The sequence below is a fragment of the Pleurodeles waltl genome, chromosome 3_1 (assembly GCF_031143425.1).
Source record: "Pleurodeles waltl isolate 20211129_DDA chromosome 3_1, aPleWal1.hap1.20221129, whole genome shotgun sequence".
Classification (NCBI taxonomy): Eukaryota; Metazoa; Chordata; class Amphibia; order Caudata; family Salamandridae; genus Pleurodeles; species Pleurodeles waltl.
The window spans coordinates 705,987,538-706,059,626 of record NC_090440.1 but is presented as its reverse complement, the minus strand read 5'-3'; the positions used below and the strand labels follow the sequence as shown (position 1 = coordinate 706,059,626).

General features: G+C 47.3%; 1 long non-coding RNA gene across 1 annotated transcript; it reads left to right on the top strand.

Moving 5' to 3' along the window:
- Nucleotides 1–43,552: 43,552 nt before the first annotated feature.
- Nucleotides 43,553–70,835, top strand: LOC138283255 (uncharacterized). The gene is made up of 3 exons (XR_011201154.1): nt 43,553–43,578; nt 56,048–56,099; nt 70,813–70,835. It is a non-coding gene; the product is annotated as an uncharacterized lncRNA (long non-coding RNA).
- The last annotated feature ends 1,254 nt before the right edge of the window (nt 70,836–72,089 follow it).

The window sequence follows — 72,089 nt, the reverse complement described above, 5'->3', positions numbered from 1 at the left end:
GGATGTCATGGGCTAAAGTGAAAAAGACTTCTCTAAACTTATGGGGAACTACCACCCTCCTGGTTGCACCAGGCCTGAGATCTCTGGCCTCAGTGTACAGGAGCACCTCCTCTTAGTAGACCCTGTGGGTACCACGGACATTTCTTAGCTCCTAGCAGCTTGCTGTCTCAGGCCTTCTAGAGTGAGACCCTCTCTTTGTCCCTGGCACAGATTTTCCCTGGAGTGTCCCCCGGGGCCCAGGAGCTCTGGGTGGTAAGGCCCAAGCTCCTCAGGCTCAGTTCCTTCTAAGGTGGGTGACTCCTTCTCCTCCTGGGGAGAGGGGTCCTGTCTTGTGATCTGTTGTGAAGCTGGTCCCCCAGTCTTCTTGCCTTTTCTCTTGGGAGGCTGGTCCACTATTTCAGGATCCAGCTCTCCTTTTCTCTCTGAAGTTTGCTCTGTTCCCTAGTCTTGACACAACCCCACTCAGGGATTACAAACATTGCTGCATGGGTCTTTGGCTGTACCTCAGCCCAGGGGGAATGCTCCAGATCATTACCAAGTAGGCAATCTACAGGGATGGATGAGGACACAACCACTTCTTTCCACCCTGCATCTCCTCCCCATTCAAAGTTTACCATAGCCATGGGGTGGAGCTTGGTCTCATTGTCAGCAAAACTGAGTTGTGAGGACCAGGTGCTGAGACACCATAGTGATGCTAGCGCCTGTATCCCTCAAAGCTTCTATTTTCTCTCCATTAATCACTGGGTGCTGTCTGTATTTGGTCATATTACTTGGCAAGGCAGCACAGGATAAATCTACCCTACCCTCAGTAACTAAGGTTGCCTCAGTGGGGACACTGACATGGTCAGGCCACACCTCTGACACCATCTGGATATTGGCAACTGTATTTACTGCAGGTTGACTAGAGACATTCTTTTTGGTTTTACAGCCAGAGTCTCCAGTTTGGTGCCCTTTTGTCTCACAGTCTCGGCACCAAGCCTTGGTGGGGTCAAAGTGTTTCCCTTTGTACCCTCCCCTGGACTGTGAGTAGTCTCTGACCCCCCCCCCCGTAAAGATTTTTGGGTGCCTTGAAAAGGCTCTTTGTTGTTTTTACCCTGGCTCCCATCTTTCCCTTGGGAGAACCTTTTGGCCTCTTTCTTTTGGTCTCCCCCACCAGTGGTAGTTTTGGCAACCCTTGTTTTGACCCAATGGTTTGCTTTTCTCCCCATCTCTTGAGGGGAAAGTGGACCCAGGTCTACCAGATGTTGATGTAGTCTATCATTGGAACAATTGCTCAACCGATGCTCTTTCATAAATACATAAATACATTATACAGCCCATCATAATCTTGTGCCTTGTTCCCAGCTAACCAACCACCCAGCATTTTTACTGTTCACAAAGTCAACCCAGGATTGGCTCTGGGATTTTCAAGCCTCCCTGAACATTATCCTGTACTCTTGAGTTGTAAACCCAAAGGCCTCAATTAGGGTACCCTTCATGAGGTTATAGGGTTTAGAATCTGCCTCATTCAGTGTCAGGAGCCTATCCCTGTACTTTCCTGAGAATAACTCCCACATCAGTGTGCCCCAGTGCTTCTTTTACATTTCCCACCCAATACAGGCTCTTTCAAAGGCAGACAAACATTTCACTATATCATCGCCTTCAGTGAAGGGAGGAACAACTCCTTTTGGGAGTTTAATGTTGATAGCCTTCTGTTTCAACACTTGTATGCTGCCACCAGAGATGGGTGCCAAGCCCAACTCTTTTCGTTTCTGTTCTATCTCCAAAAGCTGACTTTCTAAAGCCAGTCTTTTGGCCAACCTGGCAATTTCCAGGTCTGTGTCTGTGGGTGTTATAGAGCTTGTGTGAGAAGAGGAGCTACCCTCATCTCCATTTGCCACAGGATCTTCATCCACTTCAAAGTCATCATCATCAGCTGGGGGATGATCTTTTTCATACTAGGCCACCAGAAACCTAAGCTTCTTTGTTTTGGGGCTTTTTCCAGTTTGAGGTTTGTATATTCTGCAGTGTTTCCTTAATTGGTCATAGCTCATAAGGTTCCAGGTTGAGCTCCTGGTGTCTGGACTCTGAATCAGACATCTTTATCTTACTAAAGTTGGGACCTTTTTGATAATTTAGAACTCCCCTTTTTGGATAACCAACTAAAGCAAAGACGTTTGAACTTTTTCTAAAGTTGTAGGGACCAAACTAGGGCCCTAAAAATTACTTTTAGAAACGTGTAAAAAATGTTAGTCAATTAGAAAAATCAAAAACAATGATCTAAAATACAATTTGGAAAGTTATTCGTGTGTTAACACAATTGTGAAAAAGTGGTATCAGCAAACACAAAGGCCCTCATTACAACCTTGTTGGTAAATCCCGATTACCGCCGTGCTGACGGCCGTCAAGATACCGTGGCAACGGCGGAAATCCGCCACAGGAATTACGACCCACATCTCATAATTCGCCACAATACAGACACCCACACAAGTCCACCACACCAAAGGTCAGTGATAAACTGGCGATAGCAAAACCTCCACCGTCACGCCAACAGGAATACGCCCACACTATCACGACCCACGAATCAACGAGGCGGTCATTCAACCGCAGTAATCCATTCGTGGTACACAATGCTGCGCTCAAAATACACACACATTTACAAAACACAACCACATTAGACAATTCAAAATACACACACCTGATACACATACACACACCACGCCCACACACTCACACCACTATAAAACACACACCCACATTACCCACAACCCCTTACAATTATTTTTTTGCAAGAAGCAGAGAGAGAATAGCAAACACAACACCAGCATCCACAGGCACACAACACCCTCACTTATACAACATCCACGCACCTCAAAGAACACACACCAACACAACACATTACACAGCACAACAAACATCACCTCACACATCACCCACACCACATTATGGCACCTCAAAGACACCCCAGGTTTTCTGAGGAGGAGCTCAGGGTCATGGTGGAGGAAATCATCTGGGTAGAGCCACAGCTATTCGGATCACAGGTGCAGCAGACAACCATTGCTAGGAAGATGGAGCTATGGCGGAGAATTGTCGACCGGGTCAACGCAGTGGGACAGCATCCAAGAACACGGGATGACATCAGGAAGAGGTGGAACGGCCTACCGGGGGAAGGTACATTCCGTGGTATCCAGACACCAAGTAGCAGTACAGAGGACTGGCGGTGGACCCCCACCTCCTCCCCCACAACTAAAAACATGGGAGGAGCAAGTCTTGGCGATCATGCATCCTGAGGGCCTCGCAGGAGTAGCTGGAGAACTGGACTCTGGTAAGGCAAATATTTACTACTATATCCTCCCCACCCTAGCTGCATGCTATCACAAACTCCTAGCCCAACCTTCTCACCCATCACCCCAACACCCCACAGATACCCCACTATCACAATCCACACATCCCAAGACCAAGCCCTGCATGTTACACCAATGCATGGATACCCATCACCAAAGCATGCCCAGCACAGATACTCACCCAGGCCCCAAAATCACATATCACATAAGGTCAAAGACAATAATGCAAGCACAGGAGTAGAGGGTAACTCACCCATTGCACATATCCAGTCACCCCACAGAAGAGGCCCACAGTGACGACAGCAGCTCTGCACGCCAGGATCAAGATGACCAGCCCGGCCCATCAGGGACCTCTGGACAGTCGGTTCCCCTGCCACACTCACAAACCACCACTGAACCTCCCCCCTCAGGAAACCCCACCAAAGCACCCACCCAGCGGGCCCATGCCACTGTCCCCTGAACACGTCAATCAGCAGTGTGTCCACCACTACAGGGACCCCAGGCAAACCCACTCACCCAAGACAATCAGGGACCTGGGGTCAGTGGCAGTGGGCACACGGTTCAGGGGACAGAGGCGCAGGATAACAGGGAAGCTGGGAGGACTGCTGTGTGACAGGGGGAGGACAGGGCCAGGGAACCCACTCTCCACGAGGCACTCTCCAACATCATGGGAGCATACCACCATTCCCAGGAGACCATGGGCACGGTACTGGTCAAGTTTCAGGAGACCCAGCGGCTGCAGGAGGAACAGCACCTGGGGATCAGGAAGGACTTGAAGTCCATTAACACCACCCTGGTCACCATTGCAGGCTTGCTGGCAGACATGGCCAACACCATGAGGAACACAGTGGCACACCAACGGCCCCTGACACTAGCCTGAACAATGAACATCCCTCCACCTCTGCCGGCGCTAGTGGACAGGAGGTCCAGCCACAGGACCAACATGCCACCAGCACCCCACCCCCTGCAGAAGGAGAACCACCCCGCAAACGGTTCCTGCGATCCAGGAACAAGATATTGAATATTGCCAAGACCCCCGCCAGGAAATAAGACTCTTCTGATTTTCCCCCTTCTGTCTCACTATGTCACCCTGACAACCTTGAACTGCCATTACTCCACTTCCTATGCCACCTTGGACAATGCACCTGTGATACCAATAGACTCGACTTGACCATGGACATTCCTCCATCACCCCAGCCCATTGCACAGCCCCCTCCACTTATTAGCACAGAAATAAACATCATTGAATCACAAATCAATCTGGAGTCAGTCTGTACTTTCACAAATGTGTTATTGCAACCTCTCTGAAAAATAGCAATGTCAATGTTCATTTTCACATACCAAAGTGACCTGTCATGGTCCATACACAGAGGTTAGGAGGCATAATCATGCAATGTCCTACTGTAGTCTGATATAAGAGGAGCAGTGCCAGTCTCTTACCTGTGTCTCACTGGAAGTATTGCATGATGATGTTGTTTTGGTTGTCTATACCTTCCTCTTCTGCCTCCTCTTCCTCACTGTCCACAGGCTCCACAGCTGCCACAAGACCAACATCAGGCCCATCCTCCTGCAGAAAAGTCACCTGGCGTCGCAAAGCCAGGTTGTGCAACACACAGCATGCCACGATGATCTGGCACACCTTCTTCGGTGAGTAGTATAGAGAGCCACCTGTCAGATGGAGGCACTGGAACCTGGCCTTCAGGAGGCCAAAGGTGCGCTCTATTATCCTCCTAGTTCGCCACGTGCCTCATTGTAGCGTTCCTCTGCCCTGGGTGAAAACGACAGACAGGAGAGAGGTAGTAGTGTCAAAGTACATGTAGTAGGCAGGTTTGGATTCCTACCTGTGTCTCACTGGAAATATTGCAGGATCACTGAGTCCCTGCTGTGCATGTCTTCTTCCTCTGCTTCCTCCTCATTACTGTCCACAGGCTCCACAGCTGCCACAACACCACCATCTGGACCATCCTCCTGCAGAAAAGGCACCTGGCGTCGCAAAGCCAAGTTGTGAAGCATATAGCAGGGCCACGATGATCTGGCCCACCTTCTTTGGTGAGTAGAATAGGGATCCACCTGTCATATGGAGGCACCGGAACCTGGCCTTCAGGAGGCCGAAGGCCGCTCGATCACCCTCCTAGTTCGCCCATGGGCCTCGTTGTAGCGTTCCTCTGCCCTGGTCCTGGGATTCCTTACTGGGGTCAGTAGCCATGACAGGTTGGGGTAACCAGAGTCACCTGCAAATATCGAGGGGTATCTGTTAGACACACACCAACCTTTAGTGATTCTCCCATACCCAGACACCTATTCAAACTGTGTGGGGACCTTGGGCTCATCTATTAGCCACACACTGTGCCTCTGGAGTTGGCCCATCGCATAAGGGCTGCTACTATTCCTCAAAATGTAAGCATCATGCACTGAGCCAGGATACTTGGCATTCACATGGGAGATGTACTGGTCTGCCAAACACACCATCTGCACATTCATGGAATGGAGCTTTTGCAGTTTCTGTACACCTGTTCATTCCTGCGGGGTGGGTGGGACAAATGTCACATGTGTACCATCAATGGCATCAATGATGTTGGGGATATGTCCCAAGGCATAGAAGTCACCTTTCACTGTGGGCAAATCCTCCACCTGGGGGAAAACGATGTAGCTGCGCATGTGTTTCAGCAGGGCAGACAACACTCTGAACAACACGTTAGAGAACATTGGCTGTGACATCCCTGATGCCATGGCCACTGTTGTTTGAAAGGACCCACTGGCCAGGAAATGGAATACTGACAGGACCTGCACTAGAGGGGGAATTCCTGTGGGATGGCGGATAGCTGACATCAGGTCTGGCTCCAACTGGGCACATAGTTCATGGATTGTGGCACGATCAAGTCTGTAGGTGATAATGATGTGTCTGTCTTCCATTGTCGACATCCACCAGGGGTCTGTACACCAGAGGATGACGCCATCTCATCAGCTGCCCCAGCAGACGTGCCCTATGGAGAAGGGTGAGCAGAGGGTCATACACCACATAGGTTTCCCAAGGGTGTTTAGAACAATTGTGATGTAATCAGTGTGTGGCGCTGTCTGTCCGTATTCCTGCACAAAAGTGATGTGGCACAGTTAGTTGGCCTGCCATTCGGCCCCCTGAAATGGCGGCTGCCTGACCTGTAAGGAGGGACAAGGGGAAATGCCCTAACTGCGTTGGCGTTGTGCAGCGTCGCGGTAGGAAGACGAAGACCGCAGCGCAATACAGCATTGGTTATCATTGGGCCCTATGGGTTCCAGGAGCCAATGACAATGTACGCCGGTGCTGATGGTACACACGGCCGCAGACGTGACCGCCATATTCTATCTATTAACTCACTTGATATCTGACCTTCAACAGGAGAGGACCTATACTGCAAGTGTTGCTGTGACCTGAGTCTGGAAGCAACAATGGCTACATTGTCTGGGTAAAGGGCCCCTACCTTCACCGCGGAGGAGTTGGACAACCTGGTGGCTGGGGTCCTCCCCCAGTACACGTTACTCTACGGTCCTCCAGACAAACAGGTGAGTACACTGTGAGCGTGATGGATGGGACATCAATGTATGGAGTGGCGTGGATGGACGATACAGGGGGCAGAGGCCAGCATCTGAGGATGGTCAGTGTATGTATTTCTGGGCCAGGGTGGGAAGTTGTGGCCAATGAGTAAGAAGAACCGGACGGGGAAGTAAAATCCATTCTTACTTCACTTTTCCTCTAGGTCAGCGCCCACCAGAAGAAGGGTATTTGGCGTGCCATCGCCAAGGACATGCAGACCCTGGGGGTCTACCATAGACGGAGCACCCACTGCCGCAAAAGATGGGAAGACCTGCGCCGCTGGTGCAAGAAGACGACGGAGGCCCAGCTGGGGATGGCCTCCCAACGTGGAAGGGGTGCCAGTCGCACCATGACCCCCCTGATGTACCGGATCCTGGCGGTGGCATATCCTGAGTTGGATGGGCGCTTGAGGGCATCACAGCAGCCACAAGGGGGTGAGTACAGTCTCATTCAGCTGACTCTGCTCGCTTTATGAGGTGTCTGGGTTGGGGAAGTGTGCTGTGGGTTCCCCTGGGCCAGGGCAAACATGACAGGGTAGGTTCATTGTTAGGCAGGCTCTGTGGCACTCCAACCCCAAACGTGGTAGTGGCCATCTACACCTAGTTAGGATCCTGTGGGTTCCAGGTGTGCATCCAATGGGTCTAGGCACAGTCCCCCATGGACATGTGATTTTCCCCTGAACTGTTAGTGCATGGCCTAGTGCATAGGCCTGTTCCCTGTGTGTTGTGTCCGCCAACGGTGGTGTTGTTGCAGGCATTGACCATGTGTCTCTTTTGTCTTTCCTCCCCTTTTTGTTTTGTCACCCTTTTCTTATGTGCATTAGCATCATCTGGCGGAGGAGCATTGGCACCGGAGCAAGAGGGAGCTGCAACCCACATGGCCCAGGAGGGTGAATTTACAGAGTCTGAAGGCACCAGTGGGACAGAGGGCGAGGGGAGCTCCACGACGGGGACAGGAGGAGACACCAGCGACTCCTCCTCTGATGGGAGCTCCCTTGTGGTGGCGGGCACCTCTGTGGCCACTGCATCAACAGGTACAGCCGCCACCCCCCCTACCAGCACCGCCCTCCCAGCAGCCCCTAAGCGTGTTTCCCGTGCCCGCTGACCCAGGAGGGTGGGCATCTCCTTCGCCCCAGGCACCTCAGGCCCTGCCCCAGTCAGCCCTGCTGCCCTCAGTGAGGAGGCTATTGACCTGAGATCCCTCACTGTTGGGCCATTTTGAATGCCATCCAGGGTGTCGAGAGGCATTTGCAGCAAACAAATGCATACCTGGAGGGCATTCATTCTGGCGTGGCAGCCCAAAAGAGAGCATTTCAGGCTCCCGCCTCAGCACTGACGGCAGCCATTGTCCCTGTGTCCAGCCTCCCCCCTCCAACTTCCACCACCCAGACTCAATCCCCTCTACCTCAGCCTATCTCAAGCACACCTCAGACCAGCATGCACACTCATCAACACACAAGAGTGGACATGGCACACATAAGCACCACACATCCCACAGGCACTCACACAAGCACCATACCCATGCAGACACACCGACATCCACTGCCTCCACTGCGTCCCCCTCCTCCACGTCCTCCTCCTCCCTCCCAGTCTCGTCTCCACTCACACCTGCATGTACTACATCCTCAGCCACTACCTCCATCACCAGCACACCCATCACTACGCACTGCTCACGTGCAATCACCACCCCCACTACCATTCACACATACCCTGTGTCCTCTCCCAGTGTGTCTGTGAGCCCTCCTCCCAAAGTACACAAACGCAGGCACACACCCACTCAACAGCCATCCACCTCACAACAGCCTCCAGCTCATGCACCCTCACCCAAAATCAGCAGACGTACACCTCCTACAACCACTACCTCTTCCTCCACTCCCAAACCCCCTCCATCTTTCCGTCCTAGTGTGTCTAAAAAAAAATTCCTGGCTAACATTGACCTCTTCCCTACACCTCCCCCCTGTCCTTCCCCTAGGGCCAGGATGTCCAGATCCCAGCCCAGCACCTCAGCCACAAAATCATCGAGTGCTGTGGTCCCTGCAAGTATAGTAAAATCACATGCCGTAGGGAAAAGCTGCACCAACCACCCAGCAAGGCCTCCTCCAAGACAAAAGAGGACAGTGCCAAGGTCCCAGCAGCGACTTCCAAGGTGGGAAAGGGACACAAGGCTAAAGGGAAGTCAGCTCACGGCACGGAGCCTCCGGGTGGGTGACTGGTGTCACCCCTTCTGCAAGACAGATCAGCAACCTGTACGGCGGTGGCCACCGCTAGAACCACCGCTACCTGCACGTCTGCTGCCTCTGCTACAGTCCCCAGTATAATCCCCAGTGGGCAGCTGTCCGAGGCTGCAAGAGACGTCCTGCTGTCTCCCTCCACAGGTGCTGACACTTGCACCACTGGCAGCATCTCTACCGCAGACACCGCAGCACCCACCGACACCTGCCCCGCAACGTGCTCAGACAGTGCCACCACAGCCGAGATCAACATCATCTCCAGTGTGCAGTCGTCCGAGGCTGCAGGAGACGTCCTGGACCCTGCACACACTACATTAGGCACCACAACCAGCACTGGCAGTACCAGCAGTTGGCAAGCAAAGTCGCCGCAGGGTGGAGTGTGTCTCTGCCCCCATGGAGTATCATGCTACCTGTTCCCAGATAATCTTGTGGCTCTGACACCCAGGTGAGGGAATGGGAACTGCCACACACCATGTGCAGCACTCTGGCCACCATGGCCCCTCCAGAACCAGTGGAGAAAAACATCCACTACCCCAGTCCTTGGCAGGATGAAGAACTCTGGGCACTAAGCCCACTCCAGCACCAGTGGAACATGTCACCCACTTGAGAGACTGTGGCTTTGTACTCCCCAGGACTAAGCAGTGGGCAAACCATCCACTTGAGAGACTGTGGCTTTGTACTCCCCAGGACCAAGCAGTGGGCAAACCACCCACCTGAGACACTTGAGAGACTGTGGCTTTGCACTTCCCAGGACCAAGCAGTGGGCAAATCACCCACTTGAGAGACTGTGGCTTTGCACTCCCCAGGACCAAGCAATGGGCATGGAGGCCCCTCGTGGAGCAGTGGCGTCGTCCCATCATCCAGCTGAGGTGCCCCCCTCCCCTTCCCCCTGAGGTGTCTGTTTTTTTTCAACCTGATGCCCCAGCAGTGTTCTCTCCGTTTTGAGGCAGGTGTCATGTGTGGGCTTTGCCCATGCATTTTGGGACCACTGGTCCACAGACATTGAATGGAACACTTTCCGGACTTGTGTAGTTGCTGTACATATTTGTACATATTGATCTCTTACAGACATGTTGCCCTATCTGGATTTTTGATGATTACACTCGTTACAATCATTTCATTTGGTCCTTGCGTTCTTCTAGAGGGTTACGGGGTGTATATGTAATGTAATGTTGTTGCATGTATTTGTGTGTATGGTGTTGTGGGTGAGGGTGGGGTGGGGGTGTTGCGTGTGTGTGTTACTCTCTTTTGCCTCCCCACCTCCCATGTGTGCTAGGTGCAGTACTCACCGTAGTCGTCGCCACCGTCTTTGATGTTCCTGGTAGAAGAGGAGGTAAACCAACATTGGTAACACCTGAAGTTCGGGCTCCATGACGTCCTGGTTCCTGGGTGTCGAGGGGTGAGTGGTTTCCGTTCCAAAGACTGTTTCCGTCGTACTTTTGATGGCGTTGGTACCGCCACGGAAAAGCTGGCGGATTGGTGCCTTGTAATACATTGGGCGGTACATTGTTTGGTTCTACCGCCGCGGCAGTCGGTGTGTTAAAATGGCTGTCTGTGATGGCAGTTTCCGCCATGGTTGTGATTCCATTTTTTTTCTCGACGGCCTGTTGGCGGTATTACCGCCGCTTTAACACTGACCGCCAGGGTTGTAATGAGGGCCAAAGTCTTTATCCCACCGTTGATACACCAAATTTTGGAGGCTGGCCCTCTTTGCAGTGTACAAAACCAAGTACACTATGCAGAGGGTCAGGACAACTACATGTTAGTTTTCAGGGGTAAAAATGAGACCACCTAATGCTCTAATTTTTAAGGTAGCAGGTCGAGCAGTTAGGCTAATCCAGGAATATATACTAAGTATTTGCTGTACTCACAAATCCAATCATGCACCACACATGCTCAATGAATAACTCGAGACCAGAATTTATAAAAATACTTCAGACCTTTATATAATTTTGAGACCAAATTCTTTAGAATACGTTAAGTACTTTTTGAGTTATGACTTTTTGAAGTTTTAATAAATTTAGTCTTTCCTCGTGTAATTACGCACCATATGGATCAATAGGAGGTCCCTTTTAAAAATGCATTAAAAATCGTACAGTTAAGTTACTAGTCTCTTCTTTTGCAGGGTGGTCTCAGTGGTAGGTGGGCACCTCGTGCCAGCTGGAGAGCCTCAGGCAGCTCCCGGTTCCGGCGGGAACATCGTTGGAAAAGTTCTTGGCACAGGCACACGGCCAATTTGATGGGCCACTTGGAAAAGTGAGCTGGATTTCAAATTCAAAGTGGTGCCTGGGGGTCCCCCTGGGCTGTCAAGGTCACAAGGGTATGGGGACCCGGGGCACACAGCAGGCCCCGCAATGCAAGGACCAGGGCGGTAATGTGCAGGGCATTTTGGAGGTTTTGTATGCTGTGCGCAATTAAATCCACTGGAGCTGGAGGTAAGTCTCCTTCAAGGTGGCTTGCAGGATAATGGGGGCACTCTGGTCGGAGGTCTGGGGTGTTCCTGAAGTACCTCGACTGGGGCTTCCTCCTGATCCTTTTTCAGCTCGGGGGAGCTGGTTTTCTCCTGGTCTGACATCAGCTGACCAGGACCCAGGGTATTGATCTATCTTGGCCACTGGGGGTCTCAGCACCACCAAATTTAGTACAGTTGGGGGGCACCTCCGGGCTGTCGTCGGTGTGTCGTCAGGTCTGGCTGTGACTTCCGGTCGCGGGGATATCAGTGATTCAGTGAAGTGACCCTCACTGGTTTCTCTGTCCTTTGCAGTTTCCTTGCTTTTCTTGAGTGGTGCCTCCACTCAGGAGGGAGATCTGAGGTGATCCTTGAAGCTTGGAGGTCCCCTGGGTTTCTTGGGGTCAGTCCAGTGTTCAGCTCCTCCGCTGTTGCGATTGTTTGGACTCTGGTGCAGCAAGCAGGGGTCTTGGCACTTCTTCTGGTGCAGCAGGTCCTAGTTCTCGTTCTGGTGGTTCCTTTGGTGCTGGTCTTCTGTTCTTCTTGGGATCCTTTTCAAAATCTAAAATCTTGGTCTAGGGGAGCCCACTAAATACTGAATTTAGTGGGTGTTTTAGGGGGAATCTGGCAGTGTCCAATGGGGCACTTACCCTTGGGTGGCTACACCCACTATAGTGACCACTTCCTGTGGGAAGGGTCACTTCCTTAAACCTCATTGGCTGTTTTCCTCCATTCCAAGATGGAGAAAGCTGAATCAGAGTGTTCACTTTGCATGCACGCCCTTAGGGGTGGTGCAGGTTCAGTGAGGCCACTCCTTCTACCCTTTGTCTGCTTTCCAACCTTTGCACCCGCCAATAGTGGTGGTTTGCGAAGGGGGACGCCCTCTGATGCTAGCAGCAGACCTGGAGACTCGAGTTTCAGGGGCAGTAGCCCTTTGAAGCTCACTGCCAGGGTGTTGCACATTCCTGAGGGAGGGGGTGTTAGCTCCTCCACAAAGGAAGGGCATTGTCTTGCAAATCAGACAGCCAGAGCTCTCCCCCAGGTTTATATATTGGCTGTCTGGAACTAGCCAGCAGCTCTGCCAGTTAGGGTTAGCTTTTGCAGGGGGCACCTCTAAGGTGGCTCCTGGGTACATTTAGGGTTAAATCCAATACTGGTATCAGTTTGGATTTAATATTCTGAGTTGTTTGATACCAAACAACCCAGGGTGCAGAGTGGCCATTATGTAGCTGGGGAACTCATGTTTGACCAGTGCCCAGTACATACATTAAAATGACTGCTCTGTTCACTCACTATGTCCTAGGTTTAGCAAGGACACAGTGAGGACATATTGCTCATGCAGCTATGCCCTCACATATAGTATCGTGCACGCTGCCTTAGGGCTGGAAGGCCAGGAAGAGGGGTGACCTATCCATAACATATGCAGTGTATGGGGGACAGGGCACACAGAGGATGTGCCTTGTCAAGTTTGTCCTTTTAGGGTTGCCCTAGTACACTCAGCCTGCAATGGCAGTGCTGGGTACATCTGAGGGCAGGGCCCTTGGGAGTGGCACAATCAGTGCTGCTGCCCCCATGGGCCTACTCTTAAAATCTCTTGCCCCGGGTACTGGGGTACCCATTTACTAGGGACTTACAGGGGAATTTAAGAGTGTAACCAATTCTGCCAAACATCACAACAGTTTTAGGAAAAGAGCTCTTGCCCACGGAACCTGTTTAGCAGGGGCCCTGGGCACTACCAACTTCTACAATACATCAACATCAGGCAAAAAGTGGGCGCTAACCATGCAAAAAAGGGGCGACCTCTCACCGTTTTTCTCTCTCTTGGGTGTGGTTCATAGTTGACGAGGATAAATGAGTGCCGGTCCACAAAAATGAGTGCCGGTGGGCCCCACCGACAACCACGGCTCAAATTAAGCACCGAGGGAGCTTAAATCTTTCTAGCGCCTTAATCAATTTCCCTCTGTGTTCTTCTGTTTGGATAAATCAGTGAGTTAAAGGTTTCATACACTATTGGCAAAACAACAAATGAATTTGGTCACTTTACCATTCAGATGGTTTTCTACAAACAGGAGAACAGGACGATGTAAAAGGTAACTATTTGTTGCTTTTGCTATCACTTTACCTCTATGCCTCCCTCACTGTGACTTCTTTGTTGTATCTATTAAATCAGCAGCAAATGAATACATTTCACCAGACCCATCCTTTAGTACAGTTTCGGGCATCTTTCAGGGAAGAAGTGAGGAGCCTCCTCTGCTGAAATTTACGGGGCATTTGCCTGGGAGGTAACTTAGACCTTCATCCTCTGCTACAGGTTGCAGTTTGAGGATCTCAGTTCCTGTCTCTTCATCTCTGCTCGGTGCTACACCTGTCGCTTCGTCTATCTCTCCTTCCTCTTCAGACGGGGCCGAGACTCCCGCTTTCCTGAAATGTGACACGTTCCTCGTAACCCTCTGTCTGCCTCGGGCTGCCGTTATCATTGCACCTCTAATGCCAGTGACCTCCCACACTTCAGGTATGAACAGTGGTTGGAACTTTCCTCCTGCCCGACGACTCTTCACCACCACCATGTCACCTTCCTGAAAATCTTGATGTCTTGTTTGCCGTCTCTCGTTGGCTTTCTGATTGGTAACTTCTCAGCGCCGCTGGGTGGCTTTCGCATCAAATTCTGGTGCTTCCCAGTGAGGACCAGCCGAGATACAATCTTGGGGTGAGACTTTGAACATCAAAGCTGCGGGGGCACACCCTGTGGTACTATGTGGTGTCTGACGATAGGCACTCAGGAACTGCTGCAGGCATTGTTCCCCTTCTTCTCTTTGTTCCACACCTATACTGAGGGCTCGATTCAGAGTTCGCATGAACCTCTCAACTTCGCCATTTGCCTGAGGCCAATACGCAATGATTTTGCCACGACGTATGGCCAACCCATCAAGGTAGGACCGAAACTCTTGTCCATGAAAGAGGGGCCCATTGTCTGTCCTGACCTCGTCAGGAAGCCCAAACATGGCAAATGTCTTTTGAAGTGCTGGCCGCACGTTTTGAAATGAAGTAGATGATATGACCTCAACAACGGGAAACTTTGTGTACGAGTCTATAAGGACGACCATCAGTCGCCCATCCGGGAAGCTCCCAAAATCCATGCTCACTTTTGCCCATGGCTTCAGACTGGCAGGTTCGGTGATGATTGGGCACTTCCCCACCATTTGGTCAACCTGGCTATCCATGCCAGGGAACCACACTTTGGCGCGCAACCGAGCCTTAGTTTTTGCCGCACCTTGGTGCCCTTGGTGTGCTAACTCTATCACTCGAGTCCACAAGCACTGAGGAAGTACAATTCTCCTTTCCCGAAGGACCAGTCCTTCACTGTCCGTGGACAGCTCATCGCGCACCCTCCACATCCCTTGCATCGCCATCTTGTTTTCCTGGTTTGATATCTTTGTCTTTTCTAGGAAGTGTTTCCATTTCCTGTGGTTTAACGCCTCCTTGATCTGATTCAGCACCGTATCATCCTTGGTGGCGTTTACAATGTCTGCTATGACAAGGGCATTGGGACATGCGGATTGTACTACCATGCTAACAAAGACTTCTGTCTTCTCTTCGTCCTGTTCTTGGTATTCATCCAGTGTTTCCGGGGACGGGTGACGAGATAAGTAATCTGCCGGGTTGTTCACCCCCGGCCGAAAGACAACTGTGAACCGATAGGGTTGGAGCAGGACAGTTCATCGTTCGATCCGGGGAGGCACCAAACGTGGGCTTCCGGCAAACAGCGACACTAAAGGCTTATGGTCAGTCACCACCTGGAACTCGTGTCCATAGATGTACAAATGAAAATGCTTGCATGCCCATCGGATCGCTAATGCTTCCCGCTCAATCTGAGCGTACCGTGTTTCGACTGCAGAAAGCACCCCTGCTGGCATACGCCACTGGAACCCACTCCTGATGGCTTTGCTCCTGAAGAAGAACGGCCCCAAGCCCGATGGGGCTGGCATCTACCACCACCTCCGTCCGTTTACGAGGGTTAAAGTAAGCCATGGTTGACTTGTCCAGGAGTGGTGCTTTGATATCAGCAAACACCTTATCAGCAGCCGGGCTCCACTCCCAGCGGTGTGTTCCTTTTGGTGAGCTGTCGAAGAGGCTCTGCGATTGTGGCAAGCTGCGGTATGAACCTTCCACAGTACGTCGCCATTCCCAAGAAGCTCCTTACTTCTGTGGGACTTTGGGGAAGTGAGGCTTGACGAATGGCCTCAGCTTTGCGCGGATCCACTTGCGGACGATCCTTTGAGAAGATATAACCAAAGAATTCCACAGTTGTTTGATAAAACGTGCATTTCTTTTTGTGTAGTGTCAGCCCCGCATCCGCTAGTCTTTGCAACGTAGCCCTTAGATGGCGATGGTGTTCATCCCTTGTCCTGGAGTGTATTAGGATGTCATCACTTAAATTGATCACCCCCGGCAGCCCTGACAAAGTCTCTCTGATGGCATTCTGTAACACTTCTGCTGCCGAGGATACCCGAAGCTCAGCCTCCTGTAGCGTCGGAGCCCCACATGCGTTGAAAAGGTGGTGATGTTCCTGCTATCGGGGTCTAGTTCCAGCTGATGTTAACCAGCGTTAAGATCCAGTTTTGAGAACCACTGCGCCCCGTTCAGACCTGCTATGATGTCGTCCATCGTTGGCGTTATATGTCTTTCTCTCCGGATGGCCTTGTTGGGTATGTGCATATCAACACAGAGGCGAATGGCTCTGGGTTGCTTGGGTTTCGGCACTATCACCAAAGGCAAAACCCAAGGTGTTGGCCCCTCTACCTTTTCTATGACTCCCTGGTCTTCAAGTAATTGCAGTTCTTTTCCCACCGCTGGTCGCAGATGGAATGGCACACGGCGGTGTCTTAGGGTGACTGGAGTGACACTCAGGTCTATGTGGAGTTTGATGCGTTTCCCTTTTAGCCGTCCCAGCCCTTTGAAGAGCTGTGGAAACTCACTGACGAGGCGTTCGACCTGAGAGTCATACACTTGTCACGCAAAAAATACCAGCTCCAAGTCCTCAGCGGTGTGACATCCCAACAGGGTGCCTCGATCTCCTGTTACCACATAGAACTTTGCTTGTGTCGAGCGTTCTCCACTGGTTACTGACACATCCACCGTGCCCTTCAGAGGAAGGGGCTCTCGTCCTCCATAGTTGTGTATCTTGGTGGTAGTTGGGGTAAGAGATGGTGTAGGATTCAACTGTTGGAACAGGGTCTCATCCATTACATTGACTGACGCTCCCATGTCGATGAGCACTGTTTCTAACATGCCATTAACCTGTACGTTACTCATGGGAGGCGGTCGCTTCTTCTGTTGCCTCCCGCCGGTGAATGAAATTACAAAGATGTCTTCATCCTCATCTTCCTCAAAGATGAGTACTCCGGGGGCTGCCTTTTCTCTAGAATCTTCATTCTCTTTGGTTACACTCCTGACCTTGGCGTCCTTTGTCTTTTGGTCTCCTTGCCTATTCCTTCCTGACTTACACACCTTTGCAAAATGATTGCTTTTGCCACACCGATTGCATGACCGATTGCATGACTTTCCTTTTGGCTGATTTGTGTTCATGTCCACAGCTTCCGCAGGCACGTGCGTCGGGTCTAGAGGAGTTTGGTCTGCATCCTGGTGTTTGGCATGTTTGAATGACGTCTACTTGCTCTTCTTTCACCTGGGCTGGACGTGTGGGCAAAGCAGCTGCTAACGATTGTCCTCGCACCGCCCCCATGGCATCTGCCCGGACCGCTGATAGTTCGTGAGAGCGTGCAAGGATCAGGATTTCGTCGAGGGAGATACCTTGCTTGCGTAGGATGAGCTTTCTCAGAGCGTTAGACCGGCACCCTTGGATAATCTGGGCTCTAATCTCCTCTTGTTGATTGAGTCCTACGCACGAGCTTGCTAGCTTTCTCAGTCGCGCGTAGAACATATCCATTGACTCGACATCCGTTTGTTGTGCCTGGCGAAGTTTGAATCGTTCATAGTCTGAATTCAACTGGGGGTCAAAGTGTCTGTTTAAGGCTACTACTGCCGCATCAAAGTCAGATTTGTCGCCCGTGTCTGGGAGCGCATCGAATAATTCTTGCAATACCTTCCCTCCCATCAGCAACATGAGCGACCTGCGCACCGCACCATCAGTTTCTCTTGTGGCACAAAAATAGTTGTCTAGACGATTTAACCGTAGGCGCCATCTTGGCGCCGCTGTGGCCGGATCAATCAGTTGGCTGAACGGCGGTAATGCTGTGATTGAAGAGTGAGCGCTGGTGTTAAGTTGTGCAGGTAGCTGGGGATTTTCTTGTGGTGGTGCACTCATCCTGTTACTCTATGTGTGCACTTCCTGTTCACTTGCGGCTTGTGGGTGCAGTTTATTTTTTTTTTCAGTGTTTATTTTGTTACTTGTCTGTCTATATACTCTCTTTTTCTTTTCTGGGGGCACCCCAGGTTGTTTAATTTTGCTGACTGCGGTGTTTTCTCTTCCTTTTCTGTTGCACTGTTTATGTTTTACTTTTCCAGCCTTTCATGAGTTTTGTCATCGCAGCCCCGTCTTTATTTATAGCTTCTGTCCGCGCTCCGCCCGGACGCGCAGGACAGGATATAATGTATAGGAGAGTCCGGATGGCTCTCTACAGCTGGCACAACATTTGCTTCACAGGTGGAAGGAGCATGGTCAGGGGCTCTGAGAATGAGGTGTGGGCACAGAAGGATTGGCTCATTTTGGGCTCTAGAGTCCAGGAGGGCCTTGGGCTGAGACTGAGCAATGCACCTGGCTTGAGCCAGGCTCGGGCCTTCAGTGGCTCGACCACCTCTACTGAGGGCTGCCACTACACGCAAGGCAGAGATCCAGAAAATATGTTGGAATTAGCGAAGTAGGGGGAATGGGGTCTTCTAAGCTTGAGAAAGCAAAACCAAATACATTTTCGACCGTTAAAACATATATAATTTCTGTGTGGTGAGCAGAACAGCCACTTCCTGGTTAAATAACAATTGTATCCACAGTCCCTGAGAACATCACATCACGCTGTGCTCCCATGCGTCCGTCAGTTCACGATCACTTATCTTTTAAACGTTTATCGATCGTGTCTCTCATAGGGCAGTTACATTTCGCTGTTCCTGTTAGCTCACTGCAGTGCCGAGAATGAATAGAACTTACTGTTGGAACACAAAAACTGAGGGTTAAGGAAGAAGAGGTTTCATGTTGGGGCGGTCTAGGGTGATGAATGGCTTCAGGGAGCAGGGGTCAATCTAAGCCAACCTGCATGTACATGCTTGGCTGTCACTGAGGTCTTGTACCTGTCCTAAGTAAGAGGAAGCCAGTGATAGCAGAATAAAAAAGTAAAATAGTCTGCCTCGCATTCCCTTAACTCATTACTTTTCCTAAAAAGAACTTTTGTATCGACTTGATTTAAAACCTAATGCCTGTATTTATTTAACACAGTGTACCAATTTAGCGCCTGAAAGAAACGCATTGCCCTTTGGTGTTAAAGAGGAGCGAGGCAGCAATACCCATCCACTGGCCGAATTGCAAATGAGTAACCACGAAACTTGACTTTAAATCCTGGCTTCCCCATGAGACCAAATGGTGTGCTCCTACGTAAACCACTTTACTTCTCAATATTTTAATTGAGAGTCAAATCTAGGACCACATTGAAGAAATTAAATTCATGTAAGCTATATAAAGGCCCTGCTTACAAAAGATTTACCAGATAATAATGTTTCTTCACAAACAACAGTATTTGATTATGCTTTTGCTGTTTCACTTACTGGGGGATATGATTGCTCCGGCCAGTTGGTTCCTTGAGCCTAGCCACCCCCTATCGTGGCCCAATGCAAAATGCTCCCCTCCCTCGCCCAAATCCCCCGCAGAATGCGATAAGGAACCCTCGAGTCTCTTATATCTCACAGAATATTCACTGGGCTGATTAGGATACCCCCCCCCCCCCCCCCACCACCCATGGCTGAGGCCCTTGAAAGGTTGGACCCCCGCTGCTCCGCAGGGGCCTGCGTTACGCCCCTTGCCATGGGTCTCCTACGAACTTTCTGGCTCGGCTACCTCTTCAACCTACGAGGGACACTTTCTATAAAAGGACAGGCAGAAGCGGGGGTTTCCTATTACTCATGAGGTGTTCCCAGAAGGGTGCATTCTGTTGTGCAACTTACTATGCCCGGGGCCTCCTTTGTGTGTAGGGGCTTGCAGGGGCGCATCCGGGAGCGGCGTGGACGTCATACCGAACCGCTGAGAAGTGGAAAGAGCCGGTACAGGCTGAACAGGAAGCGCCTCGGTGACCACAGAACACACCGGCCCAGGCCAGCCTCGGCATCGCGCTGACGCAAGGTTGTTTGTGCACGAGACTGAGGCACTGAGGACAACAAAAGTCTTCATTAAAGATTCAAGCTTGGGCTAGTCCAAGTCCTAAATCAACGCATCCCAGTGAGTCACAGCTTTTCTTTAAAAAAAAAAACAGCCAAACCACTGCATTATACCTGCCATCAAACAAACCCAGCTGCCTCCCTTCTACACCCGCATTATTGACAACAGGAGTTTGTGGTCAAACACAGAGTTGCTATATTGGCTTTAAAAAAACTGTTCTATTTAGCGAGCTGACATGCTATTCATAACTTTATTGACGTTGTGTTTGTTTACCTAAGTTATTGAGCTACGCGCGTGGCCAAGCGAAATATTGGACGCTTTCTCGACTTGCAGAAGGATGTCGCACGATACAACTAAGTGTTAATTTGTAAACGAGTGAGTGCCGGTGGCCAAAACTGTACCCAGAAGCCTGCGGCATTTACATGTTGACGCGGAAAATGCCAAGGCCTCGCAGTCCATGTTCTCTTCAATCCACGGCCAGGCTCTACCTGCCCATTTATATTATTCCGCCAGGTTCCTGTGTTCTCCCTCTGTGCATGGTTTTCCTTCCTTTTCTTCCTACTTGTGTGTTTGCCCCCTGTCGCTGTCTGTAAATATCTGATGAAGAAAAATAAGTTCTGCTAAAATGAATGCCAGTGCCCCTTACTTTCAACCACCTGCTGAAATGAAGCACTGCAGCTAAGGCATAAACGATAAATATCGCGCGTGTTTTAAAGGCACACTGCTGAAAATTAAAATAATGTCACCATAAGGTCTGAAAAATCGTGAGCCTCTTGTCAAAATTGATTACGTCACCTGCCAAGCTACTTCAAAGGGTTGAGGGGTTTGATATTACCAGTAACGCAGCCGTTACCTGTAAATGGCATATGCTGTTATTCTTGTAATACTTTTGGGGAATACTTTTGTTTAACGTGGCTTGGCACAATTTGCCTTACAGTGCTCAATGTGCCAGTCCATAGTGGTGCTGACAAGTTCCAATCGAGGTCCACATAAGTTACAAGTGTTACAGCATTTCTATTTCTTTCCCGGCACCTCAAGCAAGGGATGGTCCCTTCCCACTTCCACTATTTCCACTAAGCATTTACGTTTCCCTTACAATCTTATAAAGCATTTTCTAGGATTGCCACCTGCCTCACAAAAAGATACCAGCAATTGTTTAGGTTTCACTCTTGCAAGGCCTCCTTTAGTTAGTTTACAGTGGGCTTAGAGGCTGCCCATTGCTTAAGATTGTTTGGCTTCATTGTCACTCTCATTTGCTTGCTTCCTAGTCGTATGCCAAAACAAAAACACCTAGGAAGAAAGTCATAGGATTCGGGCGCTCACAGTGAGTCCATATAATAGTATTAACATTTCAATTGCGGCATGGTGCTCCTGGCAAGAGGATCTTCCTTAATCCTCCAATGTTTCAAGGGAAACTAACAGTGCAAAAGACAACTGTCAGGGCACTCATGAACATAGGATTAGAAGTTGTTGATGTATAGAATCTTCAGTGTGGAAAGGACATCACACCATCAACAGTTCAGATTAAATTTATTTCTTGAAGCACACAGTTCATCATAATAATAGAAAATCGTCCTTGAGTTTCATATTCATATAGCCAATCATCTAGTGAAGAATTCCTCTGACGTTATCTCCCTCTTAAGTCGTAACTCCTGCTCTGCGAGGAAGTGAATAAAAGAGTTTCACTTCAGGGTCAGCGGCTGCACAGGCTACAGCAGGTCCTGTCCGATAACGTCAGAGGAATTCTTCACTAGATGATTTGTTCTGAGATTGTTTGCACTTTAATGAGATTTCACAAGTATCTGGAAAGGATTATTTCTTACATAATACTTACCTGAATCAAGCCCTGATGAAGTCCGTGAGAGGGTTCTCTCATAGGACGAAACACGTGTTGGCTGTGGTGGCTATATGAATATGAAACTCAAGGACGATTTTCTATTATTATGATGAACTGTGTGCTTCAAGAAATAAATTTAATCTGAACTGTTGATGGTGTGATGTCCTTTCCACACTGAAGATTCTATACATCAACAACTTCTAATCCTTCCTAGTCGTATGCTTCCATCAGCTCCGGATCCTTCCTCTTTTTGTGTGTGTCCCTCACCTGCATGACGGATGCATTACTGAGTCCTTCCTCAGCTAGCTTTTTCACATGCTACTTTTTTCTTTTTAAGAGCTTGATGAGAGTACATGTGTTTTCCAGCTATGTCCCTCATCTCCCCAGTGGGTTCCTCTCCATTTAGCTCCCACCACCCCACTGTTGTTCACATGCATTCCCCCTCCCCCCCCATCTCGGCCACCCTATGTTGTCTGTATGCTTGCCGCAGCCCCTCCCACTCACCCTTGGTTGTTCGTGTGCTTGTCTGTTTGCTTCCCACAGCCCCTCCTGCCCACTGTATGTGGCCCTTGTATTTTCCCCAGTCCCTCTTGTTCACTGTCTGTTATCTGTGTGCTTGCCCCAGCCTCTCCCACCCATCCTCTGTTGTCCATGTGAAAGCCCTGCGCTCAGTTGTCTGTGTGCTTGCCTGAACCACTGGTGTCCTTATGCTTGCCGCAGCCCCTCCCTCCCACCCTCTGCTGTCCGTATGCTTGCCTAAGCCCCTCCAGCACACCTTCCGTTGATCATGTGCTTGCCCCAGCCTCTCTTCCTCCACTGTCCGTGGGCTTGCCCCAGCCCTTCTCACCCACTCTCCACTGTCTGCGTGCTCCCTGCCCCTTGTCGCCCGTCCTCAACCCCCCACCTGGGTCATCCTTTCCACCCTCCTACCGTGTTGCCTCATTCTCCAACTGACTTTCCGTAACAAACAGGGGGGGGGGTTGGAGGATGAGGAAACACAGAGGGAGGGATGGCAGCAGAAAATGACACAAGTGGGAGAAGAGGACAGATAAAGAAATAATAGTAACTAAAAAAGTGCTGTGACACAGCCAGTGTTTATATGCTGCACACCATGGCTACAAAGCATTGTCAAAGTCAATAGCTCTAGTAGGCGAGGCCTAGTGGCTTTGCCAGTGCTTGTTTGTCTTTTTCCATTCTGGAAGGGTTAAAAGCTTCTAGGTGAAAACAAATTTGTTCAGGTGTCTCAGTATTCTTTTATAACATGGCATTTATCCCTCTGCTTTGAAATACCAGACTTCACGACTTTCCCCAATATTTTTACAGATGAGGATATACAAATACAGGCCAGGCAGGTAAACTACAGGCTAGATGGCAACTCTAACTGAGTCTCCTTTTGGTTACTCCAAAGTGATGAAAGTCTTGAGAAAGAAGGAATTGTAGCACTTAGAGCTAATGTACCAAGATGCCACTGAAATGCTGTTGATGCTATGCAAATAACACAGTATAGCATCTCTAGTCTATTTGGTCAGAACCATGCCTGATGTTCTTTGGGCTCACCCTGTTTGTCTCACAAAAATCTAAATTTTAAACTGATAGACTCAGATTTACAATTGCCTGGCGCCGGTGCAAAGCATCACAAAGTTTCCCATATTATAGCCATATACCCTCCAACCAAGGGGCTATGCTAGTTTTTAAAGGCTCTGAACCTGAGTTGTAGGTCTGAGCTGCAGACGAGGACCTATAATGAGGGAGAAGGCCTTTATCAACCAGTATAGTCTTAGGCAGAAGACTATAGAGCTATTTAGAATGTTCTAAATTAAAACAGAGAAACATAAAGACCAACATTGGAATGTTGGAGCAGAAGGCTTATACCAGTCTTTATAAGGCCCAAGCTACTCCTTTGTCATTGTCTTCAATCGAGGTCTCAACATTCCAATGTTCTAATATAGCCTTATAGCCCACTGTAGCGGGCTATACTGCCCATTAAAGGCCAGCTGCAGCATTAAAGGCCGAAGGCGAGGGCCTTTAACAAGGGAACAGGACTTTAGTGGCCGGTATAGCTCAGCTACGAAGGGCTATAAGGCTATTAGAACATTCAGTCACTAGAGGGCAGAATGTTCTAATAAATAAAACAAAGGCCTCACGGAGCCCTAGGAGATTGAAATCCCCTTGGGCTCCGTGAGGCCTTTGTTGACACAGTTGTTGCTGTGTGAAAAACATTAGAATGTTTGAGCTCCGGGCTTATACCAGCTGTTGCAAGCCCGGGGCATTCCCCTGTCTTCAGTGGAGCGCTTAACATTCTCTCAAAATTCTAATGTTCTAATATAGCCTTAGAGCCCACTGTAGTGGGTTATACCAGCCTTTAAGGCCCACTCCAGCATTAAAGGCCCAAGCCAAAGGCTTGTGAGACCTTTGTTCACAGCTATTGCTGTAAACCAGTAATACTCAAAGTACGGCCCGGGGGGCGCATGCAGCCCTTTTGACCTTTACATGCAGCCCCCAGGGCAGCAGTAGCACTAGGCTGCTGTTTACTCGACTTAACAGGCAATACTTTATTTAAACACTATTGAAGATAACAAAAGGAAGTAAGGAATTTGTCCTGCACCGCATAACTGCAGGAACACTTTAATTTTTTAATAAACCTTGCAGCAAATGTATGCAAATATGATAAAGGTTCTTAAAAATTCAAAAAGTGCATTTCATTTACATGCAGGACCATTTCATTTTACTACATCAGATTATATCAGTGCATGGAGAAGTATTTTTTTAAGAACTATAGATTTCAAACATAAGTTCAGAAACATTCATTCTTACCCCCACCTTGATAACAATGCCAATAGTGAATTAAGAGGCAGGTCAATTATCTGCACTATTTGATTGCCTTGATTTGCTATTATACATGAACAGCTTCATAGTTTATTAAATCAAACACAGGAGAACGGTTCACACAGCATACATACTGAAGTCATGCATTGTGAAGTCCTCCTACATACAATAATGAAGAAAATGAAGGGAAAGTGAAATAAGACTATTGCCTAGGATCACACAATTTGGTAAAGTGAGAAAGCTGGGATTAATGCCACGTTTTCTGGTTTCACATTGAGCGATTCAGCCACTAGATCTATATGCTTTGCTGCCCCCTACACCCACCATACCACCACAATCCCTCCCCATCCATCCATCCTCCCTTTGATCGCCACGCTGCTAGCATCAGTGCGGCCCTCGGTCACACCACAGACCAAACTTTGTGGCCCCTGGGAAAATGTTTGTGAGTACCCATGCAGTAAACAAAGAACATTGGAATGTTGACGCTCCTGGCTTTTACCAGCCAGTAAAAGCCCAGAGCACTCCATTGGCCCCAGTGGAGTTCACAACATTCCATTGTTGTAATATCTAGTGTAAAAGATGTTTTGTCCTGCAAAAGTGACATTTTCTCAGTACAAGAATATATTTGTGCTGTTTTGCTTTGGTTCGAGCATTACCAGGCATTACCGTGGATCATTACAAATACATATGCTCATAGCACCGGACTTTACATAAAAAATGTAACACCTTTTGAAGTAGGCATTAACTAGGGAAAATGTGTTTATTTTTAAAAAAACCATGCATTACATGTGTTCTGCTTTGCACAGCACATTTTCACCGTGTGGGATTCTTCTGAGTTTGTCGAGAAATAGAAATGTGTACCTAAAGCATGTGCTTAAAGTGCAAACTCTCTGCTAAACAATGCACACTCCCCTCTGCACCATAGTGCAACACTTTGCATAGCACAAGGCAACATGCTTGTGTGCCAGCGGATAGGATGACACCAGCACCAGGCCAATCTAATACATATGGCTCTGCACTGTGTTTTCACCATGTGCAACACAGCACAGCAAATTTGGTTTCACTTTTGCATGAAAAATATGAAAATCTGGCCATAGCATTCTAAATGGATTTATGCCATGCCTGTGAAAATAAATGTAGCCCAATAACTGATGTTGGGCAGAGCAAATGTACTGATAAATAATAACCAATCTTTAGAGACGTGTTTTTTAGGAAATCATCCAAACTGTTCTCTGCTGGGAAATGGTAGGTGTTGGGCGCAGACCAAGCTGGCATTTACTCATCTCTCTTGGGCCAGTAGGGTGGCTACCAAAGGCTGTACTGGCCGTACCGAGCATCAGGTATTACCCCGGGAGGTTGGAAGGGTGGGGGCGGCTTTTGTTGCTGGGGGGGCAGATTTGTGGCAGTGCTGCAGTTTTAAAAGCACTGCAGAGTTCCTTGTATATCCAAAAGTTGTCAGGCAACAATAAAAGTGCCAAGATAACTCTGGTGATTAATGTAACTGCTAGAGAGAGATGGGAGTTTTGTCCAGTGGCAGTTTTGACTGATCTAAGGTAGCAGAGATAGTTAATATGCCTGCTACAAAGAATGTGTACTATGCAGATGACAAAACAGTATTTTATGTGCAGTGCTAAGTGAGATACTGCTTTAGTGACATAGAGTCTTTTGTTACTGTACAATTCAGAACTTTCAATCATAATCTAGCACAGTGAGCTATGAACTGCCATCGAAGAGCTGCATGCAAACTGCATGGTACAGGTTAGAAAGTCATGGTGTTTTTTCCCAGTCTTTGATTATCCTAATTTTGTTAAAACTGGTTTGTTTGGGTAGAAGTAAATTGATATTAGTAAAGTCAACCCCAACCACTGTGTTACATTCTGAATCCCGAGTTTATGCTTCCCCAGACCAGGAACTCTTAACAATGCCTACCAGTATGTATGACATGTGAATCCTGCACCATGTTGTCCTCTTTGTCTTAAGTAACATTTTCTGTACACTGATTTACACACATCTGATTCATTGTCTCTCTGTGTGTGTGTGATGATGTAAAGTGCTCCAGCACCCTACACTGGTATGAGAGGCGCTATAAAACAAATGAAATACGTGTGAAGAGATGAGGCACTGTTAGAGGGCGATGGTGAGGGAACCATTGAAAAGCCCAATAAAGATTGCCATATCCTGGTGCACTGTAAAGTCATCATTTACTATGCTTTAAAAACGAATACAATTGAATATATAATTAAAAATGTGTTGTAAAATGCACAGTTTTTGCCATTTCTTCCCACATTTTCTTGTGGGGTAGAACCTCCCCAAGCCCCATTGTAGTGGTCAGACCCGCTTACTATGCACCCTATGGGGACTGGCCTGACAAAACTTGCCAGGGCTGCTTTGGGTTCACAGTCCGGCTCTGTGGCTACCCTCCACTTCTCCTACTTTGGGACATGGAGAATAGGAAAACGTGGACAAAGATACTGGGACATAGACAGTGAGACCAGGAGACTGGTACAAGTATGTGAAAATGAAAAACTCGAGAAAGCCACAGGGACAAGGACAAAGAGACAAGGTGTTAAAAATGGGGGCCCAAATTTAAAAAGGCCTAGCGCCACATTAGCCTAATTTTTTTTATGGTGATGTGGCGTTAGGCCTGCAAAATCACAGCGCCATATTGTCAAAGTGGCACAGTGCATGCATTGCGCCACTTTGCAACCCTTTGAGCCACATTATGCATGCGCCATGCATAATGTATGCAAAGGGGGCATTTTTGCTCAAGGAGAACCACAAAAATGGCGCAATTAAATCTACAAGATTTCATTGCCCCATTTTTGGCAAAAAGTCCTGACTACTCTAAGACATCATTGTCCAAACTGATGTTTCAGAGGTGGAGGTGGGGGCAGTTCTTTCTCAGCTCAATACTGAGGGCCAGGATCAACCAGTTGCTTTTATCAGCAGAAGGTTGACCCCTAGAGAGAAGCGTTAGTCAGCTATCGAAAGGGAGGCCTTTGCTGTGGCCTGGGCCTTGAAGAAGCTGAGGCCATACCTGTTTGACACTTACTACATTGTTCAAACAGACCACAAGCCCCTTCTATGGCTCAAACAGATGAAGGGAGAAAACCGAAAATTGTTGAGGTGGTCCATATCTCTACAGGGAATGGACTATACAGTGAAACATAGACCTGGGAGTAACCACTCCAATGTAGATGGACTCTCCAGATATTTCCACTTAGACAATGAAGACTCATCTGGGCAATGTTAGCCTTCTTGTCCTTCGTATGGGGAAAGGGTTGTGTAGGAAAGTACCCACTTTCTTGGCTTGGTTACCCTCATTTTCAGCCTGTTGTCAGTATGTTTGACTGTGTCTACTGAGTTCCTGCTAACCAGGATACCAGTAGTTTCGTTCTCTCCTCTAAATTGTACCTTTTTCTTCCCACAATTGGCATACTGATCCTCCCATGTAAGTCCCTAGTATATGGTACCTAGGTACCCAGGGCATTACGGTTCCAGGGGATCCCTATGGGCCGCAGCAGGTATTCTTCCACCCAAAAGGGAGCCTATGCAAAAGGGTTCTGCAGGCCTGCCATTGCAGCCTTCGTGAAGCGTGTGCATACACCTGTTTTCACTACAGGTCACTACACCAGGTCACTATAAATCACCCTTATGGTAGGCCCTCTCAGCCCAGAGGGCAGGGTGCAGGTACCTGTGTGTGAGGGTACCACTGCATTAGCAGAGGTGCCCCCACAAACTCCAGATCCATTTTACTGGACTTTGTGAGTACAGGGACACCATTTTACACATGTACTGGACATAGGTCCAGCTACATAATGGTAACTCCAAACCTTGGCATGTTTGGTATCAAACATGTCGGAATCATACCCTAATACTGTTGCAAGTTTTGGAAGTATGATTCCATGCACTCTGGGGGGTCCTTTGAGGACACCAAGCATTGCTACCACCAGTCTTACAGGGTTTTCCAGGAAGCCCAGCTGCTGCCATCCCTCAGACAGGTTTCTGCCCTCCTGCTGCTTGATCTGATCATGCCCAGGAAGGCAGAACAAAGGATTTCCTCTGGGAGAGGGAGGTAACACCCTCTCCCTTTGGAAATAGGTGTGACTGGCTTGGGCAGGGTAGCCTCCCCAAGCCACTGGTTTGCTTTGAAGGGCATATTTGGTGCCTTCCATGCATAAACCAGTTCACACCAGTTCAGGGACCCCCAGTCCCTGCTCTGGCACAAAACTGGACAATGAAAAGGGGAGTGACCACTCCCCTGTCCATCACCACCCCAGAAGTGGTGCCCAGAGCTCCTCCAGAGGGTCCCTGTGTTCTGCCATCTTGTTTCCAAGGTTGGCAGGGAACTCTGGGAGCATCTGAGGGGCCAGGCCAGGCAGGTGACATCAGAGCCCCCCCTCCTGATAGGTGCTTACCTGGTTATGTGACCAATCCCCCTTTCAGGGCTATTTATGGTCTCTCTCTTGGGTGGGTCTTCAGATTCGGCTTGCACAATTCCAGCAGGCCTCCATTGCAACCTCTGTTTCGACTTCTGGCCACTGGAACCGCGAATGGACCCTCCAGGAACCGACAAAAGCTGCTACAATGAAGAAGACTCTTCTGCAACTTTGTTTCCAAGTCTCCTGCCAGCTTTGCACATTTCCCCGGCTGTGCATCCTCAGAAGACTGCAGCTCTTCAGACTGCACAAGAACAAGCAGGAATCTCCCTTGGACTGAAGGAGTCACTTCCCTGCAACCGAAGGCACCTACAACAAGCGACGACCGGCTGCGTGGATCTCCTCTCATCTTGAGCTGTGTGGATCCTGCATCACCGGTGGTGGTTCGGAGTAGTTCTCTTGGTCCTCTCTGCCAGCTATCCAACTTTGGTGGAGGTAAGTCTTTGCCTTCCCACGCAGGACAGTACCCCCTTTGCACTGTGTCTCTTGCAGCTGCCAAGGCTTGTTTGCATCTCCTCCAAAGGATCTTCAGGTGATGTTTAGCTCCAGCCCCCACCACTCCATCCTGCAAAGCACAGCCCTCTGCGTGGTTCTCCTGCAGCGTGGGATCCTCTTTTGTAGTGCTGCGTGGGCTTCTTCTGCAACTCCTGTGTCCCCGTCCTGTGGGTGCTGCCTCTGCTCCTGTGGACTCTCTGCGACACTGAGGGTCTTCTGTGACTCCGCTTCCTGGGTTGAGTCTTCCTGGGCCTTGCTGGTCCCTGGCAGCACTCCTTTTCCACTAACCGTGAGTTTGCCTTTGCCAAGACTTGTTGGTGGAATTCTTGCACCAACACCCATCTGCAATCTTCCTTCCATCGTGGGGCTTCATCTGCATCCATCAGGAACTCTTTCTTTTCTAAAAGTGGCATTTTCAAACAGACAATCTAAAAACCAACTCTATCAAAAGATGTATTTTTAAATTGTGAGTTCAGAGACCCCAAGCTCTACAACTCTATCTGCTCCCAATGGGAAACTGCACTTAAAAGATATTTAAAAGCAGTCCCCATGTTAACCTATGGGAGGGATAGGCCCTGCAATAGTGAAAAACAAATTTGGCAGTATTTCACTATCAGTACATGTAAAACACGCCAGTACATGAGGACTGATAGCCCTTCAAGTGAGGCCTAGCGGGATTGAAAAAAAAAAACTGACTCATACAGGTTCCCACTCTAAGTGGAAAGCAGACAAGGTCTGGGCACTGCTGAATGTTTCCCGATGTTGGCAAATTACATCAGGACAAAGTCAGCATATTTCACTGGGGTCAGCCCAGGTCCTGGATAGGGCTCAGTAATAGTGTCTGGATCCTCCTAATTTCCTGCACTGGTTTTGTATACTCCTGCTCAGGATCAGGTCCGCTTCCTTCAACAACAAGTATTGGCAAAGCCAATAGGTCTCGCCGTCAATATGCAGACACACACCTGCCTTTGCTATTGCTTGTTGTTCTTGCATGCACTTGTATTTGACGCACAGATGGCCATCTTGGAATTGTTTATGTTAAAGTATAATTTCTAAATGACCACAGTGTTAACCACACATGTATGCACAGGTGGCCATTTTGCAATAATTTCTCTTATAGTTTGACAAAAAACACTCCAAGATGGCTGCCTCTACGCAGAAGAGTGTATTGTTATACAGGTGTACAGTGGGGATGGACCACTGTGCTTAATTTGTGCACTGTATAGAGTAGTGCCATGCACATGAATATGAGACTGCGAACAGGAGAAACTGGTCCGAAGATGTATATAAAATAAGGTAGTGTGCTTGTATGTGAGATCAAGGCTGTATGGTGTTGAATTCACCTCAGGCCAATTTAATCCTCTTCCGGAAATCTCCCTTTATCTTACTCTTACTGGTCTCTATTTGCTCCTTTTGTGCCGTTTTTTTGGTCTTTCACTTCCTCCTTCTTTTCGGTTTGAGGGGTTTTCTCTTTATTGGGCGTGGTTCATAGTTGACAAGGATAAATGAGTGCCGGTCCACAAAAATTAGTGCTGGTGGGCCCCACCGGCAACCACAGCTCAAATTAAGCACTGAGGGAGCTTAAATCTATCCAACGCCTGAATCAATTTCCCCTCTGTGTTCTTATGTTTGGATAAATCTGAGTTAAAGGTTTTCATACTTTATTGGCAAAACAACAAATGTATTTGGTCAATTTACCACTCAGAGGGTTTTCTACAAACAGGAGAACGGGACGATGTAAAACGTAACTATTTGTTGCTTTTGCTATCACTTTACCTCTATGCCTCCCTCATTGTGACTTCTTTGTTGTATCTATTAAATCAACAGCAAATGAATACATTTCACCAGACCCATCCTTTAGTATAGTTTCGGGCATCTTTCAGGTATCTTTCAGGGAAGAAGTGAGGAGCTTCCTCTGACATTTACGGGGCATTTGCCTGGGAGGTGACTTAGACCTTCATCCTCTGCTACAGGTTGCAGTTTGAGGATCTCAGTTTAATGAGGTCCGTTTGATGAGATTCTGTGTTGTGGTCCTAACTGCTGTATTGTGTGATAAATCTCCTCTTATGTTCGTAAAAGTCATGGATGGTTCTCCGGTGTGAGGTCTGAGTGTTTTTGGTCCACTAGTTTGTTGCCTTGAATCTGCTTAGGCATATGGCCAAGACATGACAGATAATAAAGAAAGGTGAAAACGTTATACCTTGATTGGTGATCTCCCTTCTACGGTATCCTCTTACTTGTATCAGCCAATAGAGCCCTCACTTTTACTTGGATACTGACGGCTTCAGTAGACAACAGGCCTGGTGTTCTGGGAAAGTAGCCCTTTATGACTCTTAAGGAGAGGCAGAGACCTTAAAAGCTTAGCTTCCACACTTTGTAATGGTATGACAGCGGTTGTCTGTCTCATAAGTTACAGAAGCACCACAAGCCTGTAATGACGTGTGGGGGGAAGATATGGCTATTGGAGGTTACTGGCATTTAGTATAGCTAGCTGGGTGAAGACACTGAGGTGGGAAAAGGCTGCATGTTGCCAGGGCAGAGGCCGAGGTGGATGGAGTTCATTCTACTATATTTGGAAAGGGGACTCTGTTCCCCTTGGCCCGAGGCTGAGTGGTGGCCCCTTGTGCACCAGCACCGCAGCTGCTTGCATTTGCAAACAGTGACCTCAGAACGTTTGTAATCCTCAATCCCACAGGCGGTATCCCCTTATTTTGTGAGAACAGACCAGGAGAGGTTATCTTTTCATCTCTTATTTGAGGAACTTGACAAAGTTAACCTTCTTTTGCTTCATGCTGACTTACTATAGCAAAGAATTGTGTCATCAATACTGTATGACGAAAACACTGACATTTTATAAAGCCTCCCCGTGTTATAATAAAGTCGGCAGGTTAGCCTGGACGTGGCTAGTATGCTTCCTCAGGCTATGATTCACCCAACATTACAACCTACTTACTGCACTACCAGAGAGAGGCGAAGCAGCACAGCAGGGGCCTTTCAAGTAACCTTTTGTCCTCAGTGTAATGCGAATGAGAGAGGGTTTGTGAAGAAGCAAATATGCATGTTGACTTGACTCTCTCAAAAAACTCAGACATGTATTTAAAACAGTAAAGAATGATGGGATGCCAAAACAGCCCTAGGAAAACTGTGACGGTCCAGCGAAATACAGGACGTCTAGTCAGGTGCTCATAGAAACAAAGAGGAAGCGCAGAGCTCAGCCGGACACAAACCGAGGCTCAGATGTGATGATCGCTTTTAGTCGAGCGTGCATGCGCTCTGGCCTGTTGTACCCTATCTGTGGGCTTTTTACCACGCCCACCGCACGCCCATCACTATCACTCGTTCGTGGGCTTGCCTTTCAAAAATCCTTTGTTATCATTGGTAAATGCTTTACGTCTGTCTCGCCTTGGGGCAGTTTTGTTACCGCCTTGGCCATTGACCCAGTTACATAGATAATTGCACATTTGCCTGCAAGCTAACTTATTTTTCCTTTTGTGCCTCTCCTTCTCACTCGTGCTCATGGCAGACTCAGCACTTTAAATTGGCTCGCTTATGTCAACTATTTTACTTTTTTTTTCAATTCATTTGGCAAGAAAAGTCCAGTTAGGAATTTACAACGCTAATAGCTCTAACTTGAGCAAACGCGAGACCCGTTGCATTGCAATTGCTTGTTTTTAGGGTCGATCCTGCAAGTGCATGCACTAGCTGTGTTCAGTAAAGGGCTTGGAGCCTGCCTGTCACTCACCATTTGCTGGTTTGTATGGTGCTCTTCCTTACAGCCTCATAATTTGTCAAGGCATGTCTGGCATCATTTACGTTCATCTGCTTGGAGCAGCAATCAAGCACTAATTGATTTCAACTTAATTAGTGCCCGTCCGATGCTCTCCACGTGATCTAGGTACTATTTTGTTCTAACTTCCAATGCCCCGCAAACAGAAGGCTTGTGAATGGCAAAAAACATGCCCAGCAGGACAATGAAAAGTTTTATTTTTTAAAGCTAACTTTATTTTATTTTGTTAATTCGTCTTTTCTCAGTTTCCATTCGTTTTTTTGTTTTTGTTTTTGCTCTTGGGTGTTATTGTCAAAAGATGACAATTAACTTGTTCGAAATATGCAAGACCTATTGCGTTGTAAATGTTTATTTTTACTCATGGGCACTGTGTTTAAAAGATAGCAATTAACTTGTTTGAAATATGCGAGATCTATTGCATTTCAAATGCTTGTACATTTACGATTACCTGCTGGGCTGTGGGCAGCAGCTGATGGGGTGATCATTTGAATGCTGCTTGATCTCAGCACTCCATGGCATTTTCCCAATGAGCCCATGTGACACCCCACAGGTGTAATAAAGAATGCAGAAAGACTTTGGCCTGGCCCTGCTGGCTGGCACCCCACCTGCTTCACAGGTGGAAGGAGAATGGTCAGGGGCTCTGAGAATGAGGTGTGGGCACAGATGGTTTGGCTCATTTTGGGCTCTAGAGTCCAGGAGGGCCTTGAGCTGAGACTGAGCAATGCACCTGGCTTGAGCCTGGCTCGAGCCTTCAGTGGCTCGACCACCTCTACTGAGGGCTGCCACTACACGCAAGGCGGAGATCCAGAAAATATGTTGGAATTAGCGAAGTAGGGGGAATGGGGTTTTCTAAGCTTGAGAAAGCAAAACCAAATACATTTTCGACCGTTAAAGCATATATAATTTCTGTGTGGTGAGCAGAACAGCCACTTCCTGGTTAAATAAACATTTTTTCCACAGAACCTGAGAACATCACATCACGCTGTGCTCCCATGCGTCCGTCAGTTCACGATCACTTGTCTTTTAAACGTTTATCGATTGTGTCTCTCATAGGGCAGTTACATCTCGCTGTTCCTGTTAGCTCACTGCAGTGCCGAAAATGAACAGAAATTACTGTGGGAACACAAAAACTGAGGGTTAAGGAAGGAGAGGTTTCATGTTGGGGCGGTGTAGGGTGGATGAATGGTTTCATGAGTAAGAGCAGGGGTCAATCCAAGCCTACTTGTATGTGCAGGCACGGTTGTCACTGAGATCTTTGTTGTGTATGATACTATCGTATCATCGTGTAATATGCCATATTTACAATCAATGGTTAACTTCTTCAATTCTGCTACATAATCATCAACATCTTCTCCTTTATGCTGTTTCCGTTGAAAAATTTGTAATCTTGTAATGCCAATACACACTTTTGGAGCAAAATACTTATCAAGATCCTGTAAAGCTGCAGAAAAAGCATTCCCATCTCCGCTTGGTAAACTCTTCTGCATCCTACTATATGTCTTTAAACCAACAGGGCCCAAAGAATGCAATAAAATTATTTTTTTCTGTTACCCTGACATTTTCCCTTCTTCATCAATAGCCTCGATATAATTAGTAAAATAATCCTTCCATTCTGTCCATTTCATTGAAGGCTCTGTCCCTGAGACCCAAAATGCATGAGGAGGACTAATATTGAAGTTCTGTTGTGCCATTGTGATAATAGGAACACCCAGGCACGAGTGTAAAAGCACCGATAAGGAGTATTCATGTTGGGGCGGTGCAGGGTGATGAATGGTTTCATGAGTAAGAGCAGGGGTCAATCTAAGCCTACTTGTATGTGCAGGCACGGTTGTCACTGAGGTCTTTGTTGTGTATGATACTTCTCAGAATAAGTTGCAGTGGAACACCATGCTGTATTTCATTTCTTTATTAAGTTGCTATAAGCATTAGGAACAGGCCATCCTCCATCCATCTCTGCCAACGGCCTCCCGTCTCTCTCCGTCGAATATCGAACCTCCCTTGTTCGACAATTCTAGCGTCATGGCAACTGCCGTGACGCAGTAATTCCCAACACAACACATCCTCCTTCTATAATAATGAAGAAAACATAAAATAAAATAAAACAACTAATGAGATAACACTATGAGATTAAAACAGAACAATTACTAAGCAATTAATCCAATACAAAATCCTTTAACCACCCTGGTAATTCTCTTTTTCTCTTATTAGTGTCCAAAATCTGAGTCTGTTCCAACTCTTGTGACTCTTGTTGTGACTCTAGTTCGTCTGCACCATCTATCCCATGTTCATCTAGTTATTCCCCTTTGTCACCCCTTCCTGCTTCTCCAGTTATTCCTTTATAGGAACCCGCAGACGTACCACAATTAGTGTCTGTCAAAGTTGATGTGCCTGGCTCATTATTCTTACCATCATCCACCCCAATGGGATCATTCACCTTGTCATCCAGATTGTTTTCCCCATGTCCTTCTGGACAACAGCAACGCGTTTCAAATTCCATGCCTTCCCACTTCGCAACCTTACTGCATTATATAACACATCCTATATTAGTTCTGGTTCAAAGTACTGACTCTCCCCTTTCACCACCTTGTAGGGCTTCTTAACCCTCACCCAGTCTCCTGCTTTAATCTAAGTTGGTTCCACACTATGCGCCTTATCATAATATGATTTGCTTCTGTCTTGTGTTCTTTCCAATTTTTTTAACACCACTCAAGAACCAAAAATCCATTCCGCATTTGCAGAACCACGCAGGATTAAATTGGCATCTAGGTTTCCTACCTCTCATGGCAACAAACGGGCTAATACCAGTAGCCTCATTCTCTGTTACTCTATATACCCAGACCGCCTTCCATACAGCAGTATGCCAATTGTACTGTTTACTCATTGCCGCTTGAATAACTCCCTTTAACACTCTGTTAAACTTCTAAACAGTACCGTTCCACTAGGAATGTATAATGAGATGGTCCTGTGCGATAAAGCAACTCTTCCAAAATATATTTTGGCACTGTTTGAAACAAACTGTACTCCATTGTCACTTAAAAGTAAAGCCGGAAAACCCTCAGAACAAAATGTCCGGTCTAAACACTCCAATACTGATGCAGTATCAGCCTTTTTAACTACCCTGACCACCGGCCACTTTGGAAAAAGATCCATGATGACCACCAAATACTCCTGCTGTGCTCCAATAGGTCCCACTAAATCTACAGCTACACATTCCCAAGGCCCTTCTGGAACTAATTTCTGATCCATAGGTGGTCTTAAGGTGTGTAAAGTCTTAACAGCAGACGAACAAACGTGACAGTTACGCACACATTTCTCCACAGCCCTGTCAATTCCTGGCCACCAAAAATATTCCTTGACAATGGTTTTAGTTCTCACTATCCCAAAATGACCTTCATGGCACAATTCTATGATGCTTTCACGTAGGATATTGGGAGGAACAAACCTATTGTCCCTTAAAATCAAATCATTCTCTATAGATAACTCTGATCTAATCTCTAAAAAATGCCTACACCCCTCTGATAATACATCCTTCTTGGGCCACCCTTCCAACATATATTTTAGCACACTCTGTAACTCAACATCTTCTTTCTGTCCCATTTCCCACCTGTCCTTACTTAAAGCCGGTTTGCCTCACTCAAAAACAAACGCAACTTTAAATTCATCCCAAGGATCCTCCACACACTCTTCAAGTGGACACAGCATTCTAGATAAAAAAATCAGCTATCACATTCTTCTTTCTGGGCACATACACCATCCTGTGAATATACTCTCTCATTCTCATAGAAATCCTTGCAATTCTAGATGAAGCTACAGCACTACCCTCAGAAGATAGACGTTTTATCAATGGTTTATGATCACACTGGATGATAACATTCCTTCCCCACACAAAGGAACGGAAATGCTCAAAACCCCATGCACATGAGACTGCCTCCCTTTTAATAATAGGGCATTTTTCTTCCGCTGATGTCAAGGATCTGGATGCAAATAGAACAATATTTTCTTTGCCCTTTGAGATAATACAGCCTCTGGTCCTTTGTCACTCGTATCAGTAGTTAGATAGCACTGAAGTTGAGGGTCAAAACTGCTGAAATTAGAGACCTTACATAAACTCTTTTTGATGTTCCTAAATTCCATATCACACTTTGAATTCCATTCACATTTTGCATTTTTTTTAAAGGAGTTGTCTAATGTTATACACTTTCTCTGCAAAATTCCGAATGAATTGTGCACAAAATTCTGCCATGCCTAAGAATGATCTCACATCATCTTTACTAGATTGTGGTGTCGTCTCCTTGATTGATTTCACTAAGGATGGTTTAGGTCCCACCTCCTCACCACTGATAACATGTTCTAAATATGTTACACTTCTTTCAGCAAATTCAAATGTACTCATTTCAACAGTCAACCCTTTGTTTTCCAAAACACTTAGCACATGATGCACCCTTTCATCATGACATTCTCTATTGTTTCCAAATATGAGAATGTCATCTTGGAAAAACATTACTTCCTTTTCTTTCCCAAATAGTTTATGCATCAAGCGCTGGAAAACAGCCACGGCTGATGCCAAAGCAAAAGGCATTCCTTTAAATTGAAAACAACCAACATGAGTGATGAAAGCTGTTAATTTCCTTGATTTTGGTTACAGAAGAATTTGGTGAAATGCCGCAGATAAGTCAATACTGGAAAGCCTAGTAGCACCCTTCAAACTTGACACCATTTCTGTAATTTTAGGCAAAGGAAATTGGTCTCTGACAATATTATTTTTAAGATGACGTAAATCCACACAAAGACGGATTTTTCCGTTACTGCGTCATGCTACGACTACTGGTAAGATCCATTCTGAATTCTCAATGGGCTCAATAACATTCATGTGTACCAATTTCTCCAATTCATTTGACACCTCTTCTCTTACCGTTATAGGTACAGGTCTTAATTTATGCATTTTAGGTTGTGCATTTTCCTTCAGTACAATTTCATGCTCAAACCCCTTTACTTTTACAAGCTGGTTGCAAAAAACATTCAGAAATTTCATCTCTCGTTCCACTTCCATTGAATTCCCAGTATCCGCAATGAGTACTTTATCCTCACTGTTAGGATTCAATATCATAGGTAATTTTCCTTGATCTTGCCAACCCAAAACAGAAGGTCCTTTTTCTGCCACGTATAGTTTGCTTCCCATACTCCGGCCTTTGAATTGAAAAATCAGCCACGTGTAACCAAAATTTTGGGTTTTTTCACTGTATAACTCTCCTTGTTCAATATCAGGAGGTAATAGATATTCTCCCATCTTAGGTACAGATTTACTCTTCCATACACCTTCGTTAATTATGGTAAATGGTGACCCTGAATCTGCGTGAATTTAATATATATACCAACAATCTTCATTTCGCAAACAGGTTTTTTGAGCATGTTACTTTCATTAATATTCAATACGAATTTATCCTGTAAATTTTTAACCACATTTGTATTTTCATTGTCATCCTCTGAATCGCTATTTCTGCCTTCCTTATCTTCATACACACATTTAACAGTGCTCCTTTTCTTTTGACACACTTTTCCACAGTGACCAAACATGCCGCAGTTATTGCACTTTTGTTTCGTAGAAGACCAATCTTCTTCTTTTTGAAAACGCCAAATGCTCTTTAATACCACAATGATAACACCTTTTTCCTTTATATCCTGCTTTCTCTTTGAAGCTTGGTATGGAGGTTTTATCTGACTTCCAGTTGTTTACTTTGTAAACACCACGTCCTCTTTATCTGGTGGTTTTTATTCTGTCACACATCTCCCGAAAATCTCAGCTTTGCGTATAATTGCAAGAAAATCTTCTAGCGGAGCGTCACCATTTATCCATAAACGTTCCTGTATGGACTGATTGTGGGCAAGCATAACCAATCGATCTCTGATGAGATCACTGTGTAATATGCCATATTTACAATCAATGGTTAACTTCTTCAATTCCGCTACATAATCATCAACATCTTCTCCTTTATGCTGTTTCAGTTGAAAAATGTGTAATCTTGTAATGCCAATACACACTTTTGGAGCAAAATACTTATCAAGATCCTGTAAAGCTGCAGAAAAAACATTCCCATCTCCGCTTGGTAAACTCTTCTGCATCCTACTATATGTCTTTAAACCAACAGGGCCCAAAGAATGCAATAAAATTATTTTTTTCTGTTCCCCTGACATTTTCCCTTCTTCATCAATAGCCTCGATATAATTAGTAAAATAATCCTTCCATTCTGTCCATTTCATTGAAGGCTCTGTCACTGAGACACAAAACGCATGAGGAGGACTAATACTGAAGTTCTGTTGTGCCATTGTGATAATAGGAACACCCGGGCACGGGTGTAAAAGCACCGATAAGGAGTATGACCTGCTCCTACTAAATAAAGTTTAATGCAAGTTTAAACAACAGTTCACTTTTATGTTCTACAATTCCTCTTAAATTGACTTCTTTTTTTTAAAACTCCTCTTAAGTTTGTTTCCTCCTTAATGACGCTGCCTTTCAGAGATGTAAACAGAAACTCCGATGTGGAGCGCACATCAGTGTTGCCTTGACAACACTAAAACAACACTGTCATCCGATCAGGATCGTACGCTGGTGTTGCCTTGACAACCTCTAAACAACACTGAGATGACATGAACGTCAGCGCGTCATGCCGTCTTCACACTTGGGAATCATAATCTCCTGAGGCTTGTCGAGCCGCTCGCAGTTAACGCTGCCTTAAGTGTTCGACTACCTGGCCCAACTAGGTCGTGCGCTGCGTCTCGCAACCAACTGTAAGTTTCAAATTTTCCATTAATTTCTTCACCAGACAGCAAGATAGTTTCACTTACTGCACTCCAGACCGCATGAAGATCCATTCTTTCCCCAATACTAGGCAGGCGATTAAACAAGGCTGCATTCCTTCTCTTCTTCATAGAATGTAATGAATTCAGTGGGTTCCACATGCCGCTCGCCGCCAAATTTTGTTGTGTATGATACTTCTCAGAATAAGTTGCAGCAGAACACCATGCTGTATTTCATTTCTTTATTAAAGGGCTATACGCATTAGGAACAGGCCATCCTCCATCTGTCTCTGCAAACCGCCTCCTGTCTCTCTCTGTCGAATATCGAACCTCCCTGGTTTGACAATTCTAGCATCATGGCAACTGCCTGTACCTGTCCTAAGTAAGAGGAAGCCAGTGATAGCAGAATAAAAAAAGAAAATAGGCTGCCTTGTATTCCCTTCACTGAGTACTTTTCCTAAAAAGAACTGTGTGTCGACTTTATTTAAAACCTAATGCCAGTATTTTTTAACACAGTGTACAAACATAGCGCCTGAAAGAAACGCATTGCCCTTTGGTGTTAAAGGGGAGCAAGGTAGCAATACCCATCCACTGGTTGAATTGCAAATGAGTAACCACGAAACTTGACTTTAAATCCTGGCTTCCCCATGAGACCAAATGGTGTGCTCCTAGGCAAACCACTTTACTTCACTGTGCCATATTTTAATTGAAAGTCAAACCTAAGACCACATTGAAGAAATTAAATTCATGTAAGCTATATAAAGGCCCTGCTTACAAAAGATTTATCAGATAATAATGTTTCTTCACAAACAACAGTATTTGATTATGCTTTTGCTGAATCACTTACGGGGGACATGATTGCTCCGGCAAGTTGGTTGCTTGAGCCTAGCCACCCCAGATCATGGCCTAATGCAAAATGCCCCCCTCCCTCGCCCATGTTGCGTTTGTCATAGGCGTGCCAATGACGCACACAGATAGAGGGAGATGATGTTAATCTCCCCTGTATTTTGGACCAGAAGTTGTACAGCCGGTGACGCGTAACCGGAATGAATAAAACGGCCAGGGGATGTTTCCCTAGCGCTAATGATGAAGTATCGGTCTCTGTGTGTTAATTATCTGGAACTGCGTGGTCGTGTGTTCAGCTGCACCGTGGGTGCGCGACGCAACAAATTGGCGATGAGTGTGAGATCTTTCCTGGAGTGTCACCTGCACCAACCACTCGCTCCGTTTTCACCCGTACCTGGTGTCCAGGGCGTTCATGGTCAGCGCTGCATCTGGACAGAGGCTGCCTGTGCTGCGTTCAAGTCGTGGTGACGCCCGAAGCCGAGGCGTGTCCTCTGCAGCCCTGCTCGCGTGCGAGGTGCTGTGGGCGGTGCCTGCGGTGCTGTTATGCACGCGCATCTCGATGCGTCAACGATCTTCGGTATTGCTGGGACAATAATGCTTCCTCACCCCCTTGAAAACAAAGGAGAATTCATCACCTCGGCACGGGTAAGCAGCGGATGTGGGTACGAGTAGGCCCTCTTCATTATAGTCACATGGAGGAGGCCAAGAAGTAAAAAAAAAAACCGAAGCAATAAAACAACACCCAAAACGAACATTTTGCTACACAGTTCACATAAAAAAGAAACAAAAAAACAAGAACTATATAAATAAAAAAGTTACAGAGAGACCTTCCATGCATGCACAACAATAAAGGGTTCTCTGTCTCTCTGATCTGGGTGTTCCCTAACGCTTCCCACAAGGAAGATACCATCAACAGCACGCACAACACAGGTGTTTAGCAGACACCAAGTCATTGGCCAACATTTTGCAGAACAGCAGAGCCATGTCTTCAGTTCCTGCTCTAGAACCATTCATCATGGAGGGCCCTCCTTCTGCCCAAGCCGCTCGTTGGAAGGAATGGGTGGATAGGTTGGAAACCTATTTTGCGGCAACAGCATTTGACAATGAGAGATGCCGCCCCATGCTCCTACACCTAGGGGTTGCAACTATTCATAAATTGGGCAAGTCTGTGGTAGAAGAAGGCCCACCCTTCACTTACCAGTCATTAAAAAAGGCTCTGACAGCTCATTTTTAACCTTTAGCGAATCCAGACTATGAGCGGTTTTTATTAAGGCAAGCTAGACAACTCCCAGATAAATCGGTTGACAAATTCTATTCCAGGTTAAAAGAACTAGTACGCACCTGTACATTGCCGGATGCAGATGATGAAATCCGTGCGCAATTCATACAGGGCTGTGCATCTGTCAAGCTTCAGGAAAACATTCTACAGGTACCTGGTATGTCTATGGCGCATATTCTCACAATGGGCCACTCCAAAGAACTGTCAAAAGTACGTGCAGCCCATATGGAAGCTGTGTTGCAGACTCAGATTAAGGAAGAACCTGTAAATGCCATCACCACGGCAGTCATGGACAAAAAGAAAAACCGGCAGAAGGGTGCCACCAGCTCACAAACTTGCTTCCTATGTTGTGGCCCATTCCCTCATCAAGGTTGGTGCCCTACTCAAGGCAAGAAATGCTCAAATTGCAATGAAATTAATCATTTTGCCAAGGTTTGCCGGTCATCGGTACGTCCAAAGTCACAGAAACCCAAAACTGTCAACTTAGTGCAGCCACCTGTAGTCATGGGAAAAGATGATGATCTGGGCGATGATGAGGAAGAAGGGACTGTTCATGTGGTGTATGCCCTGCAGCCTGGAGGGTATCCTCGGAATTGAATACCACGATGCCCCGTCTTTCTTGCAGGTCAGAGGATTCATGCTTTAATTGATACTGGTGCATCCATTAACATCTTGGCGCAGTCACTACTAAAAACTCTTCCTATCCAACCCCAACTGCAGCCGACATCGACTCAGGTATATGCGTTTAGATCATCCCAACCGTTGCCACTGACGGGAGTCTTCATCACCGACTTATCTCATGAGGAGAGTTCCGTGCGCACCAGGAAATTTGTGACAAAGACTGGGTTCGATATGCTACTAAGCTGCAGAACGGCTGAGCAACTCAACCTTATCTCATTTGCTTTCACCATACACCTTGGAACTGTTGAGAGACTTTTAGCTGAGTTTGGGCAGCTTTTTGAATGGATTGGTTGCCTGAAAGACTGCATTATAGGGTTGCATATTGACAAATCTATACAGCCTGTGGCCTTAAAGCATCGCTGGGTGGCATTCCATCTGCGGCCAAAGGTAGAAAGAGAGCTCAGGAAGCTTGAGCAAGCTGACTGTAATAGGGGTCACAATGATGACACAAAGCCCGTGGTTAGATAGCACACGTATAGTCTTTATTTGCAGACTACAGGACAATGTTTGTTCTCTTTTTTTTTCTTTATGTTGTGTTCTTTGGTCACTCTTCCTCTAGCGTTCACTTCTGGTCTTCTTCTTTTCCAGGGTGACTTCCAGGAGGCACATGTGGAAAGAAAAGAAATGGATACAGACACCGGTAAGTGGCCTATTTGCGTTTTCTTTCCTTTTTTCTGTTTTTCTATTCCTCTCTCTCCCTGTTTCCTCTTTTCTTTCTTCCTGTTATCCTCTCTGCACTTTTTCTTCTGTCTCTCTCTTCTTTCCTTTCTTCTCTTCTACTTGTGGTTCTTTGTCCCTCTCTTCTCTTGTCTTCTGCCCCTCTCTGTCTTCCTTCTTTTCCCTTGGTTGAAGGTTATGACTGACCTTCACTGTACTTTTATACTTCAGAGGGGAGGGGTTATCTAGGCTACTCCTGAGGGTTAGGCGCTTTCCCTCTCCTTCTCTGGTAGCATACCCCAGACCCCAAAACAGAGGGAAAAACTAAAAACAAACAATACCCAAGAAAAAAATAAGTGAAGGGTGTAGGAGGGAAAAATCAAAACAGTAACCAAAGGAACTAACCACAACTCAAAGGAAAACCTCCCCCGTTGTCCCTCCCCGTGTAGGAGGCTGGACTGGCTTGTAGTGAGTACCTAGGGGTACTTGCACCTTGCACCAGACCCAGTTATCCCTTATTAGTGTATAGAGTGTCTAGCAGCATAGGCTGATAGATAATGGTAGCTTAGCAGAGCAGCTGCTTTCTGTACTCCTGAGGAATCACTAACCTCCTGGCAGTTCCAGGTTTAGGATCCCTTGCTTCAGTGTACAAGAGGTTGTCCTCCCAGTAAACTCTGTGAGAGTCACTGACATCCCCATTAGCCTGTTTGACAGCTTGCTGTCTTAGACCCTCTAGTGTGGGACAGGTTTGCTGTGCCACACTCAGCTCCTCCCTGGCAGGCCCCCCTTCACCCAAAAGCTCAGCAGTGTCTGCTTCCAGCTCCTCTGGTGTAGGTTCTGCACAGGGTGGAAATTCTTCTTCCTCAGAAGTAGAATCCACTGTAGAGAGAGGGATAGTAGGAAGTGGTTTGCTTCTACTAGCCCTAGCTTTAGGGAGCACTTGGTCCATTGTTCCAGGATCCAAGCTTCCCTGTCCTTTTTGCTTTTTGGCCGGAGCCCTTGTTAAAGCAAAAATATGCCCTGGGATGCCCAGCATTGCTGCATGGGCCTCCAACTCCACATCTGACCAAGCTGATGTCTCCAAATCATTCCCTAATAGACAGTCTACTGGTAAATCTGAAGCTACCACAACTTTCTTTGGACCAGTAACCCCCCCCCAGTTGAGATTTACAACAGCCATGGGGTGGCTAAGTGTGTTGTTGTGAGCATCGGTTACTTGGTACTGGTGACCAAGTAGGTGTTGTTCAGGGTGAACCAGTTTTTCTATGACCATAGTTACACTGGTTCCAGTGTCCCTGTAGGCCTGAACCTCAACACCATTTATTAGGGGTAGCTGCTTGTACTTATCCATATTAAGGGGACAAGCAACTAAGGTGGCTAAATCAATAGCCCCCTCAGAGACTAATATAGCCTCTGTGGTCTCCCTAACAAGACCAACCCCAACTAAGTTACCAATAGTGAGCCCAGCTACTCCCTTGGATTGGTTATTAGTAGGTTTGCCCCCACCACCACTGCCATTAGTAGGGACACTAGGTGTAGCAGTAGGGGTTGTAGTGGTAGGAGGCTTGGTGCTTTTCTTTGGACAACTGGGATCTGTTGTCCACTGGCCTTTTATTTTACATAAATAGCACCATGTTTTTTTTTCCTTGTTTTGATTAGAAGAGGATTTGGGCCCACCACCCCCACCAGAGTGTTTTTGTGGGCCTGATGAAGACTCATTTTTAGATTTGTCCCCACCCTTGTCAGAAGACTTACCATCCTTCTTCTTGTTGCCATCTTTGTCACCCCCTGTATGAACTTTTCTGTTCACCCTTGTTCTGACCCATTTGTCTGCCTTCTTTCCCAATTCTTGGGGAGAGGTCAGATCAGAGTCCACCAAGTATTGGTGCAACAAATCAGACACACAATTATTAAGAATATGCTCTCTCAGGATCAAGTTATACAGGCTGTCATAATCAGTAACTTTACTGCCATGTAACCACCCCTCCAAGGCCTTCACTGAATGGTCAATGAAATCAACCCAGTCTTGTGAAGACTCCTTTTTGGTCTCTCTGAACTTTATCCTGTATTGTTCAGTGGTTAAGCCATAACCATCCAGGAGTGCATTCTTAAGAACTGTAAAATTATTGGCATCACTTTCTTTCACAGTAAGGAGCCTATCCCTACCTTTTCCACTAAATGATAGCCATATGATAGCAGCCCACTGCCTTTGAGGGACATCCTGTACAACACAGGCCCTCTCAAGTGCAGCAAACCACTTGTTAATGTCATCCCCCTCCTTATAAGGGGGAACTATCTTATGCAGATTCCTGGAATCATGCTCTTTTGCAGGATGACTATGGGGAATACTGCTGCTGCCACCATGGGTTTCTAAACCCAACTTCTGTCTTTCCTTCTCTAGTTCTAAAGACTGTCTATCCAAATCCAGCTGTTGCTTTTTAAGCTTCAGTCTGGTTTGTTCCACCCTCAACTTATTGAGTTCCCTTTCTAACAATCTGTCATCAGGGTTGGTGGGAGGGACATTCCTAGATACAGAGGTGTGATGGGAATGAACAGAAGGAGACCTGTCCCTTACAGAGGGCACCCTAACAGCTTGGCTGACAGTGTAATGTGAGAGCACATCATCTGTATGATGTGACTCCACCTCAGTACCAACTATGCTAGACTGTCTTGTAATGGGCAGGCTAAGAAGTTTCTTTCCTGAACCTTTTCCTGGGGGAGTCCCTGGATCAGATTGGGAACCATTAGCTACTTTTTCAACAGATGGGGCACTTTTAGCCTTATCTTGTTCTCTAAGCATGTTAAGTAACAATTCCAAGGAAGGATTCTTCCCTACACTCAAACCTCTCTCTACACAGAGACTCCTTGCTCCTTTCCAGCTAAGGTGGTCATATGCAAGTTTGGACAGATCAACATTTTGGCCTGTGCCAGACATTTTTAGAGAGAGTTAAAGTGATAGAAAAAGAGAAAAAAGTTTTCAGAACTTTTTAGAAAGACAGAAAAAAAAACTTTTTAAACTTTTAAGAACTTTTAGAAAGTTTAGGAGTACTTTTCAGCACTTTAGAATAGAGTGAAAAGAGGAAATGCAAAACTTTTTGGTTATGTGTATATACACTGAACTTGTTTTGTATATTTTTCTCTTATGAAAAGTACAATGACAAGAATGGTAAGTAGTCTCAAAGCACTTATCCCACCGCTGCACAACCAATGTAGGAGGCTGGACTGGCTTGTAGTGAGTACCTAGGGGTACTTGCACCTTGCACCAGACCCAGTTATCCCTTATTAGTGTATAGGGTGTCTAGCAGCATAGGCTGATAGATAATGGTAGCTTAGCAGAGCAGCTTAGGCTGAACTAGGAGACGAGTGAAGCTCCTACAGTACCACTTAGTGTCATATGCACAATATCATAAGAAAACACAATACACAGTTATACTAAAAATAAAGGCACTTTATTTTTATGAAAATATGGCAAAGTATCTCAGAGTGTACCCTCAGTGAGAGGATAGGAAATATACACAAGATATATATACACAATACCAGAAATATGCAGTATAGTCTTAGAAAACAGTGCAAACAATGTATAGTTACAATAGGATGCAATGGGGACACATAGGGATAGGGGCAACACAAACCATATACTCCAAAAGTGGAATGCGAACCACGAATGGATCCCAAACCTATGTGACCTTGTAGAGGGTCGTTGGGACTATTAGAAAATAGTGAGGGTTAGAAAAATAGCCCACCCCAAGACCCTGAAAAGTGAGTGCAAAGTGCACTAAAGTTCCCCAAAGGACAAAGAAGTCGTGATAGGGGAATAATGCAGGAAAGACACAAACCAACAATGCAACAACAATGGATTTCCAATCTAGGGTACCTGTGGAACAAGGGGACCAAGTCCAAAAGTCACAAGCAAGTCGGAGATGGGCAGATGCCCAGGAAATGCCAGCTGTGGGTGCAAAGAAGCTTCTACTGGACAGAAGAAGCTGAGGTTTCTGCAGGAACGAAAAGGGCTAGAGACTTCCCCTTTGGTGGACAGATCCCTCTCGCCGTGGAGAGTCGTGCCAAAAGACCGCCAACAAGCCTTGCTAGCTGCAAATCATGCGGTAAGCGTTTTTGGATGCTGCTGTGGCCCAGGAGGGACCAGGATGTCGCAAATTGCATCAGGAGAGAGAGGGGAAGTCGAGCAAGACAAGGAGCCCTCTCAGCAGCAGGTAGCACCCAGAGAAGTGCCAGAAACAGGCACTACGAGGATGCGTGAAACAGTGCTCACCCGAAGTCGCACAAAGAAGTCCCACGTCGCCGGAGAACAACTTAGGAGGTCTATCCACTCCGGCGCCCCTTCGGACCCCTGCCCGCACTTCATCTTTAACAAAGCCGACGACATCATCGCCCCGCACCTCCAGACCATCATCAACTCTTCTTTTTCTTCTGCTACCTTCCCCGAATGCTGGAAACACGCCGAAGTCAACGCCCTACTAAAGAAACCTACGGCTGACCCGAGCGACCTGAAAAACTTCCGCCCCATCTCCCTTCTGCCTTTCCCAGCCAAAGTAATAGAGAAGACCGTCAACAAACAGCTGACCACCTTCCTGGAAGACAACAACCTGCTCGACCCCTCACAGACCGGATTCCAAACCAACCACAGCACTGAAACCGCCCTCATCTCAGTCACAGACGACATCAGAACCCTGATGGACAACGGTGAAACAGTCGCCCTCATTCTTCTCGACCTCTCGGCTGCCTTTGACACCGTCTGTCACCGCACTCTAATCACCCGCCTCTGCTCCACCGGGATTCAAGACCAGGCCCTGGACTGGATCGCCTCCTTCCTCGCAAACCGCTCCCAAAGAGTCTACCTCCCTCCGTTTCGCTCAGAACCCACTGAGATCATCTGCGGCGTACCTCAAGGCTCATCACTCAGCCCGACACTCTTCAATGTCTACATGAGCCCCCTCGCCAACATCGTACGCAAGCACGACCTCATCATCACCTCCTACGCCGACGACACCCAACTTATACTCTCCCTCACCAAGGACCCCGCCAGCGCCAAGACCAACCTACAAGAGGGTATGAAGGACGTCGCAGATTGGATGAGGCTCAGCCGCCTAAAGCTGAACTCTGAAAAAACTGAAGTCCTCATCCTCGGCAACACCCCGTCCGCCTGGGACGACTCCTGGTGGCCCACGGCCCTCGGCATCGCACCGACCCCCGCAGACCACGCCTGCAACCTCGGCTTCATCTTGGACCCTCTTCTCACCATGACCAAGCAAGTCAACGCCGTGTCCTCCGCCTGCTTCCTCACCCTCCGCATGCTCCGCAAGATCTTCCGCTGGATCCCCGCCGACACCAGAAAAACCGTGACCCACGCCCTCGTCACGAGCCGCCTGGACTACGGCAACACCCTCTACGCCGGGACCACAGCCAAACTCCAAAATCGCCTACAACGCATTCAAAACGCCTCGGCCCGCCTCATCCTCGACGTACCCCGCAGCAGCCACATCTCCGCACACCTGAGACACCTGCATTGGCTCCCAGTCAGCAAAAGGATCACCTTCCGACTTCTCACCCACGCACACAAAGCCCTCCACGACAAGGTACCGGAATACCTCAACAGACGCCTCAACTTCTACGTCCCCACCCGCCCCCTCCGCTCCTCTGGCCTCGCACTCGCCGCCGTCCCTCGCATCCGACGCTCCACGGCGGGTGGGAGATCTTTCTCCTTCCTGGCGGCCAAGACCTGGAACTCCCTCCCCACCAGCCTCAGGACCAACCAGGACCACTCCGCTTTCCGGAGACTCCTAAAGACCTGGCTGTTCGAGCAGCGATAACCACCCCCTTTGTCCCTAGCGCCTTGAGACCCGCACGGGTGAGTAGCGCGCTTTATAAATGCTAATGATTTTATTTGATTTGATTTGTGCAATGCAGGTTAGAGTGCCGTGGACCCAGGCTGGACTGTGCACAAAGGATTTCCGCCGGAAGGGCACGGAGGCTGGAGTAGCTGCAAAAGTCGCGGTTTCCAACAATGCAGTCTGGCGTGGGGAGGCAAGGACTTACCTCCACCAAACTTGGACTGAAGAGTCACTGGACTGTGGGAGTCACTTGGACAGAGATGCTGGATTCAAGGGACCTCGCTCGTCGTGCTGAGAGGAGACCCAAGGTACGGTGATGCAGTTCTTTGGTGCCTGCGGTTGCAGGGGGACGATTCCGTCGACCCACGGGAGATTTCTTCGGAGCTTCTAGTGCAGAGAGGAGGCAGACTACCCCCACAGCATGCACCACCAGGAAAACAGTCGAGAAGGCGGCAGGATCAGCGTTACAGAGTTGCAGTAGTCGTCTTTGCTACTATGTTGCAGTTTTGCAGGCTTCCAGCGCGGTCAGCAGTCGATTCCTTGGCAGAAGGTGAAGAGAGAGATGCAGAGGAACTCGGATGAGCTCTTGCATTTGTTATCTAAGGAATCCCAAGAGACAGAGACCCTAAATAGCCAGAAAAGAGAGTTTGGCTACCTAGGAGAGAGGATAGGCTAGCAACACCTGAAGGAGCCTATCACAAGGAGTCTCTGATGTCACCTGGTGGCACTGGCCACTCAGAGCAGTCCAGTGTGCCAGCAGCACCTCTGTTTCCAAGATGGCAGAGGTCTGGAGCACACTGGAGGAGCTCTGGGCACCTCCCAGGGGAGGTACAGGTCAGGGGAGTGGTCACTCCCCTTTCCTTTGTCCAGTTTCGCGCCAGAGCAGGGCTAAGGGGTCCCTGAACCGGTGTAGACTGGCTTATGCAGAAATGGGCACCAAATGTGCCCATGAAAGCATTTCCAGAGGCTGGGGGAGGCTACTCCTCCCCTGCCTTCACACCATTTTCCAAAGGGAGAGGGTGTAACACCCTCTCTCAGAGGAAGTCCTTTGTTCTGCCATCCTGGGCCAGGCCTGGCTGGACCCCAGGAGGGCAGATGCCTGTCTGAGGGGTTGGCAGCAGCAGCAGCTGCAGTGAAACCCCGGGAAAGGCAGTTTGGCAGTACCAGGGTCTGTGCTACAGACCACTGGGATCATGGGATTGTGCCAACTATGCCAGGATGGCATAGAGGGGGCAATTCCATGATCATAGACATATTACATGGCCATATTCGGAGTTACATTTGTGAAGCTACATATAGGTAGTGACCTATATGTAGTGCACGCGTGTAATGGTGTCCCCGCACTCACAAAGTCCGGGGAATTGGCCCTGAACAATGTGGGGGCACCTTGGCTAGTGCCAGGGTGCCCTCACACTAAGTAACTTAGCACCCAACCTTTACCAGGTAAAGGTTAGACATATAGGTGACTTATAAGTTACTTAAGTGCAGTGAAAAATGGCTGTGAAATAACGTGGACGTTATTTCACTCAGGCTGCAGTGGCAGGCCTGTGTAAGAATTGTCAGAGCTCCCTATGGGTGGCAAAAGAAATGCTGCAGCCCATAGGGATCTCCTGGAACCCTAATACCCTGGGTACCTCAGTACCATATACTAGGGAATTATAAGGCTGTTCCAGTAAGCCAATGTAAATTGGTAAAATTGGTCACTAGCCTGTTAGTGACAATTTGAAAGAAATGAGAGAGCATAACCACTGAGGTTCTGATTAGCAGAGCCTCAGTGAGACAGTTAGTCACTACACAGGTAACACATTCAGGCACACTTATGAGCACTGGGGCCCTGGGTGACAGGGTCCCAGTGACACATACAACTAAAACAACATATATACAGTGAAAAATGGGGGTAACATGCCAGGCAAGATGGTACTTTCCTACACCCCGCGTTTTACCTCCCCTCCTTGCTCCCCTCCTTCCCCCCTGACATTGTTTAAACCTGCCCACATACCTGCGGAGGCCACGCTCTTCCCGGAGCATGGCTGGGGTTTTGGGGAATTGCCTCCTGATCCTCCCTTGTCTCGGATTGCCACTGGTGGTCCCGATGTCCTCCTGCTCTCCCGGGTCGGAGCGAAGAGTCCCTTTTCTTCCTGCCTTCACCCGGAAGTTCCTCAGGATTGGTTCCTGCCCTGAGGACTTCCGGGTCAGGAAGCACTGCACGACCGGTGCCCCAGGGGTATGGCGGGTCCGATGTTAGTGTCGGCCCGTCACATTCACCCCCCCAGGAAGTGGCTGGTAGAGCTGCATGTCCAACAGGTACCTGGACAGGTAGTCCGCATTAGCGTTGGTATCCTTGTGACGGGCCAACCATGTCAAGGACGCGTGATCCGTAATCAAAGTAAATGGGCATCTGGCTAAATAATAACGGAGGGATTCAACAGCCCACTTGATGGCTAGGCATTCTTTCTCAAGGGTTTGGTAATGGCGTTCTCGTGGTAAGAGTTTCCGGCTGATATGGACCACTGGATGCAGAAACCCTTCACCATCAGATTGGGACAACACTGCGCCTAGACCCATGTCAGAGGCATCCGTTTGGACCAGGAAAAGTTTACTGAAATCCGGGCAACAGAGTTCTGGTGCAGAGGTCAAAATAGTTTTTAAGCGCTCAAAACTGCACCTCTCGAGGGGAAAGGGGGAGGTTAGACCACTTGGTTTTGTTTTACCCAGTAAATCAGTTAGAGGGGCGGCTATTTCAGAAAAATGAGGTATAAACCGCTGGTAATACCCAACCATGCACAGAAAAGCTTGGATGTCTTTTTTTTTCCTGCGGGAGGAGCAGTTGTGTAATGGCTTGTACTTTCTCAATTTGGGGTCGGACCTTTCCTTCCCCTATGATGTACCCGAGGTATCTAATGGTATTATGTCCCAATCTACATTTCTCTGGGTTTGCAGTAAGGTGGGCTGTTCGTAATGCGTGTAGCACATTTCTTAAATGATCGAGGTGCTCCTCCCATGTGGTACTATAAATGACTATATCATCCAAGTATGCAGCGGCAAATGTTTGGAAGGGACGCAGAATCATATCTATGAGGCGTTGGAAAGTAGCTGGTGCTCCGTGGAGACCAAACGGTAGAACTGTAAAATGATACAGGCAAGAGGGTGTGGCGAATGCCGTCTTCTCCCTATCCTCGGCGCTAAGGGGTATTTGCCAATACCCCTTCGTTTGCCCTAACCGTTCCAGTAGTTCATCAATTCGGGGCATTGGGTATGAGTCGAAATGAGATAATGCATTTACTTGCCTAAAATCAATGCAGAATCTGGTGGTCCCATCTGGTTACGGCACTAGGACTTCTGGGGAACACCATGGGCTGGAAGAGGGTTCTGTTATACCAGCGTCTGGCATAGCCTTGACTTCTTGTTCCACTACCTCTCGTTTAGCTTCCGGGATCCTATAAGGTCGTTGGCAGGCTACTTTGTCCCCAATAGTACGTATTTGGTGCTGTACCAAGTGGGTCCTGCCTGGGGTTTTGGAGAACACGTCTAGGCTGGTTAGGACTAGGTGTTCCAACTGCTTCTTTTGTTTTGGTAGGAGGTTTTCATTTATTTGGGGCATTGGGGTATCGGGCTGGGGTGTTATCGTCGTGGGATAGACTGGAATCTCGCTGTCATTTTTGGTGGATATATATAGATTAGTAAGGTTCTCGGGATTCTCATACCATAGTTTAAGAAGATTAATAATGTTCCCTACCGGTTCCATCGGGCATTTCAATCTTATATGTTGTTGGTGTCACTTGGTCAAGGACCGTGTACGGACCTTGCCAGCGGGCCAACAGCTTATTATCGCCAGTGGGTAAGAGTACCAGTACCTTGTCTCCTACATTTAGGCTACGTGGCTTAGTGTGGGAATTGTAATATGACCTTTGTCTTTCTTGGGCATCTCTCAAGGTTTTGTGAGCCTCCTCCCAAATAGTATGTAGATTTTCTCTAAGGTCTTTGGTGTATGAAAGGACGTCCTTTATGTCATCCTCAGACTCTTTCCACTGTTCGGCCAAAATTTTGAGTAAAGTACGCGGTTGTCTGCCAAATAATAATTCAAAGGGACTATGTCCGGTGGACGATTGGATGTGTGTGCGTAAGGGACTAGGGGCAATTTTGTTTTCCCAACCTCTTCCGGAGTCACTTATGACTTTACGTAATAAGGCCTTAATGGGCTTATTATTATAGCGTTCCACTAGACCATCCGTCTGTGGGTGGTACACTGAGGTCCGGATTTGTTTTACCCCAAGGGTTTTACATATTTCTGACATGAGTCGTAACATAAATGAAGTACCCTGATCGGTAAGAATTTCTTTGGGGAAACCAACACGTGAAAATAATTCAATCATGGCCTGGGCTATGGTCTTGGTGTTGATACTAGCTATCGGAATAGCCTCCGGATACCTCGTAGCATAGTCGACTAGAACCAATAAATATTGATGTCCCTTTACGGACGGGGTAAAGGGTCCCACTAAGTCCATGCCCAACTGGGAAAAAGGGACCTCTATTATGGGTAACAGTTGTAGAGGGACAGCACGGTCGTGTGATGGGTTTATGAGTTGACATTTTGGGCATACCTGACAATGTTTTCTAATGTCCCCATAGACCCCCAGCCAATAGAAGCTTTGCTGAACCACTGCTTCTGTTTTTTCCCTTCCCAAGTGGCCTTCCCCGTTATCCCTGTGGGCCAGGTGGAGAACTTGATCTCGATAGCTCTGGGGCACTACTAACTGATATTTCCTCCCTGGATTGTTGGGACATTCCCTAAACAGCAAGTCATTCGTAACAGTAAATGTAGGACCTAATGAGTTCACATTTGAGTCTAAAGCGGTTTGCCACGCATGTTTCAAAGTGGGGTCCTCTCTTTGGGCCTGTCGAAAATTCCCTGCTACAGACATTATAGCCTTTGGGCTAGTGAGTTTGTGTCCTTCCTTATTTGTCTGATAACTCCGCTTTTGTTCCTGTCTCTCTTTTTTGCTGAGCTTCCTTCAGATACTGTTAGCCTCAATGTCGGTGGAAACGAAAGGAGCTTCTTTCCACCATAAATCTGCCACACGGTCCTGAGTGGTATTATTCAATAAGTGAGCGAAATCATCGTAATCAGTTCCTATTATCATGTCCTCACCGAGATTCGGGATCACCCCTACAGAAAGGCACTCTTCTTGTCCTCTCCAATTAATCAAGACCGTAGCCACGGGATATGTTTTCTGGTCCCCATGAACGCATGTTATCAAGACCTGAGCGTTTTGAGTCCATTGGTCAGGCCGTACATAGTCTTGTTTTACCACTCTCTGACTACACCCTGAGTCAATAAGCACGTTCCTTTCTTCGTTGTTAAGCCTCATTGTAGTAGTATATTTCGCCTGATTATGTCCCAACCACAACACCCGGCCCTTCATCATACCAATCTCCATTGGTTCCTCAGGGTCTTTTTTTAATGGGCAATGTTGGGCTATGTGGCCCCATTCGGAGAAATGGAAACATTGTGGTCCTGTCATAACCTCTCTAGAAGGGGTTGGGTGTGATGTAATAGCCCTATCAGTACTGGAGCCAGCTGTTGGTTTGGCATAGACTGGTTTGGAAACAGGAGCTTGTGAGGTCATTGGAGAGGATTTTGGATGAGCTCCTCGGAGGTTGGGAGCTCGATGAAAAGCACAAGCTAAATCAATAGCTGTGCGGTTTTTGAGATCAGGGTGTTGTCTGTCCCAATTGCGCGTGGTGGAGGGGAGAGCATCAAGGTATTGTTCCAAAATAATAGCCTCAAACATCTCAACTTTGGTAGTCTCTGTGGGGTGGAGCTACTTTCCTCCTGCATGATATACCCGATAATACAAGGTACGGGGATTTTCTTGTGGCAACCATTTAGTTTGCCGGAACCGGACACGATAACTTTCCTGATCTAAACCAATCCTTTCAAGGATTGCCTTTTTGATTTCACTATATGGTGTCACACCTCCCGGGTCCACGGCCTGATATGCTGCCTGTAAGTGGCCCGTAAGTAGTGGGGCTATATATTGGCCCCATTTGACCGTGGGCCAATTGGCAGAGCTCGCCACCCTCTCAAAATTAGTGACGAAAGAATCAGGATCCTCATTGTCCTGACACTTTTGAAGAACACTGCTTGGGACGTTGGGATGTACCTTGGTCTGGGCTATGGTTTCTGTCAACTTCCCCGGGGCAGGTTCATGGACCAACTGATTGTTGGCAATGATAGTGGCCTGGCTCTTCAGGGCAGTTTGCAGAGCTTCTCGTTCTTCCTTCGCTTCCTTTAGCTGCTGCTCTCAGACTAACTGGAGATGCCTTTGTCCTTCTGCCAACTGGGCTATCATGTCAGCGAGGGTGGGTTTTTCTTCCATTGCGGCCCCAGCTGTTGTGCGGTCTTCCTGAGAAGACTAATCCCACTTCTGACACAACTGTAATGGGGGTCGCGATGATGATGCAAAGCCTGTGGTTAGATAGCACATGTATAGTCTTTATTTGCAGACTACAGGACAATGTTTGTTCTCTTTTTTTTTCTTTATGTTGCGTTCTTTGGCCACTCTTACTTTAGCGTTAACTTCTCATCTTCTTCTTTTCCAGGGTGACTCCCAGGAGGCACATGTGAAAAGAAAAGAAATGGATACAGACAACAGTAAGTGGCCTATTTCCGTTTTCTTTCCTTTTTTCTGTTTTTTGATTTCTCTCTCTCCCTGTTTCCTCTTTTCTTTCTTCCTGTTATCCTCTCTTCACTTTTTCCTCTGTCCCTCTCTTCTTTCCTTTCTTCTATTATACTTGTGGTTCTTTGTCCCTCTCTTCTCTTGTCTTCTGCCCCTTCCTGTCTTCCTTCTTTTCCCTTGGTTGAAGGTTATGACTGACCTTCACTGTACTTTGATACTTCAGAGGGGAGGGGTTATCTAGGCTACTCCTGAGGGTTAGGCGCTTTCCCTCTCCTTGTCTGGTAGCATACCCCAGACCCCAAAACAGAGGGAAAAAACAAAAACAAACAATAACCAAGAAAAAAATAAGTGAAGGGTGTAGGAGGGAAAAATCAAACCATAACCAAAGGAACTAACCACAAATCAAAGGAAAACCTCCCCTGTTGTCCCTCCCCGCATTTTACCTTCCCTCCTTGCTCCCCTCCTTCCCCCCTGACATTCGTTAATCTTGCCCACACACCTGCGGAGGCCACGCTCTTCCCAAGGCGTGGCTGGAGTTTTGGGGTATTGCCTCAGGGTCCTCCCTTCTCTCCGATTGCCACTGGTGGTCCCGATGTCCTCCTGCTCTTGCGCCGTCCGCAGGTCCTTCACCGCTCCCGATGTCGCGTTCTTCTCACTCGTCTTCCTCCTGCTCTCCCGGGTCGGAGCAAAGAGTCCCTTTTCTTCCTGCTGTCACCCGGAAGTTCCTCAGGATTGGTTCCTGCCCGAGGACTTCTGGGTCAGGAAGCGCTGCACGTCCGGTGCCCCAGGGGTATGGCGGGTCCGATGTTAGTGTCGGCACGTCACACTGACATAATCGAGAAGGTCCCACACCATGGGTATCACCAATCGTGATTGCACGGAAACCCAAACAGCCTGGTGAGGTAAGGATCTGTGTCGACATGCGTTTGCAGAACGTCGGCATTTAGTGAGAACGTCACTTGACACCTACTGTAGATGACATTGTTGCAGAGGTTGCAGGATCACAGTGGTTTTTGAAAATGGATCTGCATGCTGGATACCACCAGCTAATGTTCGATCCTGACTCCCGAGGCATAACAACCTTTTCCACTCATGTTGGTCTCAGAAGGTATAAACGTTTGAGTTTTGGGATATCCAGTGCCGCTGAGGTCTTTCAGGGCGCTATTCGTGGGGTGCTTGCTGGTTTACCAGGAGTTATCAATGTCAGTGATGACATCCTAGTGCACTCTCCCACCATAGAGTCACATCTTCATCGTCTCAGAGCGACTTTCCAGAGACTTCAAGAAAGTGGTCTTACACTTCACAGAGATAAGTGCGCCTTTTTGCAGAACGAGGTTGCATTTTTTGGCTACCTTTTCTCTGGAGAGGGAGTCATGCCTGATCCTGCCAAGGTAAAAGATATCCAGTCAGTGTCAGCCCCTACCAATGTATCTGGTGTTCGCAGCTATCTGGGCATGATAAATTACTGTGGGCGTTTTATCAAGAACTTAACAGTCATAACGGCCCCCCTCAGAGACCTAATAAAGTCCAATGCGGTATGGGAGTGGGGACCTGAACAAGATGCTTCATTCCAACCCACCAAGTCAGCGTTATCAGAGCACACCACGTTGGTATATTTCGATCCCCATAAAGAGTTGGAGTTATCAGTTAATGCCAGCCCCACTGGTTTGAGGGCAGTGTTGGCGCAGAAACAACTGGATGGGGAGTGGGCTCCTATGGCGTATGCCAGCCGTGCGTTGACAGAGACTGAGCAACTCTATTCTCAAATTGAAAAGGAGGCCATTGTGGTGCATTGGGGCTGCAGGCATTTCCACCTTTATTTGTATGGCTAGCCATTCGCTGTACCACGGATCACAAGCCCCTAATACCTCTGTTTAATGGATCCTCTTCCAAACCTCCACCACAAATCGAGAAGTGGATTCTACAGCTGCAAGATTATTGCTTTCAGGTGGTCTACAGACCTGGCTCTCTCAATCCTGCAGATTACCTGGCACGACATGCCCGATCTGCTACTCCTTGAGAGGTTGCTAATGTGGATGAAGTAGAGGAGTACATGAGGTTGGTGGTAGAAAGATCACAACCATTGCCTATTTCAATTGATGAAATCAAAATAGCTACGGACGGTGATGAGTGTCTGCAGCTGGTGCTGTCGGCAGTTGGTTCTGGCAGGTGGCATAACATTCTTCAACATGTGACTCAAAGGACTGCGAAGACCCGGATGATGTTATCCTCATTACATAAGGCCAGGCATGAGCTGGCTGTATCTCCTGAAGGATATTTACTGAGAGGTCCAAGGCTTGTGATTCCTCCTTCCTTGCAGAATCAGGTAGTGGAGTTGGCACACTCCTCATACCAAGGGATGGTCAAGACGAAATCAAGGTTGAGGAGTAAGGTGTGGTTCCCGGGACTAGATGACCAAGTGGAAAGAGTAGTGCATCAGTGTTTGATGTGTCAAGCGGTTGGCCCAGCCGAAACTCCCCCACCGGTTATCACAGAGACAATTCATCCTGTTCCGTGGTTCCGGGCCAGTGCAGATTTTGGGAATTTGCCAGATGGTTGTCACATGTTTGTAGTGATCGACGATTTCTCTAAATACCCAAAAGTTGAAATTGTGGGGTCCATCACTGCCTCTCAGACCATCCCTCGTTTAGAAAAGATCATGGCCACGCATGGGCTAGTGCAGGAGATTAGAACGGACATTGGACCACTGTTCTCCAGCCAAGAGTTTGCTGAGTATCTGCAGTCTTGAGGAATCATTCACAAAAAAATGACTCCTCACTGGCCTCAGGCTAACGGAGAAGTGGAACGTTTCATGAGAACCCTCAACAAGGTGCTAAGAATTGCAGTAGCGGGTGGTCATAATGTGGACTGTGCTGCATATGCTTTCTTGCGTAAGTATCGCCTCACTCCACATGTCAACACTGGCGAAACGCCTAGTTCGTTGTGTATGAATCGGAGAGTAAGAGACACCATCCCTCATGTGCATGAACCCTCTGAAATCCATGATAGAGTAAGTGAGGTGCTTTCAAAGAGAAAGGACAGAAATGATAAGACATCGAGGAAACGGAGAGCAAAAAGGAGAGTCGTCAATGTAGGTGATTATGTTTTTGTAAGAAACAGACAGGGAGGAAGCAAGTTTATGCTGCCTTTTGAGAAAGATCCTTTGGTGGTGAGTGCCATCCAGAGCTCCATGGTAACTGCCAAAAGGCACCAGGAGACCATCACAAGGAACATCTCATTCTTCAAAGTATTTAGTATGCCAGACTGTGAGGTGGCAATGGAACAGGGATCCCCATTACCAAGTTCATTTGAGGATGATGATGGAGGAAGGGTGGATCATCATGGCAGTGGGTCTCTGTCTCAGAGTCCTGTGGTGACTGTTAATAACCCTCAGACATCTGCTCGAGGGGGGGGTGCTGACATGCAGAATTCGGAGTCTGCTCAAGTTTCAGATCTGGAGGCGGCTGACTCCATGCCAGTCAACTCACTGCCTCCAAGACAAGGGCTGGACCGGTACAGTTTACGCCCTCGACCACCACGTTCAACTAGGCTGCAAGGATTTGTAGTGGACTGATTACATGTGGTATTTGTTTTAATACGCATCGTTATGGTGTACTGCCTTTAGTATAGTATTTTCGTTTGATATATTTTCGTGTTTTGTTTGGGTTAAGGAGGAATGGTGTGTTCGTCATGGGCGTGCACATGACGCACACAGATAGAGGGAGATGATGTTAATCTCCCCTGTATTTTGGACCAGAAGTGGTACAGCCGGTGACATGTAACCGGAATGAATAAAACGGCCAGGGAACGTTTCCCCAGGGCTAATGACGAAGTATCGGTCAGTGTGTGTTAATTATCTGGAACTGAGTGGGCCTGTGTTCAGCTGCACCATGGGTGCACGACACAACATCCCAAATCCCCCGCAGAATACGATAAGGAGCCCTTGAGTCTTCTATATCTCACAGAATATTCACTCGGTTGATTAGGGCACCCCCGCCCCCCCCACCCCCCAGGTCTGGGGCCCTTGAAAGGTTGGACCCCCGCTGCTCCGCAGGGGCCTGCGTTACATCCCTTACCATGGGTCTCCCTACGAACTTTCTGGCTCTGATACATCTTCAACCTTCGAGGAACACTTTCTATAAAAGGACAGGCAGAACAGAGGGTTTCCTATTACTCATGAGGTGTTCCCAGAAGGGTGCATTCTGTTGTGCAATTTACTAAGCCCGGGCCTTCTTTGTGTGTAGGGGCAGGCAGGGGCGCATCCGGGAGCGGCGTGGACGTCATACCGAACCGCTGAGAAGTGGAAAGAGCCGGCTGAGAGGAAGACGGAGTACACAGGCCGAATAGGAAGCGCCTCGGTGACAACAAAACAGACCGGCCTAGGCCAGTCTCGGCGTCGCGCTGACGCAAGGTTGTTTGTGCACGAGACTGAGGCACAGAGGACAAAAGTTTCAAGCTTGGGCTAGTCCAAGTCGTAAATCAACGCATCCCAGTGAGTCACAGCTTTTCTAAAAAAAAAAAAAAACACACAAAAAAAAAAAAAAAATCAAGGGATTACACCTGCCATCAAACAAACCCAGCTGCCTCCCTTCTATATCCGCATTATTGACAACAAGAGTTTGTGGTCAAACACAGTTTGCTATATTGGCCAACAATAACTGTTAAATTTAGCAAGATGACATGCTATTCATAACTTTATTGACGTTGTGTTTGTTTACCTAAGTTATTGAGCTACGCGCGTGGGCAAGCGAAATATTGGACACTTCCTCGACTTGCAGAAGGATGTCGCACGATACAACTAAGTGTTAATTTGTAAACGAGTGAGTGCCGGTGGCCAAAACTGTAACCAGAAGCCTGCGGCATTTACATGTTGACGCGGAAAATGCCTAGGCCTCGCAGTCCATGCTCTCTTCAATCCACGGCCAGGCTCTACCTGCCCATTTATATTATTCCGCCAGGTTCCTGTGTTCTCCCTCTGTGCATGGTTTTCCTTCCTTTTCTTCCTACTTGTGTGTTTGCCCCCTGTCGCTGTCTGTAAATATCTGATGAAGAAAAATAAGTTCTGCTAAAATGAATGCCAGTGCCCCTTACTTTTAACCACCTGCTGAAATGAAGCACTGCAGCTAAGGCATAAACGATAAATATCCAGCCACGCGTTTATCGCGCGTGTTTTAAAGGCACACTGCTGAAAATTAAAATAATGTCACCATAAGGTCTGAAAAATCGTGAGCCTCTTGTCAAAAGTGATTGCGTCGCCTGCCAAGCTACCTCAAAAGGTTGAGAGGTTTGATATTACCAGTAATGCAGCCGTTACCTGTAAATGGCATATGCTGTTATTTTTGTTATACTTTTGGGGAATACTTTTGTTTAACGTGGCTTGGCACAATTTGCCTTACAGTGCTCTATGTGCCAGTCCATAGTGGTGCTGACAAGTTCCAATCAAGGTCCACATAAGTTACAAGTGTTACAGCATTTCTATTTCTTTCCCGGCACCTCAAGCAAGGGATGGTCCCTTCCCACTTCCACTATTTCCACTAAGCATTTACGTTTCCCTTACAATCTTATAAAGCACTTTCTAGGATTGCCACCTGCCTCACAAAAAGATACCAGCAATTGTTTAGGTTTCACTCTTGCAAGGCCTCCTTTAGTTAGTTTACAGTGGGCTTAGAGGCTGCCCATTGCTCAAGATTGGTTGGCTTCATTGTCACTCTCATTTGCTTGCTTCCTAATCGTATGCTTCCATCAGCTCCGGATCCTTCCTCTTTTTGTATGTGTCCCTCACCTGCATGATGGATGCATTACTGAGTCCTTCCTCAGCTAGCTTTTTCACATGCTACTTTTTTCTTTTTAAGAGCTTGATGAGAGTGCATGTGTTTTCCAGCTATGTCCCTCGTCTCCCCAGCAGGTTCCTCTCCATTCAGCTCCCACCACCCCACTGTTGTCCACATGCACACCCCAGCCCCTCTCGGCCACCCTATGTTGTCTGTAGGCTTGCCCCAGCACCCCCACTCACCCTTGGTTGTTCGTGTGCTTGTCTGTTTGCTTCTCACAGCCCCTCATGCCCACTGTATGTGGCCCTTGTGTTTTCCCCAGACCCTCTTGTTCACTGTCTGTTATCTGTGTGCTTGCCCCAGCCTCTCCTGCCCGTCCTTTGTTGTCCATGTGATAGCCCTGCTCTCAGTTGTCTGTGTGCTTGCCTGAACCACTGGTGTCCTTGTGATTGCCCCAGCCCCTCCCTCCCACCCTCTGCTGTCCGTATGCTTGCCCCAGCCCCTCCAGCACATCTTCCGTTGATCATGTGCTTGCCCCAGCCTCTCTTCCTCCGTTATCCGTGGGCTTGCCCTAGCCCTTCTTACCCACCCTCCACTGTCTGCATGCTCCCTGACCCCTGTCGCCCGTCCTCAACCCCCCACCAGGGTCATCCTCTCCGCCCTCCTACCGTGTTGCCTCATTCTCCAGCTGACTTCCCGTAACAAACGGGGGGGTTTGAGAATGAGGAAACACAGAGGGAGGGATGGCGGCAGAAAATTACACAAGTGGGAGAAGAGGACAGATAAAGAAATAATAGTAACTAAAAAAGTGCTGTGACACAGTCAGTGTTTATATGCTGCACGGCATGGCAACAAAGCATTGCCAAAGTCAATAGCTCTAGTAGGCGAGGCCTATTGGCTTTGCCAATGCTTGTTTGTCTTTTTCCATTCTGGAAGGGTTAAGAGCTTCTAGGTGAAAATAAATGTGCTCAGGTGTCTCAGTATTCTTTTATAACATGTCATTTATCCCTCTGCTTTGAAATACCAGACTTCACGACTTTCCCCAATACTTTTACTGATGTGGACATAAAAATACAGGCCAACCTGGTAAAGTACAGGCTAGATGGCAACCCTAACTGAGTCTCCTTTTGGTTACTCCAAAGTGATGAAAGTCTTGAGAAAGAAGGAATTGTGGTGCCTAGAGATAATGTACCAAGATGCCACGGAAATGCTGGTGGTGCTATGCAAATAACACCGTATAGCATCTCTAGTCTGTTTGGTCAGAAACATGCCTGATGTTCTTCGGGCACATCCTCTTCGTCTCACAAAAATCTAAATTTTAAACTGTTAGACTCAGATTTACAATTGCCTTACGACGTGCAAAGCAGCACAGAGTTTCCTATATTATAGCCATATACCCCGCAGCTGAGGGGCTATGCTAGTTTTTAAAGGGTCTGAACCTGAGTTGTAGGTCTGAGCTGCAGCCGAGGACCTATAATGAGGGAGATGGCCTTTAAAAACCAGTATAGTCTGAGGCAGAAGACTATAGAGCTATTAGAACATTCTACCCAGCAGGGGTAGAATATTCTAAATTAAAACAGAGCAACATAAAGACCAGCATTGGAATGTTGGAGCAGAAGGCTTATACCAGTCTTTACAAGGCAAAAGCTACTCCTTTTTCATTGTCTTCAATCAAGCTCTCAACATTCCAATGTTCTACAATAGCTTTATAGCCTGCTGTAGCGGGCTATACCACCAATTAAAAGCCTGCTGCAGCATTAAAGGCCGAAGGCGAGGGCCTTTAACAAGGGAGCAGGACTTTAGTGCCCGCTAAAGCTCAGCTACGAAGGGCTATAAGGCTTTTAGAACATTCAGTCACTAGAGAGCAGAATGTTCTAATAAATAAAACAAAGGCCTCACGGAGCCCGAGGAGATTGAAATCCCCTTGGGCTCCGTGAGGCCTTTGTTCACACAGTTGTTGCTGTGTGAAAAACATTTGAATGTTGGAGCTCCGGGCTTATAACAGCTGTTACAAGCCCAGAGCAGTCCACTTTCTTCAGTGGAGCTCTCAACATTCTCTCAACATTCCAATGTTCTAATATAGCCTTAGAGCCCGCCCTAGCGGGTTATACCGGCCATTTAAGGCCCACTCCAGCGTTAAAGGCCCGAGCCAAAGGTTCATGAGACCTTTGTTCACAGCTATAGCTGTGAACAAAGAACATTGGAATGTTGACGCTCCTGGCTTTTACCAGTCAGTAAAAGCCCAGAGCACTCCATTGGCCCCAGTGGAGTTCACAACATTCCATTGTTGTAATATCTAGTGTAAAAGATGTTTGTCCTGCAAAAGTGACATTTTCTCAGTACAAAAATATATTTGTGCTGTTTTGCTTTGGTTCGAGCATTACCAGGCATTCTGTGGATCATTACAAATACATATGCTCACCTCACCGGACTTTGCATCAAAAATGTAACACCTCCTGAAGTAGGCATTAACTAGGGAAAATGTGTTTATTTTTTAAAAATCATGCATTACATGTGTTCTGCTTTGCACAGCACATTTTCACCGTGTGGGATTCTTCTGAGTTTGTCGAGGAATAGAAATGTGTACTGAAAGCATGTGCTTCAAATGCAAACTCTCTGCTAAACAATGCACACTCCACTCTGCACCATGGTGCAAGACTTTGCATAGCATAAGGCAGCATGTTTGTGTGCCAGCAGATAGGATGACACCAGCACCAGGCCAATCTAATAGATATGGCTCTGCACTGTGTTTTCACCATGTGCAACGCTGCACAGCAAATTTGGTATCACTTTTGCATGAAAAATATGTAAACCTGGCCCATAGCATCCTAAATGGATTCATGCCATGCCTGTGAAAATAAATGTAGCCCAATAACTGCTGTTGGGCAGAGCAAATGTATTGATAAATAATAACCAATCTTTAGAGACGTGTTTTTTAGGAAATCATCCAAACTGTTCTCTGCTGTGAAATGGTAGGTGTTGGACGCAGACCAAGCTGGTATTTACTCCACTCTCTTGGGCCAGCAGGGTGGCTACCGAAGGCTGTACTGGCCATACTGAGCATCAGGTATTTCTCCAGGAGGTTAGAAGGGTGGGGGCAGCTTTTGTTGCTGGGGTGAGGGCAGATTTGTGGCAGTGCAGCAATTTTAAAAGCACTGCAGAGTTCCTTGTATATCCAAAAGTTGTCAGGCAACAATAAAAGTGCCAAGATAACTCTGGTGATTAATGTAACTGCTAGAGAGAGATGGGAGTTTTGTCCAGTGGCAGTCTTGACTGATCTAAGGTAGCAGAGATAGTTAATATGCCTGCTGCAAAGAATGTGTACTATGCAGATGACAAAACAGTATTTTATGTGCAGTGCTAAGTGAGATACTGCTTTAGTGACATAGAGTCTTTTGTTAATGTGCAATTCATAACTTTCAATCATAATCTAGCACAGTGAGCTATGAACTGCCACAGAAGAGCTGCATGGTACAGGCTAGAAAGGTATGTTTTTGTCAGTCTATAATTATCCTAATTTGGCTAAACAGGGTTTGTTTGGGTAGAAATAAATTGTTAATAATAAAGTCATCTCTAACCACTGTGTTACATTCTGAATCCCGAGTTTATGCTTCCCCAGACCAGGAACTCTTAACAATGCCTACCAGTATGTATGACATGTGAATCCTGCACCATGTTGTCCTCTTTGTCTTAAGTAACGTGTTCTATACACTGATTTACACACATCTGATTCATTGTCTCTCTATGTGTGTGTGATGTAAAGTGCTCCAACACCCTACCCTGGTATGAGAGGCGCTATAAAACAAATGAAATACATGTGAGAGAGGGTCTTTGGAGAGATGAGGCACTGTTAGAGGGTGGTGGTGAGGGAACCATTGAAAAGCCCAATAAAGATTGCCATATCCTGGTGCACTGTAAAGTCATCATTTACTATGCTTTAAAGACAAATACAATTGGATATATAATGAAAAATGTGTCTTAGAATGCACAGTTTTTGCCATTTTTCCCCAAATTTTCATGGGGGGGAGAACCTCCACAAGCCCCACTGTAGTGGTCAGACCCGCTTACTATGCACCCTATGGGGGCTGGCCTGACAAAACTTGCCAGGGCTGCTTTGGGTTCACAATCCGGCTCTGTGGCTAACCTCCACTTCTCCTACTTTGGGACATGGAGAATAGGAAAACTTGGACAAAGATGCTGGGACATAGACAGTGGGACCTGGAGACTGGTACAAGTATGTAAGAATGAAAGTCTCGAGAAAGCCACAGAGACAAGGACAAAGAGACAAGGTGTTAAAAATGGGGGCCCAAATTTAAAAAGGCCTACCGCCACATTAGCGTCATTTTTTTGATGGTGATGTGGCGTTAGGCCTGCAAATGCATTGTGCCACTTTGCAACCCTTTGAGCCACATTATCCATGCGCCATGCATAATGTATGCAAAGGGGGCATTCCTGGACAAGGAGAACCACAAATATGGCGCAATTACATCTACGAGATTTCATTGTGCCATTTTTGGCAGAAAGTCTGGACTACTCTGAGACATTAATTGTCCAAACTGATGTTTCAGAGGTGGAGGTGGGGGCAGTTCTTTCTCAACTCCACACTGAGGGTCAGGATCAACCAGTTGCATTTATAAGCAGAAGGTTGACCCCTAGAGAGAAGCATTGGTCAGCTATCGAAAGGGAGGCCTTTGCTGTGATCTGGGTCTTGAGGAAGCTGAGACCATATCTGTTTGGCACTTACTTCATTGTTCAACCAGACCACAAGCCCCTTCTATGGCTCAAACAGATGAAGGAAGAAAACCGAATATTGTTGAGGTGGTCCATATTTCTACAGGGAATGGACTATACAATGAAACATAGACCTGGGAGTAACTACTCCAATGTAGATGGACTCTACAGATATTTCCACTTAGACAATGAAGATTCATCTGGGCAAGGTTAGCCTTCTTGTCCTTCGTATGGGGAAAGGGTTGCGTAGGAAAGCACCCACTTTCTTGGCATGGTTACCCCCATTCTCTGCCTGTTGTCAGTGTGTTTGACTGTGTCTACTGGGTTCCTGCTAACCAGGACCCCAGTAGTTTTGCTCTTTCCTCTAAATTGTACATTGCTAACCAGGAGCCCAGTAGTTTTGCTCTCTCCTCTAAATGTTACCTTTTTCTTCCCACAGTTGGCATACTGATCCCCCCATGTAAGTCCCTAGTATATGGTACTTAGGTACCCAGGCCATTGGGGTTCCAGGGTATCCCTATGGAGTGCAGCAGTTATTCTGCTACCCATAATGGAGCCCATGCAAAGGGTTCTGCAGGCCTGCCATTGCAGCCTTCTTGAAGTGGGTGCACACCCATTTCCACTATAGGTCACTACACCAGGTCACTATAAATCACCCCTATGGTAGGCCCTCTCAGCCCAGATGGTAGGGTGCAGGTACCTGTGTGTTAGGGCGCCCCTGCACTAGCAGAGGTGCCCCCACAAACTCCAGATCCATTTTACTGGACCTTGTGAGTACAGGAATGCCATTTTACACGTGTACTGGGTATAAGTCACTACCTATGTCCAGCTACGTTATGGTAACTCCAAACCTGGGTATGTTTGGTATCATTATTGGTTCCAAGTATTGGAAGTATGATTCCATGCACTCTGGGGGCTCCTTAGATGACCCCACAGCATTGCTACCACCAGTCTTACAGGGTTTTCCAGGCAGCCCAGCCCCTGCCACTCTCAGACAGGTTTCTGCCCTCCTGCTGCTTGATCTGATCAAGCCCAGGAAGGCAGAGCAAAGGATTTCCTTTGGGAGAGGGAGGTAACACCCTCTCCCTTTGGAAACAGGTGTGAGTGGCTTGGGAGGGGTAGCCTCCCCAAGCCAATGGTTTGCTTTGAAGGGCACATTTGGTGCCCTCCGTGCATAAACTAGTCCACATCGGTTCAGGGACCCCCAGTCTCTGCTCTGGCGTGAAACTGGACAATGGAAAGGGGAGTGACCACTCCCCTGTCTATCACCACCCCAGAAGTGGTGCCCAGAGCTCCTCCAGAGGGTCCCTGGGTTCTACCATCTTGTTTCCAAGGTTGGCAGGGAACTCTGGGAATATCTGAGGGGCCAGGCCAGGCAGGTGACGTCAGAGCCCCCCCACTCCTGATAGATGCTTACCTGTTTATGTTACCATTCGCCCTTTCAAGGCTATTTGGAGTCTCCCTCTTGGGTGGGTCCTCAGATTCGGCTTGCAAGATTCCAGCAGGACTCCTCTGCAACCTCTTCTTTGACTTCTGGCCACTGGAACAGTGACTGGATCCTCCAGGAACCGACAAGTGCTGCTATAACGAAGAAGATTCTTCTGCAACTTTGTTTCCATGTCTCCTGCCAGCTTTGCAACATTTCCCCAGCTGTGCATCCTCGGAAGACTGCAACTCTTCAGCCTGCACAAGAAGAAGCAGAAATCTCCCTTGGAGTGAAGGAGTCACTTCCCTGCAACTGCAGGCACCTACAACAAGCGACGACCAGCTGCGTGGATCTCGTTTCATCTTGAGCTGCATGGATCCTGCATCACAGGTGGTGGTCCGGAGTAGTCATCTTGGTCTTCTCTGCCAGCTGTCCAACTTTGGTGGAGGTAAGTCTTTGCCTTCCCATGCAGGAGAGTACCTCCTCTGCAGTGCGTCTCTTGCAGCTGCCAAGGATTGTTTGGATCTCCTGCAAGGGATTTTTAGGCGACGTGTAGCTTCAGCACTGCATCCTGCAAAGCACAGCCTCCTGTGTGGTTCTCCTGCAGCGTGGGATCCTCGTTTGTAGTGCTGCGTGGGCTTCTTCTGCGACTCCTGTGTCCCCATCCTGTGGGACTCCTTTGGGTGCTGTCTCTGCTCCTGTGGACTCTCTGCAATACTGAGGGTCTTCTGTAACTCCCCCTCCTGGGTTGAGTCCTCCTGGGCCTTGCTGGTCCTGGTAGCACCCCTTTTCCACTAACCACGAGTTTGCCTTTGCCAAGGCTTGTTGGTGAAATTCCTTCACCGACACCCATCTGCAATCTTCCTTCCACCGTGGGGCTTCATCTGCATCCATCAGGAACTCTTTCTTTTCTAAAAGTGGCATTTTCAAACAGACAATCTAAAAACCAACTCTATCAAAAGATGTACTTTTAAATTGTGAGTTCAGAGACCCCAAACTCCATAGCTCTATCTGCTCCCAATGGGAAACTGCACATAAAATATATTTAAAGGCAGTCCCTATGTTAACGTGTGGGAGAGATATGCCCTGCAATAGTGAAAACCAAATTTGGCAGTATTTCACTATCAGTATCAGAAACACACCAGTATATGTCCTGCCTTTTAAATACACTGCACCCTGCCCACAGGGCTACCTAAGGCCTACCTTAGGGGCACCTTACATGTACAGAAAGGGAAGGGTTGGGCCTGGCAAGTGGGTGCACTTGCCAGGTCGACATAGCAGTTCAAAACTACTCACACAGACACTGCCGTGGCAGGTCTGAGACATGTTTACAGGGCTACTCATGTGGGTGGCACAATCAGTGCTGCAGGCCTACTAGTAGCATTTAAATTACAGATTACTAGGGATGTATTAGTAAATCAGATATGCCAATCATGGATAAACCAATCACCAGTACAATTTACACAGGGAGCACTTGCACTTTAGCACTTATCTGCAGTGGTAAAGTGCGCAGAGACAATAAACCAGCAAAACAGATCGGAAAAAATAGGAGGAAGAAGGCAAAAAGTTTGGGGATAAAACTGCAAAAAGGGTAGTTTCCAACACAAGGGGACTGGAACATAGTCACAGAACGCAGATCTTAGAAAATAGACACAAGCTTTGGACATTGAGCATAGCTGTTTGGAAAAAAACACTGTGACATGGACCTTGAGAAGCATATACAACGAACGTCCTCAGAAACATTATCACAGGTTGCAGACAGTTCAAAACTAGGCTGCAAGACTATTGTATTCTCAGAAAGCCAGACCCTGTGAAACTGTCATTGAAATCACTCCCCTTGTTACCAGTCGATCAATTATTTCGTTCATGTTTTTTCACACCATTCACAGACCCTTCTGTGAAATTAGCCTGACCCACTTAAACAATGACACCTCTTTGCATGCCTAGAAATGTCCCTTGATGAGCCATATATGACTTTATCCATTTAAAATGTTTAAATGCTTAAAAGATGATGGAAGAAGCCTACGTGTGCCAGGCCCCACATTTTAGAATAAACTCACTACTTTAGGGTTGAACCCAACCTCTTAAATTTCTTCAAACAGAGCAGTTTAAACTGGACTTCAAGTAAGTACACTTGTATGGGTAACAATGGCAGAATGTTGGCTAGGGGTATGTGGCATCACAATACACTGTATCTACTCCATAAGGCCATAAGGTTCACCTCTTGGCATCATCTTTCTTTAGTGCATGAAGTATGTTTAGCACTCTGTCAAGCTCTGAAGTGCCCACATTTTGACGATGCAGCACTTTAAAAAACTCTGTAAATGAATAAGTGATGGGAACTGGCATTGTTAAACTGAGCTTTGATGGACACCAAGTGGTAGAAAATGGTGTTGTGAGGTTATTTTAGCAGCTTTTTATGGGCACGTTATTTTAGACATAGGCCTGCAGCCTGTGCCCTTTAGCTTAGCAACAATTCATATTATCAATTTTATTTCCTGAGCAGAAGCTTCGTTCTGAGGCGATGTTTAATTTTCTTTTATCCCGTACACTTTTAATACAGAAACTGTTTTCATTTGTTTGTCTGACATTCTCACTCTGTGCTCTGCTCAAGGCTGTACCTGATAATATTGGCAGTATAAAGTGGAAAACCACAATCTTTGCCACTTCATGAGAAACATGTGTGTTCTTATGTTAGGGCAGTTTTCTCAGAACACCAGCTGTTTTATTATAAAACATCTCTCTGTACCTATATGTTAGAGGGAGAATTTCAGCCAGAAAATTGCCACCGCATGCTGTCGCTTCATTGCAGCTGTCTGCTGAGACTTGACTTCTTTTCCGCATACATGGGAGATGACTCTCAGTAGACCAACAGCCCTCTTCGCTGCTACCAAATTCAGGTATGGGGAATGGTGTCTTCCTAGGGATCCTGAAGGGCGGATTAGGGCTAACACTGCTGTGCTTTATTACAACACCTAGCACTCTGACACTATGGTGGGACTTTTCTTGTGTTTCACTTTCTTTGTCACCACTGGGTTATTATTATGATTCATCATCCAAAATATTGCAGTACATGCCATTTTATCTAGAACGCAATTGATTCAATAAAGTATATTGAACCCATTGTTGCTTCTGTTTGTCTTTGCATGTGTGAGACAAATGTAACTGAGAGAAAAGGATGAGATCTGTTACACCACAATTCCCATAGAAATCACAATGTCATGTGCATGGCTGCCACAAATCACTGCCACTTCCAGGTGCGGGTGAGGTACTGCTAGCTGGTCGAAAGGGTTAGGCTGGCAGTTGTCACCTGGTATGGAATTGGACTCAGTTCCCCACAACCTGATAGTGCTGGCACTCAAATCCAGCAGTCTCATTGATACAATGACAGCCAACACAACAATGGTTGGGGGACAGTAAGGAAAAACAAGAGATAGAAAAAGCAATTTGGAAGGACCCGGTAACTGGGAAACAGCCCAGGATACTGGGATGCAAACAGTCTGACAAGAATGATGAGACTGGACAATGAAACACAGACTCTGAGAAGCTGACAGAGCCAGTGAAACTCATTGGAACATGGGCAATAGGACACAGACTGAAAAGGGGATACAGCCATGGGGCATGAAGAAGGACACATGAAGACAAATCCTGTAGCAAGGCTAAGTACATTGAATTCATGACACTGGGCTATGGACACAGGCACGGCAGCACGGATTCTTGGACATGGAAACAGCTTGCAAGATGAGGGTCTTTAGACACAGGTTAACACTGATACTGACACTAAGACGGGTGTCCAGACTATCCCTGAGAGAAGGACTGAGGCAAATGTGTAGAGATGAAGTGTATTTTATTCTTCTTAAAGTTAATAATAGTCAGTACTGAGGAGGCTCATAACCCGGTCACATAATTTGAGTCCCGATAGGTTGGCGATCACTCTTCCCTGGTGTTTTCTCTGGATCTGGAGCCCCTCTGTTTCCCGGAGCAGCAGTGTCATGATCTTCGGAGAGAAAAAATGACAGGAATGAGTTAATTGCTTT